General features: G+C 32.0%; 7 protein-coding genes across 12 annotated transcripts; all 7 read right to left on the reverse strand.

Annotated features, from left to right (window-relative positions):
- Positions 1–1,515: 1,515 nt before the first annotated feature.
- Positions 1,516–5,964, reverse strand: LOC123902266. Its single transcript, XM_045951950.1, has 2 exons — positions 5,547–5,964; positions 1,516–2,196 (listed from the first exon to the last, which is right to left on the reverse strand). Exons 1-2 carry the CDS (start codon positions 5,925–5,927, stop codon positions 1,681–1,683), a joined length of 897 nt encoding a protein of 298 aa, XP_045807906.1. The 5' UTR covers positions 5,928–5,964; the 3' UTR covers positions 1,516–1,680.
- Positions 5,965–8,082: 2,118 nt separating this feature from the next.
- On the reverse strand, positions 8,083–10,885 carry LOC123902275 (31 kDa ribonucleoprotein, chloroplastic). The gene is made up of 4 exons (XM_045951961.1): positions 10,408–10,885; positions 9,221–9,322; positions 8,861–9,133; positions 8,083–8,403 (listed from the first exon to the last, which is right to left on the reverse strand). The coding sequence occupies exons 1-4, from the start codon at positions 10,786–10,788 to the stop codon at positions 8,344–8,346; spliced, it is 816 nt and encodes a 271-aa protein (XP_045807917.1). The 5' UTR covers positions 10,789–10,885; the 3' UTR covers positions 8,083–8,343.
- A 3,536-nt stretch (positions 10,886–14,421) lies between these two features.
- LOC123902282 (mitochondrial import receptor subunit TOM9-2-like) lies at positions 14,422–14,944 on the reverse strand. Its single transcript, XM_045951972.1, has one exon. The coding sequence runs from the start codon at positions 14,890–14,892 to the stop codon at positions 14,623–14,625; it is 270 nt and encodes an 89-aa protein (XP_045807928.1). The 5' UTR covers positions 14,893–14,944; the 3' UTR covers positions 14,422–14,622.
- A 3,854-nt stretch (positions 14,945–18,798) lies between these two features.
- LOC123899235 (60S ribosomal protein L4-like) lies at positions 18,799–21,436 on the reverse strand. The gene is made up of 2 exons (XM_045950319.1): positions 20,276–21,436; positions 18,799–19,079 (listed from the first exon to the last, which is right to left on the reverse strand). The coding sequence occupies exons 1-2, from the start codon at positions 21,380–21,382 to the stop codon at positions 18,966–18,968; spliced, it is 1,221 nt and encodes a 406-aa protein (XP_045806275.1). The 5' UTR covers positions 21,383–21,436; the 3' UTR covers positions 18,799–18,965.
- Positions 21,437–22,891: 1,455 nt separating this feature from the next.
- LOC123899216 (probable disease resistance protein At4g27220) lies at positions 22,892–37,081 on the reverse strand. Of its 3 annotated transcripts, none has more exons than XM_045950309.1 (8): positions 36,863–37,081; positions 33,039–33,098; positions 28,654–31,479; positions 27,561–27,809; positions 26,173–26,877; positions 24,325–25,137; positions 23,429–23,486; positions 22,892–23,149 (listed from the first exon to the last, which is right to left on the reverse strand). In XM_045950309.1, exons 3-7 carry the CDS (start codon positions 31,438–31,440, stop codon positions 23,460–23,462), a joined length of 4,581 nt encoding a protein of 1,526 aa, XP_045806265.1. In that variant the 5' UTR covers positions 31,441–31,479; positions 33,039–33,098; positions 36,863–37,081; the 3' UTR covers positions 22,892–23,149; positions 23,429–23,459. The 3 variants fall into 3 exon arrangements, with proteins under 3 accessions (XP_045806265.1, XP_045806249.1, XP_045806258.1); XM_045950293.1 differs by lacking the exon at positions 36,863–37,081 and adding an exon at positions 33,326–33,617; XM_045950302.1 differs by lacking the exon at positions 36,863–37,081 and adding an exon at positions 33,364–33,599.
- Positions 37,082–42,442: 5,361 nt separating this feature from the next.
- On the reverse strand, positions 42,443–50,048 carry LOC123899193 (probable disease resistance protein At4g27220). Of its 3 annotated transcripts, none has more exons than XM_045950276.1 (8): positions 49,703–50,048; positions 49,178–49,253; positions 45,677–48,517; positions 45,319–45,564; positions 44,500–45,219; positions 43,591–44,397; positions 43,306–43,369; positions 42,443–42,856 (listed from the first exon to the last, which is right to left on the reverse strand). In XM_045950276.1, exons 3-8 carry the CDS (start codon positions 48,476–48,478, stop codon positions 42,783–42,785), a joined length of 4,713 nt encoding a protein of 1,570 aa, XP_045806232.1. In that variant the 5' UTR covers positions 48,479–48,517; positions 49,178–49,253; positions 49,703–50,048; the 3' UTR covers positions 42,443–42,782. The 3 variants fall into 3 exon arrangements, with proteins under 3 accessions (XP_045806232.1, XP_045806225.1, XP_045806240.1); XM_045950269.1 differs by having other exon boundaries at positions 45,677–48,539; positions 49,703–49,974; XM_045950284.1 differs by having other exon boundaries at positions 49,711–49,730.
- A 16,489-nt stretch (positions 50,049–66,537) lies between these two features.
- LOC123902963 (plasmodesmata-located protein 2-like) lies at positions 66,538–70,120 on the reverse strand. Of its 2 annotated transcripts, none has more exons than XM_045952808.1 (4): positions 69,497–70,120; positions 68,244–68,492; positions 66,892–66,999; positions 66,538–66,769 (listed from the first exon to the last, which is right to left on the reverse strand). In XM_045952808.1, exons 1-4 carry the CDS (start codon positions 69,915–69,917, stop codon positions 66,762–66,764), a joined length of 786 nt encoding a protein of 261 aa, XP_045808764.1. In that variant the 5' UTR covers positions 69,918–70,120; the 3' UTR covers positions 66,538–66,761. The 2 variants fall into 2 exon arrangements, with proteins under 2 accessions (XP_045808764.1, XP_045808763.1); XM_045952807.1 differs by having other exon boundaries at positions 68,151–68,492.
- Between the last annotated feature and the right edge of the window lie 1,468 nt (positions 70,121–71,588).

Consider the following 71,588-nt stretch of genomic DNA (forward strand, 5'->3'; position numbering starts at 1 on the left):
TGTTGCTCCCTTTCTCTCTCTCTCTCTCTCTCTCTCTCTCTCTCTCTCAATTTTTCTATGAATAAAGCACTCTCTATTTATAGAAAAATAATATGCCAAAAAATTAGTAACAAATCTGTTTTAAAATAAAACAAATCCAAGTCAAAGTATCTTCCAAGAAAATATATTTTTTTCCCAAAAAATCTTCAAAACATCAAAGATGCAAAAAGATTCAAAGATTTTTCTGACTTCTTGTAACTGAGATTTCAAGGCATATCCAACACCAACCAATACCACCAGACCAACCCAAGTGGGTTTAACCTGACAAGTTAACCTATCTGCCCCCATTTTCTTAGCGGATTGAAATTTTCAACTTGTCCCACAAAAAATGGTGAGGGTTACTTTTACCGCCCTACAATTTTCCGCTACTTAGTAAACGACATTTTTTCCTAAAATTTCTCATTTTATAACATCTATTATTTAAGTAGCAGATGAATAAAATAGGACGCGCGAAAAATATTGGCAAAAGTAACCGCCAAAAATGATAGGTTAAATAATGGATGACCCCCATCTATGCATTGACTTCATTCTAATTGTGGGGAAGAAAAATAAAAAAGGAAATGAGTATACGTTATTATGATTCCCTCTTAAGGCCGTCAATGTTGGCGGCCATGTTGCTTTCAATGTCCTTAAAGTAATGGAATCCAATAAGTAGGACTAGAAGTTACTACTTCCCGACAGAAAAACCAACCCTGGAGAGGGGGCCTCTCTCCCTTAAGGGTTTTTTTTTTTTAATATAAGTTTATGAAGATACCGTACCTCAATGAAGCATAAACACAGATACGGGTATCGGATACGATACGTATCCGATACGGTGATACGTCAATCTTCAAAAATATAGGATACGATACGTTTATAATACACATACTAAAATTAAAATTAGATTTTTTTTACACAGAGTAAAAGACTAGAAAATGATAGAATTAATAAACGATTAAATCTAAAATAACATTGTGTGACTTCTTGATTATGCCTCTTGATGATTAGTTTGGATCAACAAGGAATATTTGTCTGAGTTTCTTTGCTTCCTGTGAATTAGAATATCCTTCTTTATGAATTTATTTGCATAACAACGTTGAAAATTGATAATAACTTTTAATAAATTCGGATACATCTTGCATACGTATTGACAACGTATCAGAGCGTATCGACGTATCGGGTACGTTTCGGAAGCCATTTTGAAGTATCGGTGCTTCAGAGCCATACCTCCTATACATGAATTTGAGCTCAATTTTAAAAATATATATGATTTTGAGCTGTATTTTATGAAAAATATATAATAATGCACTCAATTATAAAAAAAATATACATGATTTTGAGCTGTCTTTTATGAATGGTTCGTGATGGGTTGAACTGTTATTTGCTTAACTACCGAGAGCTCCCCACCCTCATTTGGCGAATATAAGACCGAGTTTCCGTTCAATCTGTCTAACCCTAACCACAGACTATGGATCTTACAAGTTACAACGAGGACAATTGACAAGTACACATCTCTAATTTATTCCTACAACATCATATGATTATATGCTATACATTGTATCTAAGGTTGATTTCACATTACAAATCTATTCAAATTCCATTAAAAAAATCGTAATCAAACTCATCGAAGCTCGAGTTCACTGTGGAGGAGACTATTGCAGGCTAAAACATCTTTGTCCATGAGCCCAAAAATGGAAAAATAGCAATAAGCAATCGAACCAAGAGGGGTGTGTCGCTTTTTCTTTCTCTCCTACTCAACCTACCACCTTCCATAGGACCCCTTTGTGACCCCTTCCTTGTTTGAGATCTCCTTGTTGCTCGCCTAGGTCTCTCCAAGTCATCCCATCCACCAAAATTCGGTGTATTTCGGCTACCACTATCATCTGAACCGTCGTTCTCAACTACCCACGACTGCATTCCTGCCTTCCTGGTATTAGTATCCTGGTTTTCTTCCGGTTCTTCCTCAATTCGAGAGTCATTTACGTTTCGCCGTTTCCTCTTTGTCCTGTACTTGCGCTTTGGTTTGCTCTCGGTCCGTCCCCATAATTTCTCGAATGCTAGTGCAAGTGCTGACTGGCCAAGAGGAATTGCTAACGCCATGAGGAAAGCTTTTGGGCCGGTGGAAAGCAACCATGACCCAAAGATGATAGGCAGCGTCCAACCATAGGATTTAAAAACCTGCACTGTGAAAAATGAATTCAACACCTCACACCAACAAAAATGTTCAATGCATATGTAGATAAACTATAGCAGCTTAATACATAATTAAGATGTTGTGAGTATTCTGCTTCACCTCATCACAGAAATATTTTGCGACTTCAATGCATCAGATGATATTTAAACAAATCATCATTTTAAAAAAATAAAATTGGAGAAGGGATAAAATTTTATTAATTAAAGGGGCACTAATAACTATTTTACAACTGTTCTCAAGGGAATTCAAACTTTGTATTTTGAAGTTAGAAAGTTAAGCTGTTACTACTGAGCTAGCATCTCAAGTGTAAATCATTTTATATTAGTGGGATTGCTTCCTTGATATTTCTTATATCTTGGTTATGCAATACTATTTTGTAGAATGGGTCTTGACTCATGACATTAAATCAAAATGCAATGCCTTTATATGCTAGGAATAAAAGTTGAAGACTCCCAAGTGAAATGGAAACTTGTTCCATCACTAGAAATAGAAACTTATGACTAGTTTATTCCGTGAGAACATTTTATATTTTTTTAAAAAAAGATTGTGTTAATTTTACTTGCTAACATGGAGATAAGAGACTCTTGAAGTGAACAATGATCTAAAATTTTAAGAAATGATGAAAATTTCAAAAGAATTGTTTTCATTATTTCCAGAAATGCATAATCCGTAACTAGTATTTCATCTTCTCGCATCTTGTTATTAGCAAGCTAAAATGAACACATATTTTTTTAAATGCAAATAGAAAATGTTTTCACAAAAGTAAACAATCCCTTCAGTTTTGTTTGAGAGTTAGGAGGAGGGAAAGTGAAAGAATAGTTTTCGGTGAAAGGGAGGACGAAAGAGAAGTGGAAGGGAAGATATCCCCCACCTTGCATGAGGGGTTTACTTTTTCAATAAAGTTATAAGCCTTCCATATGGGAGAACTCAAAAAATGAACTAGGGTAGAGTTTTGGAAGACTTTGCCAAATTATTCGAATCATGTCTCGTTCTCGAAACAAAACTGAACAAAAAAAAAATCAATCAGAAGCATTCATCTCCCATTCTCTTAGAATTGAGTATTGGGCCTAACTCAACCTTACAAAACCGGGCTTGAGGCGCGGATATGAAAGGTAGAGGGCCCGATCAGAAACCTGATTGCAGGCGGCCCGACGAAGTGGCCCAGCAAATTGTGGATAGGCTCTGATATCATCTTACAATTGAGTATTGGGCCTAACTCAACCTTACAAAACCGGCTTGTAAAGTGAGGATTGCCTAGTTTATAAACACTTAGTCAGGTCATATCGCAACCGATGTGGGACTTCTTAACACTTCCCCCCCCCCCCCCCCCCCCCCCCCCAAAGCTCTTCCCTTTCTTCCTCTCCTAACTCGCATACAAAGCCTTAACAGCAAGTTTTCGTTTTTGTATTATAGATGCAATAGCAACCAAGTGATATTAGGTTGTATTTACTTCCTGACTGAGTAAGTTGGCCAGAATTTTGTATATATAACTACAGTCTACAGTACTAAATCTCAACATACTTATATGGTCCCCTTGAAATTTAAGAATAGGAAATAGCTAAAATAGTTATAGATTACCTGAGAAAATGCTCACTATGATGCTGTCGATGCTTAGCTTTTTCTTGATCATTACTATATATACACTAATATAAGGAAAGGTTTGGTTTATGAACCATTAAATATTAACACTTAATTTTCATCATGCAATGCATCCCTTATTATTTATTCATTTACATTAGTAGAAAAATAATATCTTTATATAAAGCTTTAATAGAAACCATCATTGAATAAGGTATTGTTTTGATAAACAACTTCATTTGTAGCTTATAGTATAAGTGCTTATTATGATAAATGCTTATGTATAAGCTATTTCTATATCAAAAGATAAAATAAAGTTAAACTGTTTTCACATCAGCCATAAGCTATTTTATGCGTTTTTGTAGTCAGTCTCACAAGTGTATATGCCAATAGATAAGAACAAATAAGCCGATCCAAATTTTGTGTATATGGCATTCCATGTTAATTCCATGTAAGATGTATTACAACAGTCAACAGTTGGCTTACTAGAAAATATTGGTGACATCTAAAGTGCAAAGCAAGAGAAACTAGTACCCAAAAGAGTTAAATTCAGTATTTGAGTACTAACAGAAGTCAGAAGATATGCATTTATACTACGTTACAAGCTGATGAAAGGAGAATAACTAGGTTACCTTGGCCCAGTGTTGTCAATCGAGGAATATAGCTGTTAGTTAGCACTGTTATAGCTACTATCGGACAACACTAGTACTAAACGTGTATAGCAGAACAATGGTGGTTTGTTAAAATTCTACTACGCTATAACATTGTAGCACACCACTATTTGACAACATTACCTTGAAGGTGCTTGGAAGAGGGTAGTTGGGGTTACTTATGACATACATAAGTACTAGCGTAGATGTTTTGAAGTTTATGAATATTACTTATTATATGTCCATAGGTTATGTTACTTTCAACTAATTTTGATAAACTCTTTCAAATAGCTTATTGTCTTCAGTTGTTTTCAGCTTATGCAGTTCACTCGCATTTCCTCTCTGATTATAGTTTCTATGATCAAAGAGGCAATGAGAGATACAACATACACAAACTCTTACACAATAAGAGCTTATTGAATAAACACTTAATTAAATCGTATATTCAAACACAGCCTAGCATTTTGAGCACTTCATCTCTCACATTAGCAGTTATCATTTCAGACGAAACTAGAAACAAACAAAAATTTCTCTAATATAGTGTATGTTTGAATTGACTTATTTAAGCTAATCTACTGCCACAAGTAAGTGTGTGTTTGAATTGACTTATTTAAGCTAATCTATTGTCATAAGCACTTGTGAGACTATTTGGAAGAGCATATGGATCACCTTATGACATGTCCATAAGCTTTTTTCAACTTCTTTCAGTAAATTCTCCAGATAATTTAAAAAACCAGCTTATAGCAAATATGAAACAGTTCGACTTCATTTTATCTTTTATTAGAAATAGTTCATAGCTTAATTAAATTGTTTATCCAAACAGGGCATATATGCATGAAACTAATCTTACAATAACAAGACACGTGAAATACTAATCATTTACTAAGCAAAATACAAATAAACAAACAAAAAATCAAAATTTCCTAAAGAAATATTCACATCTTCCACATAAAAATAAAATAAAGGGCATCATTCAAACAACCAAAACTATAACAAATAGACGGTTAAGATTTGGTGTCAAATTAAAGTTTGACACCTGTTGTTAACGGATCCTATCTCTAACAATAAAAACTCAAAAGCTAAAAAAAAAGGCAAAAATGATTTACCTTGAGAATCCACAAACTATCCAAAGCTTCTTCCCAACCTCCACCATATCCTTCATCAATTTCTTCCGGATACTCATCAGACCACCACCTCCTCTTCTTCCCATATTCATCATCATCATCATCTTCTTCCTCTTCTTCATCTTCATCCTGAGGTTTAGTTCTTCTAGCATTGTTGAAGTTGAAGTTTGGAGGTCTAAAAGTTTCATCATTGGAATTCCAACGTGGGAAGTTGTTGGAAGAGAAAAAGATGCGAGAATGAGAAAAGGGTTTTGTATGAAAGGGTTGCCATGGATGAGGAAAGTAGCGAGGTTGAGGTGGTCGGGAAAGGTGACCAAGGAACTTGGAAGCTTGGCAGGACTGATGATGATGATGAGCTTCCATCTATTGTCACACACACACTCATCTTCATTATCTCTATCCAATTAATTAATTTTATTTATAAATTGTAAAAAAAAAAAATCTTTATAAAGATAAATTTTTATGGATTCTTTTTGCTAGTTTTGTTTTTTTTTTTTATAGTTATTCTTTTTGCTAGTTGATGCAATGCAATCTAATATTTAACTAAATTTGTTTTCTTTTGACCAAAAAAAAAGTTGTTTTCATAAAATAAATTCTTATAAATATTTTTATACATTTTGAGACAATTTTTTATTTACTTTTTTAACTAATTTTAATAAAACTTTTTACATTCCATAAAAAAACATGTTAACATCTTTTTTGGGGAAAAGAAAAGATTCATTCTTTTTTTTTTCCTTGTAGATAAATTGTCGAATATCATTGAAACTCAAACATAATTGTAAGGATTCAAATTTGTATACGAATAAAAATGTTCAACTTACTCTAAAAAAAAATATATATATATTCAACTTAATAATATGGGGGATGACACTTGAGTACTTTGGTAAGTTTTACAAAACAGTTATTTATTCATGAATAACCAAAAGTGAAAAAACTAAAGTTGTTAATAAAGTAAAAGGCACAACCAACTTGAATTGGTCCAATTGATATCGATCTTGATCATATTAAACATGTGGTTAGGAGTTCAATTTTTAGATCATGCGTATGGAGAAAATTCAGTTGGGGGAGGAGACCTCACCTTGTGTGTTCCACAAGTTTTTTCACGGAGATTAGTCATCGCTAACGACGATGGAAACTTCGTACCAATATCATGGTAACCCAAAAAATCAGGAGATGAGCCCTTCTTTTAGCACCTGCTAAATTTTCTTTATGTACTCTGTTAAATTATTAAAGTACTCCTTATTGCTAGTTAGGCAACGAAAAACATTCAACTTCAACAAAAAAGGGGAAAAAATTTCATGGCCCCTAGAAACTACTTGAAAAAAATTGAACTTTTTGTCATCCACTTTTAAAGTAGCGAACGGCTCTAATACATATAAGCAAAAAAAAAAAAAAGGATTTGCATTGTAACCTTAAATTTCATTACATTAGATAGAAAAAGTATATCAAAAAGTCTCTTATCGGGGCAGATGTCTCTCAGTTACTCAAAATGATTCCAATAGGTCTCAAAAAGTCCCTCGCTGCCTAGCATAACGATCTCAATCACCGTCATCGAAGAACATGAATGAGATCGTTTTAACTGACCGACGACAGACTATGCGGTCGTTTACGCCTAACATAACGAAAATACAAAAACGCTAAACTAAAATAAATGAGAGAGAAGTGGGTGACGAGTAATGAGAATGAGTGAAAAGAAATGTTTCAATTTATAGAATTTTTGATTGTGCGTGACTGATTGAAGCAAGGTAACAACCACTCCGGCGGCCAATCAAAATTGGCCATCTTCCTTAACCATTGAATGATACCAAAGACTAACAAAACTAATATTATTTCTTCCATAAATTGCTTAGAATTCCTCTATCTATTGGAAGATATTTTTTAATATGAAATTTTTATTGCTAATAGTATACTTGATTCTTAACATAAGATATTTTTAAGTAGTGTAAATTATGCTAGAAAATATCTTGCATTGTGCATTTTTCAATGTGAACAATGTAGCCCTGTAGGGGAAGAGAAGAGCAATTACTTTTTTGGGACCTAAAACCCACATTGATTTCAATCAATTAAAGAATGTAAGTATTAGAGTGTTGAAAAAAAGAGTTTTCTTAACACTCCTTTGGGACCATATTTCTTTCTAATAATACTATATCAGAACAAAAAACATAAGTAAATGTATTTCTTTCTAAATAATACTCCCTCTTGATGCCTTTTATAAGAAATAGTATTTTTTTTTAGATTTATTGAATAATCATTTTTTTTGTGTGTGAAATTATTAGGGATAGATTGTAAGAAAATTATAAGAAAAAACACATCAAAGAAAAAATATTAGTAACGTCAATTTTTGTGTACCCTGTATATGATTATATAAACATTACATTAAAGCTTAGAGCTTGCCATGTGATATTCCTATTATTTTGAAGTTTGTAATTTCAATAGGATATAAAACATTAGCTAATGTTTTCATATATATATGAAGTAGAATATGCAATTGAATATATGATTTTGAGTAAGAAAAGAATGAAAGGAAGCAATATATATGATATAGCCAATGTTAGCACTAGCTAAAACTTTAACACAATAAAGTCTCATTTGGGTCAGCATATCATATCTTATGAAAATGGGACAAAATAATTTATACACCACAAGAAATGAAAAGGAACTTCTCATCAAGGTGAAGCAAGTGCATCATGGTTGGTACATGGCTATCTCCTTCTCATTTCTTTGGCATGCCATTGTCGAACATCTAAGAGCTGAGAGCCGAGCCTTTTTCGTGTTTCTATCAACCTTCTGCACGTTTTCCTTGAGCCAAGCTTACACGCAATGTTCGTCCTTCTAGTTCCTGATCAAGTGCACAAATTACAAAGAAGCAATAAGCTTGTTTACACGCACAAACGTTACGTATAACCAAAATTTTAAATCACGATTGCAGCCGCACTGCTATTTTTATATTATTAAGAATTGTGGTCACAAAGACATAAACAATTCTTTTTTTACAAATACAAATGTATAGCCAAGGCTATAGGCTCGTTGAATACATCAGCGTAGCGCACGTGCAGCCAAGAACATCTAAGGGCATCACAGACCTGTTATTGCCTCAAACTTTCATCACCGAAGCGGCCATTATGTTTGATATTACAGAGAATTGTAGTCAAATACTGCTAATGCAGCCTCAATCATTGTTACATTGTGGTTACGAAGACATAAAAGAAATTATGTCGGTCTAAATTGCAATCGCGTACTTCTTTCTTAAAAAAAAGACTGTTCATAAAAGATTGAATAGATGAGAAGTAACATACCACATTATCCATGTCTGTAAGGGCAGCTTCCATTTCTGATTTACTGGCGTAAGAAACAAAGCCATAACCACGGGACCTTCCAGTTTCGCCATCATATAACACCCTAGCTCCAACCACAGTTCCATGTTTTTGAAAGGCTTGTGTAAGAATCTCAGAAGTTACACTCCAAGACAAGTTCCCAACAAAAAGTTTGTACTCAGTTTCAGGGTACAATGGTACTTTTGCTTTCGGTTTGTCCGAGAAGTTCACCCGCAAGAATCGCCCCATGAACTCCTAAGAATTTGTTCATTTACAAATTTTAGTATGCGAAAAAAAAATTTAAGCATTACATAGAAATTGAACATATAAAGTGATTCTTACTTTTTTATCAAGATTTTTGATCACTGCATTACAATCTTCAATACAACTCATTGTGACAAATGCAAAGCCTCTACTTTTTCCAGTGTCCCTGTCATAAAGAACCTAAAGACATGTGTATAAATCATTAACATTAGTGTAAAAATCAAGGAATGAAACGTAAACATGGAATAAATCATATCATACAATGCATTTTTGAGGGATGTATGAATACTGAAAAATAATGGCAGAAAATTTTGGTTTGTCTTTTTTTCTTTCTTTTTATTGTTAATACGTGTATCAATTTAATTTCTCTTTATCTTGCAAATTTCTTATCATTAAACAAATGATCTTAAATTCTAAATATCAAAAAATTATAAATTTACTTGCATTATTGCATGTCTAACTTCTGAGACAATTTAAACCAAGTGAAGTTGTCCAGTCCGACAATATCGGCATTTGCCAATTGAACTAGGCCTTATGGACTATGTCCCTTAGTTAGAAGAGTATTGAAATAAATTAAAAACAGCTTATAAACAGACATATATTTAGGGATAAATAGTGTGTAACTCTGATTTCTCTCAGCTTAGGATATATTAGTAACATTATTTGAGCTTATATTTAGGGCCTGTTTGGATTGTCTTATTTGAGCTTATCTATTGGCGTTAATTTTGTGAGATTGTTTGGGAGAACTTATGAAAACGGTGTATGATAATTTTCATAAGTTCTTCTCAGCCTATTTTCATAAGTTCTCTGATATAGCTTATGAAAACAGCATGTAGCATATATAAAAACAATATATCTTTATTTTATCATTTGCTATAAAAATAGCTTATCTAGCTTATACATGAGTGCTTGTTATGATACGCGTGTGTGTTATAAGCTGCAAATAAGATGTTTATCCAAACATGCCCTTAGAGAAAGATATATAGTGACTTAAATAAACTAAATTTACAAATACAATCCTATCTTAGCTAGCATATGATCTTCTAGTTCTCATGGATCCAATTTCAAGGTACCTAATTAATTTCATGGAGATAAATAAATATTGAAAAGAGTTTTTTTTAAACATGCTAAATTCGTTCATCCAAATTGACATTAGAGAGAATCGAACCTGAGACCTTAGGAATGAGCACACTCCCTGGTCTCAAGCCAATACCACCGGACCAACCAAGTGGGTTAATATTGAAAAGAGTTAGATAATGAAGTACCTCAATTAGTTCTGCACTACCATATTCTTCAATTAACCCTGCAAGTTGTGCACTATCAACACCATAAGGTAAATTACCAAAATAAAGCTTAGTCGTAGTATACACTTTTTCTTCTCCTTCTTTTACTTCCTCCTCAACCACAACCTCCTCTTCAGCAGGAGCAACAATAGCTTCTTCCTGTGCAACAGCAGCTGAAATTCTAGGCATCCATAACTTGTATGATGAGATTGTTGTGCCAATGGATAAAGGTTCAAGTGAGTAAGAATAAGAGAATTGTGACATAGAAGATGGTGCAAACATGCAGTTTTTGGAACGGAGACATTTGACAGTGTTGATGGAAGATGAAAACAATGAGGCTATGCCTGCAGCAGCAGTAGCCATGTTGTGATGATGGTAGTGGTGTAAAACTTAAAAGTGGAACAAGTTAGAGTTAGAGAGTTTATATGAAAGTGGGAGATTTTGTGTGGTGATTATTGATGAGGTGGATAGATTGTGTCCACTGTCATGTGATATAGGAGAAAGATATATTGGTCAGGATAAGATCAGTGTAACAACATAACATGAAATAATTTTTCTCAAAAAAAAAAAACATAACATGAAATAATGTACATGCATGTCACTAGTGTGCATAACAATTTTTTTTTCTTTAATATTTTAATTACTACGTTTAGCTCGGTTGGTAGTCGTCATGAAGATTGATTCGAAGTTAGATTCAAATTTAAGATTATTTACTTCTTCACACTTAAAACGTGTAAGTCTAATTACTTGTCTATTTGACAAACAAATTACTCCCACCGTACTTTTTGTAAGCATTCGTAGCATATTTCACATAAATTTTAAAAATTGATAGTGTAATTATTTTTTGTTATCATGATACATGTATAAAATTTTTACCGTCGTTAGTAATGTTAATCTCTGTTGAGAAATCTATGGACACACAAGGTGGGCTCTCCCCTCTCAATCGAATATTTTTCATACGCAAATCTATGATCGGACCTGACCACATGCTTAAAGAGATCTAAAACTCTTACCACTTGAATAAATCATTGTTGGTAAATTTAGTAGTGTAATTAATATGTAAATTTTGTGTATGACTCTTACTGAATTACTCAATGTTGATTACCCAAGTTAGCAGATGGTCAAAGATTCGATTACTAACTCTTGTGTATGAAAAAAAAATAGTTGGAAGAGGAAAATCTACCTCGTAAGTCTCATAAGTTCTCCGAGATTTTTTTTTTTACAAAAATAATCACCGTTAAAATAAATAATCTAGATCATTTGTACCAAAAAAAATTCTAGAACATTATAGACACCATAATAGTGTTCGTAGTAACAAAGTATTTGTGAAAACAAAACCTTCAAAATAAATATTTTAAAAGGACAATTAAGAGAGTTAGTAGTACTCAACACTTACATTGTTTGCCTATCATTTAAGAAAGGCAAATACTAGGGTTATAAAGCATCGGCATTCATCCAAATATCACCAAAAGAAGTTGCAAAAATATAAGTGAAAAATAAAATTTCATTCAAAAGCCTAAAAGAAGTTAAGGGGAGATAAATTTATTTGACGATTTGATTCCATTTATGCATTAGAGTGTGTGACGAACATGGAGGCCCCCTTACAGGTTTGTCGAAACTGAATGTGGATGCCGGATGTTTTAATGGTGGTTTTATTGGTTGTGGTATGGTTATCAGATACAAATAGAGGGACAGTTATTTTTGCTGCAAGTTAGATGATGCCTCCAATGGATTCTAACAACTAACCAAAATGGACACTTCATTATTGAAACAGACTCTCTGAAGTTGTTGTGCATTGTTTGCATGGTGCTAAATGTTTGTCTTTAATCGAGAATATCATTCTTAAATGTTGTTGCTCATTGCTTAGTAGGAATAACAAAAGATAACAAAAGAATTTGGATCTTGTTCTTGGGTGGTATACGTCCCAGAACCCGCAACTGCTGCTGTTTGTATGGATTTGCTTTCGTTGAATTGAATGCATATTTGACTGTCAAAAAAAAACATGATGGAAAGATCATCTTGTGAAAAGCTCATCTGTTTTTAGAGTACTAGCTTTAACTCATCTTACAGAAAACCATTCACTTATTAAGGTTGTGATAATGTATGAATTCATCATCAAGAACAATAATGTGTGAAAACACAATACAGAAAACCACAAAACACCATTACTTGATTAAGGAACAAATATTAGTTGACAATCATAGTAACGTTATCACTAAATGAGCATCAATCCTCTCAAAACAGTGTACCGTCTCTTTTGAATTTGTTGAATACTTAAACTTTTACAGTCATTACTTTGATAAGGACCAAAAAACAGGCTTTATTAAATTCACCATGAAAATGTATTGGCCAATATTTCATTTAAGAGAACCAATAAATAAAGCTAAAACAATGCACCTGAGTAAATCCATTCAGAAAATGACAGCAACTTATTGCAATATTCTGGTATGAGAGACGATTTCATAGAACAGCCATAGACAACAACAAAGAAAACAACTAGAGATGTTTTTTATTTTTTAATGGCTGAAAACAAGTAGCGATAACAATAGAAGGAACAAGAATACAACATTCTGTCCGTCTGGAAGCTACACTTAGAATGGCATCAACAAAGGTCATACGACAATAGGGTTTAAATCCAAACCTTAATAATGGTGAGGACAAAGAACTCACTAAGAAGCAAGGAAGCAAAATCAAATACAATAATAACCGTAGGATACGCAAAAACACATTAAGGATGAAATTAGCTGTTTGTATCCTAAAGCAAGAGGTGCAATTGGACACTGCAGACAGAGATATATTGGGTTTTCAAGTTTCATACAACTACAACTACGAAGCATGGATCTGATTAAAGTGTTTCAGGACTTCTCTATCATGGCCTTGACTCAAAAACTAGCAGTTCTCAGGATTTAGCATTACAAATCTTTCATTAAGCAACTTTAGTCTTTTCGGTTAACACAAGCCTAAAACTACGACAGACAAGTAAACCCAGAAAGGCAAAAAGCATCATTCAGCCAAACAATATCAAAACAACAGATACCAAATCCAGTTACACATTCAAAATTCCTTGTCCAACAGATATCTAATTAAAGTATTTTAGAACTTTTCTATTAAGTCCTTTGACTAAATAATCTAGCAGGGCTCAGAAGTCCAAATCCCTTGGAATCCAAGAGAATCATTCAGACAACAGCAATCCATTCATTTAACCATATAATAGCAAAACAAAAACTAAACAGCCTAAACCCCTTGGTATCAAAAAGAACCATCGAAAATTCCTATTTCCAACCTTATAGCAGCAGGCACCAGGGTCTTAGATAGCTGCAACGGTGCAACCCTTGAAATTGTTAAGAGTTTCAGTCAACTATGGCTTCATTAACGGTGGCATTATGGTTTCAGCAACATCGAATTCGAAACCCATATGCCACAGCCCATATTACAATGGCGGACCTTTATTTTGAAACAGACAAACAACTATTTTGGTCTCTAAATGTCTTAGGCACTCTCATTATAGTCCCTAAATGTGTCGAAATTGAAAACACATCCCTAGTTCCTAATTTGTTAGTAAGTTTATGAACTAAATTGACCAACGAAAAACACAATCGAGGATTAAAATGACTACCTAAAAACATAGGGTCTGTTTGGATTTTGGTTATTTTTGAGCTTATGAAAATAGCTTATGCAAATAAATAAAATTTTATGTTAATTCTAATTCATAAGTTTTTACAAACAAAAATTGCATCTTTATAAGATGTCTTTTCATAAACTATCTTGAACAACTTATAATAATAAGTAAAAACTTATTTATTTGCATAAGCTATTTCACATAAGCTCAAAAATAAGTCAATTCAAACGGTCCCATATTCGAAAACCCAAACAGACTATCAAGAACCAAAATAGTGGTTTGCCCTGTTTAAAACCCTAAACCTCCAAAACCCTCATCATGCTTTAAAACAACAATAACTCCAAAATACTCATAAAACAAACAACACCAACCAACAATTCAATTCATATGAATATCATCATGCAATTCAACTCAAATAAATTTATACTTCAATACAAATAACATAATATCACATGATTGATCAATCAGTCATTCAATTAAACTCAAATAAATTTATAAATCCTCATAAAAACCACATAATCCAAATCTGAAACATCAAAATTCCAAAACCCAAAACCCTAAAATTTGATAATAGGGTTTTAATTAGCAAGAGGAATAGAATGAGCGGAAGGAGTTCCAAGAATATTAGCCTGTTGAGATTCAAGTTCATTGATCTGCTGTTCACGATCCATAGCAATGATGAGAGGAACAACAAGTATAAGGAAACTTGTTCCGGCGATCCATGCTGCTTTACCGGTGCTACGGAGAAGCTGCTTCGCAACGCCGGTAGTATCTTTGGCAACTGACTTTGTGCGACGAACGACGGCGGAATCGGTAACCCTAGACAGTACTGATGAATTTTTCGACATTTTAGAAAGTGGGTTTTGAGAGTACACGATGAGAGGTGTGTGTGTTAAATATTGTGGGTTGAATAGATTTTTGTTTCGTGTAAAAAAAAAAAAAAAAAACAAATTTGTTCTACAAATAGATTTATTTATTTATTTATTTTTATGCAAGATTTGGTCCACTAGTGTCAGTCTGTGTCTATTATGCAAACTAATGTATAAAAAAAATCTTATGTAATGGTGAGTTTGTTAATAAAAGTTTTTTGCTGCTAAAAAAACAGACATGTCTTATAAAAATGATCGGAGGAAGTATTTGACTTAAATACTTTTCTAAAAGGATTTAAAGAATATGTACATATAAATTAGGTTTTATACTATTTTATAAGTTCACACTAGTGAAAATTGTATTTTTATAAGCTATTTTATCATAAATTATCTTGACAAACTTATAATAATACATATAAATTGCATAGACTGTTTGCATAAGCTCAAAAATAAAGTTAATCCAAACGGACCTTAACGTTATTTTTACTCTTACTAGTTATTAAAAATGAGAAACATTCATTTAATTAATGTTTTTAATTTTTGTAAGGGGACAACTAGTAAGACATCATTAATTGTATTTTAGTTTTTTTTAAAAGAAACACAGTTTTGGGAAAAAAGTAAAAAATTTAAATAACCAAAGATTAGAGACAGAGAGAATAGTAAAAGTTTAGTATTCTCTTCGGCATATCTAGCATTGAACTTATGCAAGTGAGTGCAAATCTACAACACTAAATAATTGCACTCCTCTTTTATTTATACTTTTTGATATGATATCAATCTAAATGTGTTTTTTAAAGGGCAACAATTCAAGATAAAAGTAATGAAAATCATGATTCGAAAATCAAATCTTTTTAGTTTGTTTTTTCTCGATGAACTCTTCTCTAAACATACTTGCGAATAAATCATTCAAAAATACATGTAGTCTCAATACTAAATAGTATGGACCAAAATTGAGTGCATGATACACACACACAGTTTACACCAATGATGTGTGCTCATTAACTCTTTTGATTACTATTTGATTTAGAGTTTAATTACATCCACTGACAGTGTAGAGTTATTTTACACATGCATTCAACGATATATTACCACATCGATTAATTAATATTACGATTTTCATATTCATTAATTGACATAGCAACCAATCATCGAATACATGTGTAAACTAATTGTACAGTGACCGTGAACACATACAATTGCCATATTTAGAATTTAAAATCTCTTATATTCTAAGCTTGTTCCGTCAAGCTAGCCCTAAACCTAAAATTTTTCCCGCTCTTTTTAATGCAGCTTTATATTAAAAAAATACAAATTTGTCAAACATGGGAATCAGACCCGCCACCCTTGCTTACAACAAAGTCTTTTAACCACTAGAACATCTGCTTCAATTGTGATTAAAGTTAGGAATTTCATCTCTTAACCCTCTTAATCACTAGACCTAATAAGAATTACTATTAAAATTGAGACTAATAATATATATATATATATATATATATATATATATATAGTAACGTTACTATAAGAGATACTATTTTACTATTAAAATGATAATGAGCATCTGCATCATTATCATTTTTTCCCCCTCTTTTATTGAGTGACCCACATTCTTAATTTTGCAATCAATTAACTTTAATCTATGCGTATCAATTAATGTTTGGTTGCTAAATTTTTTTTATTTGCGTCTATAATAAGCTAGCCCACATTCTTAATTTTTTTCATTAGAAACTTTCACTATTTAATTCAAGTCCAAATATTTCAAATATACAATTCCAAAATAAATTTAAAAGGATACGAATAAAACTTTCAATGTAGTCTATAAGAAAATATTTCGTAATATAACATAATTTTAGTTGTATGAATTTTATCCAAGTATTTTTTTATTGGTAGATATTAGGGCTGATTTAGACCTGTGCGAAGTTCTAGTATAGTAAAAATGTTCATCCTAACAACGGGTTAGAGCAATCCCAAAGTTTCTTTAGCCTTCACTCATATACATTCATATACATGAATCTTATAATTGCAGCTCTTAGCCTTATATTGTGTACCATAGGAACCAAGAATCCATTGGCGCTTTGCAAGAGGACAATGTCAAAATTGTTAAAAGGCATCAAGAGAACAAATGCATCTAAGGAGAGATAAGGAGTAGTGTTCGGTTGGAAATGGATTCCTATAGTTATCGCAGATTAATCACAGTCATCCATCTTCAAATTTGGACCACCAAAATTTAAATCCAAAGACTTATAATGCAGTGATTGCATGACTACATCGTTATTTAAATGCATGGAATTTAGGTCCATCAATTTTTGTTCCTTTATAGATTAAAATATAGAAATTAATTTTATAGATTAAATATAAAAATCACATCATTTATTTATTTTTGGTACAAAAAATTACATCATTTAATTTAGTGGTAAAAAGATAAATTTTAGATACTGAAAATCTCAAACTCTAACTCCATTAATACCTTTAAAGGAACATAAATGTACAAATTTTTATAAATATTTTTTTGAAGATGAATCCTAAAACATTTTCCTCTTCTTAAATTGTCTCTTCAATAAAAGAATGGTTAAATTGCAGTTTTGATCCCTCACATTTCCTAATTGTGCGATTTTAGTCCCCTAATTTCAAAAGATCGATTTTGGAGAAAATGACGAGAGCCAACGAGAGAAGCTTGAAGTTCACGTTGGAGTGGAAGCATAAAATACAGTTAAATTTGTCAGGTGTACATGGTCATGTAAAAATTGGGATAGTATAAACATTGTTGATAGGTTCAGAACATAAGCTGATTAAATGAGTAGTGGCATGGTAGAAGCAGAGATGATGCAAAAACTTTGAGATGATGAGTCAGGGTGTTGACAAGCTATAAATATAAATTGCAGCTTGAAAGTCAAAAAAATAAAATAAAATAAAATATGTTTTTAGTCCCTATTTTTATTTTGTGGTTGCCGTGGAAGAGAATTATTGAGATGAATAATCTGATAACAATGTTACAATGAGCATGTTATCTCAGCACAGTTCCAACAGAATTATTTTGCGGTTGCCGTGGAAGAGGATTATTGAGATGAAAACCCCCACACTCATTCCTCTAACCCTCGCTCGCTAGGCTGACATTCACCAAATCTCCTTCTCATCGCATCCTTCCCTCCGACCTTGACAAACTCACAGCAGAAAGCTGACATTCACCAAATCTCCTCATCGCATCCTTCCCTCCGACCTTGACAAACTCACAACAGAAAACTTCACGTGATGTTACCAGCAAAGCCAAGAACAGAGAACAGAGAATTACTAGAATCGCCTGATGGTCCTTTATTACCCACTCATTACACTATAATCAAAGATGGTCCTTTTTTGCCTACTCTTTATGCTACCAGCAAAGCCACGAAAAGGATCTGCCTGACTCTTGATGACGTTCTCAGGGTGAACCAGTTTTAAGAGAGAAAAAAGACTAAAAGAAACAATTTTGTTAGAAAGAAAAAAACAATTGTTTCATTTTGATTTGAAAATTGTGAAAAAGTGCATCAAACAATACTTCATTATTTGGTTCATTTTAATATTAGAAATTAAAATGAAGTGAATAACGACAATGATACATGTAATAACATCAAGACATAGAGAGGAGCTTAAATAACATAGTTATGGAATTTTATTTTGAAATATTGATAGTATGAAGACAAAGTTGATACATTCTTAAATTTCAAAGAGAAAATTGGATAGTTACTCTCAAATGGGTATTCAACACAACGATTGCAAAAATATTAAGCCATATTTGTTGCCATTATGGGTGCACACAACTCTGTAGCAAAGCCACAGGATTGGAATTCTGACTTTGGAGAAAGCAAAGATTAATATAACAAAACATACGGATAGAAGATTATTCTGCTGCAATTGAAGGACAAAGAGTTTGTACTTTAAATAAGATAAACAAAATTTCAATGATGTCTGCATAATATGTGATAACTCCAATAACTCACAAAACAATAAAAACCCAAAAATATTTAGATTAAGCAACCTTCCAAAACAAAAAACTAATACGAAAATATAAATGATGGACATCACTGTGATACACCCAACCACTTGGAGAAGTTGTCAAATTCGGCATAGTCTGAATCTGAGATCATGGTGTTGTACCATGCTTTTCCTGCAGCCTTAATGGCTGAGGCTTCCTCCTGAAAGGAACAAGGGAAAATAATGTCAATTTTAAACAATGAACCATATTGGGACAAACACCTAATCATAAAGCGTAGATTTCAAAGTGGACAATACAGCAAAGGCAACAAACAGAGAGAGTGCATAGACAGACTGATGAAACAAAAAGTCATTCTTTTTCCCACATACATGATTCATCAATACATCTTCGTACATGATTGAATCTATATCCATCTATATACTAGATAAACTAAAGGATATTTAATTACTAACAGCAATTCAAAAGAGTTAAAACAAAAGTGGAGCATCAATTGTGAAAGCACAATTCAAATCAAACTAAGTTAGCATAGACTTAGTTCTATGATAGAAGGATGCATAGTGTGTGCTTATAAAATAAAACAGCGATGTAGATGGAATCTCATGACAGAAAATATCATAATTGAAACAGAAGGAAACAAAGAACAATCCTTATTTACATTATCAAACAAAAAACAACAGAATGAACAACAAAGGACATAAACTTTAATATGAAACGTAATTTGCCTCAGTGATGTGGCACCACTAATTGCAAAATAGTGGAAATAAAAGTTTGTTCAAAATCCGCTATGCTACAATGTTGTGGTGCCACTATCGGAAAATGATCGACCGTTATTTATAACACTTAACAAAATAAATCACAAAGAACATAGACTTCAACATGAAAAAGACATTAGCCTCAGTGTCGGTCAACATTTGCAAATCACATAAATTATAATTTAGTTCAAAATCTGCTATGCAGCACTGTTGCCGCACCACTATTTGGTGGACTGTTCTATAGATGCAATAAATCACACAATATAAAAGTAGACTGTTCTATAGATGCTATTTAACAACCCTGGTTAACCTAAATTGAACATTGCATGATCAGACATGAACAAATTTTATTAACATAACAGTATGCACAAACACAACCTCTGTTTAGGGAGTACATAGAAACTAGCTAAACACAATCCAAATCAATGTGCAATTAATTAACACACACTTCAGCATTTAGCATAATATTACAAACACAAACCTAGATCAAAAAAAGGAACACACATGCCAACAGAATGAAATAGCATAACATACACAAAACAAACAAAAGCTTATTCATCACTAAAGCATATCAGCAATTTTAGTCAAATACTATAAACACAAAATTTGAGCAAAATATCTTATCAATGTAAAAGTATATCACCTTAGTAACAGTCTTCCTCTTCTTATCAAGCTTTTCCTTCTTAGCCTTAACCCTTTCAGCCTCAGCAAGTAAAGCCATCCTCTTAGCAGTCTTAGCATAAGGATTAAGTCTAAGCATAACATTAAGATTCTTAAGAGGATTCTTCTTAAGCGTGGCGCGCTTAACATCCTTCTTAACAGGCCTCACAACAGATTGAACTTCATCAGAATTAATAATCCTAGTCAAATCAGAATTAACCATCTTTGCCCTAGGTAAAACATACCCCTTTTTCTTCTCACTACCCTTATCAAAAGAACCATAAATCGAATCGAGTTTCTCAAATGCAGATTTAGTCCAAACAACAAATCTACCTAAATGTCCACCAGGTGCAAGTTTCAAAAGATTAAGTCTTTCAACATTAGCAATTTCAACACCAGGAATATTCCTAAAAGCTTTAACAGCTTTAGCTCCATCGGTACCATAAACAATCAACGGTCCCTTACGAGATATATAGCGACGGTTACGCATTTTACCTTTTCCAGGACGAATTGCATGGCTATCTTTCGCTTTCTCAGCATCAGGAAAAGCTCCAATCTTCTTCAAAACCTTGATTGCTTCCTTTGTTTTCTCAACTCCTTCAGCAGAATCACCAACAACAAGTGGAAATTCAGGAACAGCTTCGATCCTATGGCCACGAGCGAGAACAAGTGAAGGAACTGCAGAAGCAGCAATAGCAGAAACAACAGCATAACGTTTCTGATTGACATTGATCTTACGGTGCCAGCGGCGCCAGATTCTCGTCGGAGCAAACATCCGACCACCGCGACACATGTTTCCGAAGGCTGCTTGTCCTGCACGGTGAGTACCACCACCAGCAACACGAGGGATACGGGAGACAGCACGACCTGTTCCCCATGATTCGGCGGAGGTTTGGTGTCCGGCACGGCGGCTGACGGCGTAGGGTTGGCGAGCATTTTTTGAGATGTTGGAGTGGACGAAATTGACGATATCGGGACGAATTGAGGCTCTCATTACGTCGGGAATGGGTAGGGTGGTTGGGGAATCGGTTGCCATATCTGAATCGAGTGTTTGGACGGTGACGAGGGGTCTTGCGGCGGCGGAAGCCATTTCTGGACGAAACAGAAGCTAGGGTTTTGAATGCTCTGTTATGTGAGAGTTGTTTTGTTTGTGAAAAATGGGTTTATATAAGTTAGGGTTTTGTGGGGATCGGGCTTAGTGTTTAACGGGTTTGGGCTAGAAAATAGAAACATGAGGGGAACTGCTTTTGGAGACCCCTATGTTACTCGCGCGCCCTACTTGTTTCTATTTTTACTCTTTGCTATTTAAGTAATGAATATTATAAAAATAAGAAATTTCGGAAAATTATGTCTTAACTAGCTAACATTCCCTATACATAATTTTTTTTTTTTATATAATTTTACATTTAGAGAACTTTGTTAGACATGTTGGTGTGGACAACAAATTGCATGTCACGGCAGTATATGGTGGCAATACATGCTGACGTGACATGTGAGTCAGTCTCCACATTTGTGTTGACTTAGTTTAAATTGGTGGGGATCAGTCTTTTGTAAAATGAGCTAAATTAGAGGTAAAAATATTATTATGAAAGTTGGAAGGTCAAAATGCAAGTTTGTAAAATTTTGAGGTCAAAAGTGTAATTTAACGTTAAATTTATAAAAGTACGAAGCTTTTTTATTCCTTAATAAACAATTTAAAGATTTTTTTTACCATTCTATTAAAATATAAAGGTTGAATTTTGAAGGTTAAAGAACCAATATTCTGGTGCCAAAGCCGAATGTGGAGCTGAGAGCGGTGAATCATGATTAAATATTGGTGAAGAAGAATTACAAGAACACGAGGAACATTGATATTTTTTTATTGTTTTAGTAGGAACTGAGTGTCTGAGTTATTAGAATAATACATAACTCTCATTTTATATCTGAGTCTTGTTAACGCGTGTCCCAAGAATACATGTTAAGAAACTTAACAGTATAATAGTTAGATTGAAAAATATAACAATTTGACTTTTAAAAAATTGAATTCACAACTTTTAAAAAGAATATTTTTATATTAAGTTGTTTATCATGTGTTTTTATGACACATGTTATCATTTGCATTTATATTTATGTTTTAATGAAACACCATACTGACACTATGAATTAGGTGCTATGTCAATTAATTATGCTACCCCAATACTAGTACAAATTTGGGTTGAAGCCTTGAAGGTTTTAGAATTTTTTAAATGATAGATGGTAGAGTTGAGCTGCTGCCAAAATAGTTGGATGACATATCTACCCTATAATACATACTCTAATAATGTCTTGCAAGAAAAATGGGTGAAAGGGAAAAATTTAGGGGACTAAAATTGTTCGAAAAGAGGAAAACATAAATTGCACAACAACTTGGTGACAACAAATATGCATATACATACATTTTTGAAAAATTCAATATATACACAATACAACTCATATACATTAACAAAATTTTATTTCAAAAACATTATATACATGAGGATGTTAAGTTTTATGTGTAATTGTTGATTCATCTCCGGAAAACCCAATGGATGAAAACCTGATAAAGTTGAAGGATAAAAGAGTGCAGAACAATAATAATAATCCAAAAGTAGTCAACAAAATCTAAATACTGCAATTTTTACAAGACAATGTCGTGCTTTTATTAATCAACTTTTATATCACATACATACACTTTGTTCTCATCAGCTGGTGAGTAAACACCTCCAAATCATCAAGGTGTAGTGTAGATAAACAACGACAAAAGAAAATAATTAAGAAAAATATTATTTATTGCTAATATGGCATGCAAATCAGTCCTCAACATCTGCGCCTATACCATCTTTGCCTCCTAGCTCATCATCTGTTTGCACAATTATCAATCGATTAACATCAAGAAAAAGCATAAAACAATGCATGGAAATATTATTATGCAACACTATATTAATCCACAATCTCATCTTATGCTACCTTTTTTTTTAAAAAAAAACTAACCTAACTAGTTTTTTTTTGTTACATTCGAACTTAACTAGTTGCTAAAGGATATAATGAATTTATTTTCAACATTATATTCAATGATATCAATCAATGATCCATAGAGATAAAATGTATAAGTATAACAGAAGAATTTCTCGTTGTGTACCTTTGCAAATGTGAGGATATGATAGTCTCATTCAGAGTGTATTAGAACGTAGGACTTCCTGCTAACAAAATGTTAACATTAATTAACAAATATATCCTCATTTACTATTTGGTAATGATTGCTCTAGTAATTCACAAATCACATTTTAATTTTAAAAGTAATGCCTCTGTAACACTTATAAGCAAAAATGTACTATGAACCTAAAAAGTGTATTTTTGCTTATAAAGTGTTATGGAGGGAGTACTTAAAATAACTAGGAGTGAGAATAGGTCGTGTCGGTCTACAGTCTCCCCTACAAAGGTTCAGGTTAGGCCAGTCTATTTTTTTAAATAGAGCAAACCAAAGCTTTTTTATAAGCGTATTTAGCTAAAAATGTCAGACTGCATGCCATAAAAAACATTTTAGGTCTACTAGGCCGGCCTATTTAAGTAAATATGAATAATCTTTTCAATAGTTTAAGTTTATAATCTACATTAATTTTTCACATATATAAAAAATGTATTATTATAAAAAAATATTATGTCATATATATTCAAATTCCCTAAAATATTATGTTAAGTATCAAACATGAGTTTAATCTTATTTGTTTATTAGTTCATTAGTATGTTTAAACATAAATATAATTACTAATTTAAATATGTTCATATGAAATATGCTTTTAAACAAACTAAAAGGTCAAACTCAGACTACAAAATAAGCCTATGACAGGCCACATGTCAGACTCAAACCTTAAATTTTTTGACAGATCAGGCTTAGGTTTGGCAAAACCTAACTCGACCTATCTTATTCCCACACCTAATTGCAACCATAAATGAAGAAGAAAAAAATGTATGCAGAGTCTAATTTCTCAAATCATGAAATCGTTGCAAAATAAATTAATTGGGAATCAATCATACCTTATCTTCAAACATGCTGGTTATTGTATCATTTAAGTTTCCCTTCCAAAAGAATTTTTCATCATCTTCTGCAATTTTAATTTTAACTTTTTGAAGATATGGTGTACTTGTGTATCCCTCAGAGAAAATCTTCATGCGAGGACATTCTCTTACAATTACTACATCCAACAATGGAAGCTTTAAGAAGCACTTTTTAGAGCAAAATTGTTTGAGGCTAGGCAAATGGTCCAACACCAAGTTTTGTAAACTGTTTAATGTAATGTGAATGTTTTCCTCTCCAGTAATTACTTCTTCAAGTGAATTACAGTCTTGTACCTTCAGTGATGCGAGCTTGCCCAAACTTCGCATCGTTGGAGATGTAAATAAATTTTTTAACCCATTGCAATTTGTTACTTGCAGATATTCCAAATGACTAAGGGTGGCTGAGGAAGGCAATAAATTTATCAAACTAGAACAATCCTTAACACATAAGCTTTGAAGGAACTCAAGAACTGGGTCAACTTTAGATCCTTCCTCACATATATGTTGAAGTTTAGGTAATTCATTTAGAGCCAAACGATTGAGTCGTGTTTGAGTCTTTTCACTTATTTGTCCTTCATCTTGGAATATCTTTTCAAAGAAACTCTGCCCAACAACTAGAACTTGAAGACTAGGAGCATTTTGAAGAAACCAATAAGGAAATGCATCTTCATTATTATAACCATACAAAAAAAGATATGACATTTTTGTGAATAGGCCAATTGAGTTTTTGGCTTGCAATATAATGCTAGCTTCAATATTATCTATTGCCAAGACCTCCAAATTTGGAATCACCTAAAACACATTTAAAAAATAATTGAGAAAAATTAAACATTTAATATTGACTCACCCACCCACCCATCACACACACATATAAAGTAAAATATTTTAGGAAGGGTCATGCTAACATGTGTCCTAAGGCTACTTGTTAAGATACTTGAAATAGTAATTAAGTCTTGAAATAAACAATCGTTGATTTTTAAAATGATAAAATGCACAATTTTTAATACAATATTACTATCTTTGTATACTAACAAGTGCCATGTTAGTGCCTTAAGGGCACATGTTAGCTTTTCCCTTTTAGTAATTTCGGGTTGGATAACTCAACTAATTTGAGTTAAGAATTAAAAGGAGTCAAAGCGTAAAAGATCTCGATTCAAATAATAGACTTAGTCTAAAGATGAACCTTATTATATTATATATTCAGTAAATAATAGACTTTGGTAGATCTATAAATATTTGCAAATAATTTTGTCTCAGTTGATTATTGAGGACGTTTAATATAAACTTGGTCTAAAAGTGAGCCTTGTTATATTTAGTATATTTTAATAAAATATTAAGGATTTTCCGTCAAAAAAAAAATATTAAGGATTTAAATATGCAATTCATCCTTGTAAATTTGCACTTTTTAAATATAGTCCCTGTAACCTTTTTTTATTTGAAAATAGCCCTTGTCATTAAATTTGCTCTACATTTTTTACTAAAAATAATTAGGGTCTATTCTTAGAACATTTTTAAGAGGGTCATATTAGACAGAGAAGAAAAGGGTAGCTAAACTGATAAAATTAGTTGGGCTAAGGATTAAAAAAAGTTGAAGGTTCAAGGTTCAAATCTTGACAAGATGTAAAAAAATTACTAACAGAACACACACACTTAATGTTGGTTTTGCAATTTCAATCATTCAAGGAATATAATGATGAAAATAATAACAAAAATTTCTCAGGTTCTCCCAAATGATTCTTCCTAGGGAAAACTCATTAACCTATTGAGTCCAATATTTTAGTTAAATTATTTAGTATGTGTAACTGTAAATTTACATGATATACATACCTCTTCAGCAATGAAAGATGGTTGATGATTGTCATCTGGAAAATTAGAGCTTCTTGTAGATAGAGTTCTATATGAATTCAACTTTGCACAACCACAAACACCAAGTTCCTTCAATGATGGACATACCAGGGTATGCTTTTTGGCATAGAAACCCTCAAGTTTACCTAAGTCTATTAGATATAATTCCCTCAGTTGATTAAACTCAAATATTGGAGCTACATTCACGCCAAATTCCTTCTCTGCAACAATTTCTTTCATATTTTCACATCCTACTATGAAAAGTTTCTCGAGATGTGAGCAACGAGTGGCTACAGAAAATGGTAATAGATGCTCCAAACTTTCACAACCTCCTAGCCATAATTTTATTAGATTTTGAAAACTAAGAATTTCTTGAGCATCTCCACTCCATATCTTTTTCAGCTTCGGCATCGAAGCTATAACAACTTCTTTCAACTGAGTTGTATCTTCTACACTGCTACTTTCTTTGAAGCTCAATTCAAATATTGCTTCCACTAAAGCACAATTTTTAACCTTCAACATCTCTAACTTATTATATGTTTTTTGCATTGAAGAAGGAAAAACCACCGCAATTTTATTACAATCGTGCACTTCTAACATCTGCACTGTTTCAAATTGGCGGTGCCATATTGTCTTTAAGTTGTCCATGCTCAACAATTTGATTTTCTCTAATTTCAAAAAATGAACCTATAAATTCATAAATAACCAATATCATTATAAATAAATAATTATTTGAATGCAAGTTTAATATGAATTGGAATGTTCCCAATTAGACATGGCAACGGGCGGGGCGGGAACGGTTTTCCTCCTCCCCGAACCCATAAAATTTGGATGTTCACATATCCATCCCAATTTTGAGCGGGGATGAAAAGTAGAACCTCAAAGCCATATCTGACAGGATTTGGATATCCCAGATGGATTTCGGGTATCCCCATCCCGCGATGTTCCGCATGAACTTGAGTTGTATTTTGATATTTTTTTTATTAAAAAAAAGGTTAAAAGTCTAGAATTATTTTGTTTCAACTGTATGATGTTATTAAACAAAGAAAAAAATAGAGAAAATAGTTTATTTAATATTCACTTTAAAAATAAAAACATGAATGTCATTTAAGAGTTTGTTTAAGGGTTTATAATTTAAAAGAGATAAAACATAATTTTATATAAGCGGGGTGGTTCGGGGACGAATTCGGGTTGGATATCAATGTCCACATTATCCGCCCAACCCCGTCTTTTGAAATTGTGGAAAATCCAAACCCGAACCTAAACCCAGTCAATTTGGATTTTCCCGTAAAGACGGACATGGTTCGGGCGGATACACGCAAGTATGAGTTTTATTGTCATGCCTATTTCAAACGGTAGAATTACAATACCTCTTTCAATGCATTGTCCCTTTCTTCCTTAGCTATTATCTCCTCCATCATAGGACAACTACTTATTTCAAGTTGTTTGAGGTTCTTAAAACTTGCAACAATAGCAGAAGAGAATAAGTACTTCAACCCATCACAATTATCCACAATCAAGCTGGTCAAATTGTACATAGAATGATGATTGTCATCCCAAATTTTATTCAAATTGGAGAGTGAGCTCAATTTAAGGGTATGCAAATTAGGAAATACAACCTACATAAAAAGAAATTAAAAGATATTATAATTCAAGTCTTATACATGGTGACAATAATGTATATATTTGTGTCATTCTTTTTCTTCTCTTTTTGACATAAGTAAATTTAAGGCAGTTCATTAAAAATAATAGTAGCAATACAACTATAAATTACATAAAAAAAATATTGTAAGAAGCATGAGATAAAGTTAGTTGTTTGACGCCTATAGTGAACACAGTTAATAGTATAGTTATTATAACTGTGAAGTTAAAAAATTTCATCTTTATTTGGTCAAGTAGCATAATGACTAGAATTTCATCCTTTAAGATGAATAAGTGCATGTAACAAAGTTCGAACCTTAATCCATTCATATCACATACAATATTCTTATTGAGTTATGCTCACATGATCAAAATTATTCTTTTTTGTATAAGCGATATGCTTAATTTTTTGACATTTTATAATGTTTTCTCCATAATTAATGGCAACTAGTAAAAAAGACTTCAAAATGTTGTATTCATTTGGGAAACCAAGAGAGATCATTTGTGAGGTGATGAGAAATATGTTTCATAACAAAAAAAAAATAAAAATTATCATCTTTGTTAGAAACTGTACATTGCAGTCCTATATACAAATGTAAGTCTACAAAGATGGAAATAATTAATTACTTGATACCTATCAAGATATGCATCTACATTCCCCTAGCTTGAATATAGTAGTTCATTTTTTTTTTTTTTTACTCAATTGTTTATTTACTAAACGAACCAATTTATCTATTAATTAATCGTTTGTACATATCACAGAACAATAAAAAAAAATTATATCATTTGTATTTAAAGAAGCTTTAATATAAAATAACATACCTGAGCATTGAAAAATGGTGAAGAGACATAAGACTCTGAACCTTGATATTTTTGCTCACTTCTGGAATCCGTTGAATGATAAGAGAAGAAATTATCAAGCGTCTCTAAATGTTCTAAAGTCAAAGAACGCAATTGAAGAAACTCTATCATTTCACTATTTGCACTTAATTTGTTGTCTCCGAGCACTATCTCCTTCACAGAATTGCACTTATAAAGATCAATCTCAGAAAGGCAAGAAAGTCCTTTAATCATATCGAAGGACAAAATATATTTTAACTGGATGCAATTTTTGACTTTGATAACACTGAGACTTCTAAAAGAAGTTATTGAAACTGGACCATGACATATACACTCCAAGTTTTTAAGATTGTGAAGTACCAATGTTTCCAAGATGGGAAATGACACATGGATTTGAGTTCTCTCTTTAGAGTCAACAATGTGCTTCATGTTTGCATTATTTTGGATATGGAGATGTTTCAACAATGGAAATCCATCCCCATTTAGTTCATAAAGCACATTTTGAATTCCATCAACATCATCCAAGTACAAATTCTCAACACCTTTAATCAATGCTTTAATTCCATGCTCCAAATGTATATTGGTACCAAGTTTGAGCATCAATGTGTTTAAGGTTCCATCCTTAATGTCAGACCATTCCCATACATCTCCAACAACAATTTTATATCTTTCCAGCTTCTCAAACATCAATTGCAAGTCCCTTGGCAACATCCAAGTCTCGCGAATTTGTAATTCTAGAGCAATCAAGTTTGGTAGTTTTCCAAGCTCAGCAATGCTAGCATTTTCATTTTGAGTTGTCGAAGTCACATCTTCCCAATTAATAGAGGTATTGCCCATGTACAACTCCTCTAATCTAATCAAGCTTGATAAGATATTGGGTGGGACTACTTCTATTCCTGAATTGCTCAAATCAAGCATTCTCAATTGAGTCAATTTCCCTATTTCTTTTGGCAACTTGATCATTGAAGATTTACGGAGACAAAGAATTTTTAAATTTTGCAGAGCTTCTATTGCATCCATATTCTCCAAAATGCAAAAATTTAAACACAATGTCTTAAGGTTTGTTAGGAACCGAAATGAAGTGGGTAATGAAGACAAGTTCAAGGAGGTTAAATCTAACACTGTAAGGCTTCCCATACCCTCAAAAAAAGTATCGGAGATTTCTAAAGAACGATTCACACTCAACAAATGGAAAAACTTGATGTTTGGACAATAAATCGTTTCAGGAAGCTCATCATTTTGATAATTAGGTAGAGCAATCTGTGTGCACCTTTTTAAAAATTCCTTGGTTGGCCATTCCTCATGTGGATGTTTCCTTAGAAATACATGTTTGTCCCTACGTGCTATGGAGATAGCAAAATCATGAACAAAGTCATGCATTTGGATCACTCCACCTGCTTTAACATCATGCAAAAGACAAGTCACCTCCAAAGATCTTATTACTGTGTAAAATTTGTTTCTTGCCTCCTCCACAGTATTGACATCCTTTAATATTTCCAAACCCATTGCAACTTTCAGAAAGTACTCTACATCATTACCTTGCACTAATGCAAAAAGCAAGAAGATATCCCTTATTTCATCCTCCAATGCGTTGTAACTCAATTCCAAAGCAGAATAAGTTAAAGCATCCATCTCTGTTGGATCACTACTTTGTAATTTTCTTAATGCATCTTTCCAAAATTGGACGTCCCTTTTATTTCTCATTGCACGAGCTACTGTCACTACCCTAAGAGGCAAACCTTCACATTTTTTGGCAACTTGAGTTGCTACATCTTTCAAATTGCTATCTTTAACCACATCCCCGGCCATAAATTGAAACAAGCTCAATGCCTCATTCTCCTCCATAAGTCCAAGTTTGAAAGTATAATCCTTTGGAATATCCATTTGCAGCAACACATCTTGATTTCTAGATGTCATCAATAATTTGCAACCATTATGTTCATTACCAATTGGGATTCCTACATTCTTCAAATCAAGCCTGGTCCATATATTATCTAGAATGACAAGAATACGTTTCTCCATCTTGATTCTTTCTCTTAAGCGTTCTGCTCTTCCAAAAATTGTCTCCTCGTCGAATTTTAAACGCAACGAATCTGCAATCTCCCCTTGAATAGTTTTTAAGTCTGGATTTTTGGATACATGTGCTATAACCAGTTTATCAAACAATTTTTGTTGCTTTGCTATTATAGCCACTTCTTCCACCAGAGTGGTCTTACCCACCCCACCCAAACCATAGACCCCAATGTTGCATGAATTAGGGTCTGCTAGAGCTTTCACGATATCATTCTTAAGTAACTCCCTTGTCTTATAATTTTCATTACCTGTTGTTGAGGAACGATAACCAACTCCATCTAAGGTGGGACGATAACCAACTCGATTAAAATTCCCTTTTTCTTGAATTTCCACAACATCTTTTGCAATTTTTGTGGCGTTTCTACTTAGTTGATGACGCAAAATCAAATTGGGAAACCCACATGTTGAGCACCTAACATTGGCACGACGAGGATCTTTTTGAAGCTGATTTGCCCTTTCAATGACCTGGTTCACTTCCTCCAACCAGTTCAACACATCTCTTTCAATTTCTTTGCCATTTCCTCTTTCTTCTTCAACCAAATGAAATATCCTTTCTCTTAAAGCTTGGACGTCTTTGACATTATCCGCTAACATCTTAAAATTGCCTTTGTAGAATATCAAGTAACGTGCTTGACGCCCAATAGGAACAATGGTATAATCTACTGCTCTTTCAACAACTGATGTTAGAATTTCCATTGATTATCTTTTTTTCTCCTCTTTGTGACTTGAGTCAATCTGAAAGTGAAAGTGAAAGTGAAAGTAAAGACACTATTTTTGAATGAATTCAAAAGAAACAAGGAAAACATTTGAAAATGTGAGAACATTAACACATTACTATCTTTGATGAAAATTCGCAAATATGAAAAAGAATGTATGCTTTGATTAAAATTAGGCTTAATTGCACTTTTGGTCTCTTATCTTTATTTTAAGTTTCAAGTTGGTCCCTTATCTTTTTTGCAGGTTTCATGTCGGTCCCTCCGTCAAAATTTTCACTATTACCATTAAATGTGGACACGTGGCAAACGGAAACCACACATGGAAAGATGACACGTGTGCCACATCATCAATTACAGTGCCACGTTAGCAAAATGAGAGGGGGACGAAAAAAAATGTTGACTTTTAAAATAGGGGGACCAAAAAGCTGAGTTTTAAAATAGGGAGACCAAAAGTTCAAAAATATCAAACTAGAAAGACCAAAAGTATATTTAAGCCTTAATTAATTAATAACTTAAGCTAGAAAGTGTGGTATGAGGTATTTTGGTGGCTTGGTTTGATGTTAGTGATTCCTCCTAATTTGTTCATTCTCTTTGAATGTTTTAGTGGAGTAAGGAAAGTAATTTGCCACCTACCACCTCGAAAATATTTTTATTATATTTTCTCGAGGTGGTAGATGTCATTAAGTTGTGGTCGTGGAAATGGAGGTTGTGTCGGTCGAAGATGTCTCATTGTCTTTTTAATGAGCAGTTGTGGATCATGTGAGTTGTTTATCCAGTTGAAGTGGTGTCGTAGGTCGGTGTGTGTTAGTTGCTGGTTTGGTTTTGGTGCTCCCTGCATTTGAGTTTTTTCAATTTCCTTTGTTTTTATTTTGTTTTGATTCGGGTTTGTGGTGTTAGGCATGAATGTTGTGGCTTTTTAATATATTTGGCCGGTTAGGCAACAAAAAATTATATATATTTGACCTTTTCAAAAAAAAAAAAAAAGAATATTACATTTATCCTAAATTCTGAAGTGATGCTCTAAATTTTAATTTTTAAAAAATAAATATGTCTTATATGTTTGCGATACGTCTGAATGACATATATGATACAACACAAAATACAACTAAATGACACAGATACGACATAAGATATAACTAAATGACATAGATACGTAGATAATACATGCAATAAAATAAAGTAATTTCATTAATAAAGATAAGATAAGATAATTATTTTTACCAAAAAAAAAAGATAAGATAATTACAAATGAATGAACAATAAACTTTATTGCTAATCTTTTTTAATGTCATTATTTTTACTAATATTTTTTAATCTGCTTCGCTATAATTTAAAAAAGCGAAAACATAATAACACAAACAAAAAATAAATAAAAAAATGCACTATGTTCATTCAAAACTAAAAAACAAAACTCATCCACAACAATTCATCCAAACCCAGAAAGAAAAAGAATACACAGAACTAGAAAAGCATCATCAACATCAAAACCAGAAAAACCTCACATCTAGAACCTTTATCAATTCATTTTACTCGATAGACAGTAAAAAATGGCCAAAACAATCCATATGGGTCTCTTACCTGGATTATGAATCAACTGAGAGTGTTGATGTTGCGTTCAAACAGCAGAAATTAAATGATCTGCAAACAACAACATAAAATTTGTCAAAAACAAAGTCTTGCTAACAAGTGTTCTTGGGGCACTCTTTAAATATTTCAATTAAAAAAAAATATTTATTTAAAAAATTAAACAATTCAATTCCAATGTACAAATAAGCAATGGCGACAACAAGCATAATAACACAGTGGAGTGAAGTTGCAACAACAAATGAAGAAGAAAAGAAGATACAGAGGAGTAAGATAGGGACCATAGAAAAAATGGGTAGTAGAAATTCCACATCCATACATAGCAGCAAGACCCATGTTTTTGAAGCCTTCACTTCTTCTTCTTTTGGTTTTCATTGCTATCTATGAACCTATAAACCCAAATTTGATATTTTTGTAAAATCTACTATTCTCATATCTAATTCATATGTGAGATCATGTGTTTCTCGTTTTCTCTTGCGGTGATGACATTGGACATTGGTAGACAATGGTATGAGTTTTTTTGACAACAAAATTGATGAGTAGAGAATTAATTAAGATATGATTTTGGATTTTTTTTTTAAGTTGTAAGTACTTCCTTCGGTTTATTTATAAATGGGTAAATAGCATTTATTTTATTCCCGCAAAATATGACAGTTTTGTTTTACCCCTACAAAATATATTTTTTGGATTATCCTCTGTAATCTAAAGATTCCATCATTTACCATCCTGGATGACCAAGTCGGACTCTGACTGCGTCAATCTGCTTACATGACGCGCTGAGTCAGTTTTTTTAATTCACTAAAAGTAAAAGTAAAAATCGCTAAAAGTAAAAGTCACCTCCCTCCGTTTCTCTACCGCATCATAAAATTTCTCAGAAAGAGAAGTCACTGTCTATAATTTTGTTTATGGGTTTTATTTAGATCACCACCACCATCATCTAACAACAACCAAGGAAACCCAACATTCCTCCTTCACTTACGAGTTACGACGACGAAATTGAATCAATCAAAATTAATATTGGTTGAGGATAATCAGAATTGGGTGTTTTTAGTGGTAAACGAACACGATGAAACGATGAAATTGGGCGTTTGGAACTTGGTAGTTTATTGTTTCATTTTGATTCTAATTTTATTTCTTTGATTTTTTTGAGTTGAAAGTGAGAAAGGTGATGAAGAATCATGTGTAGATGATGAAAGTTGAAGGATGTTAAAAAATACAGAAGCTTGTTGGCAGATAGAGATGAGATGGGTTTGATGATGTCGTGGAAGAGGGAAATAAAGGGAGATGAGATGAGTTGTTGTTGAAGATGAAGATCATATGTCACTAGGTTTGAAGAAGATGAAAGATGATTTGATGAACTTTGAGTGAAGAGGATGAAGATGAAAGAGAGTTTTTGGTTAAAATATTTGTTGTTTTATAAAAATTAGTTTTTTTTAAATAATCAAATAATATATTTATCTATACGTCAATAATTAAATTAATTAAAAATGAATTAAAATCCACATAAGTATGTCATGTCATCAAAAAATTAGGATTCGATGTCCAGTTGGCCATTCATAGGGGTAAAAGATGAAATCTTCATATTGCAGGGGTAATCCAAAAAAAATATTTTGTAGGGGTAAAATAAAACTGACATATTTTGCAAGGGGGTAAAATCCTATTTACCCTTTATAAATTATAAGTAAAAGTAAATAATTTTTTTTGACCTTAAATATAAGAAAAAGTAACCAAATTCAACTATATTTAATGTCATTGTTTCAAAAATACTCCGTATTAATTGTTCTACAAATAATTGCATAGTCCCAACCTAATGTCAATTTACTGTATTGTAAAGGACAATTAAGTAAATATAACAATTTTTTAATAAGTGTGAAACAACATAATTTGACTTATAAATAAAGCCGAAAGGAGTATCTGTTATTGAAAAATTACTACATTTTTTAAGAATTAATTGTTTTAAATTATTTGTTATTAAAAAAATTACATTTGGTGATGTGTAATCCTAATTTGCCACATGGCATGTCACATCAGTGTTTTTTATGCCGGTTGGATAAAAAAATAGGGTGGAGACCCAAAATGCAAAGCAAATCAATATAGGGGGCAAGCATATTTAATTTTAAAATAAGGGACCAAAATTGTTGATCTTGCAAAATAGGAGACCAAAAATGCAAAGAAAATCAAAATATAGGGGGCAAGAATGTTTAATTCTTCTTTTGGTTTTCATCACGTGTTTCTAGTTTCTCTCTTGCGGTGATGGCATTGGTATATGTGATTATAGGGGTAGATGATGGTATGAGTTTGTTGACAACAAATTTGATGAGTAGATTTTGGTTTTTAAGTTATACTAAGGGTCTGTTTGGTTCAACCGAAGGGAGAGAAGATATTTCAATTATATATGTTTAGGTCAAAAGAGGAGAATGAAGGGGGTGAGAGATTTTAATTAAATATATGTTTGGTTCACAAGGGGATGTAAGAGATTTTAAAAGTAATTTACTTTTTTACCTTTGACAATTATATTTTAAAAACATTTTATTCCTTTATTATCATTTTATTTATCCATCTAATTCAATAAAATAATATAAAAATAACTAAAATATTTATCCATATAGTGGCAAGCAACTTTAACGTAAACAACATAGCATTTTTCTAGAAAAAAATAATGAAGTCGAAAAAAAGAACAAATGAAGTCGAGAAAAAACAAACAATTGACGTCGTAAAGAAAGTTAGGAAGAAGCAAAAGAATGAGGTTTAGGACAACGTAGCAGCAGGTAATAAAAAGAAATTATAGTTTATCAATAGAGAAATTAATAGACAGATTATTGTTTAGGACAATGTAATCAGAAATTAACGTTTTTACCCGTACAAAACAACAAATAGTAATAAGGACAATTTTGGAATTTTTAAATAAAATTGAGGATAATTTGGTGAACGTAATAAAAATATAAACATCTCCCCTCCCCTCCAAATCCCTTCAATTTGGGGGAAGCAAAAAGTGGCTCTTGGAGGGATTTTGCTCCCCACCCCCCTCCTAAAAATTGAACCAAACACAAATACTTAAATATACTTAAAGGATTTATATTTTTTTAAGTAATTTAGGGCCCGTTTATTTTTCCTTTTTTTAAAAATGATTTTTATAGTGTATTATTTTTTTGTTAATTTTTTTTTATAAAAGCTTCAAATGAAAAATTGATTTAAATAGCTTATTTTAAAATGTTGTTCTATGTATTTCATCATCTTACTACAATTTGTTTTTGAATCATAAAATTTCAAAAAACTATTTTAAATAGTTTTTCATAAAAATAATTTTTTAGGATTTTTTTTTTTACAATAAGCTGGAGATCGAACCCATAACCTATAGCGTATTACTAAAATCCCTCACCACTAGTCAAACCTAGTGGCTTAGGAATATGTTTTTTGTTAAGTTAAATATTTAACATAAATATTTAAATTATTGAATGTCATATCACACTTTTAAGTTATCATAAAAATCATTTTAAAAATACTAAGAAGAAAACTTTTTTTTTAATGCTAAAACAATAAAAAGAGTGTTCAACCATGAGCACTTAGATGAGATAGCGCGGGTCTCTTCTAACTTAATCAAGGTCTTGGGTTCGATCTCTGCTTTGGGCATGCAGCAGTGTTAAAACAGTTTGTCACTCATTTAAATTCCACAAAGCTTGAGGAATTAATATCTACAGTTACGTGCAGAAGATAGGTTTACACCAAAAAAAAAAAAAAAGTGTTCATAGTTTGAGCTCTGTTTCTTACACATATAATATAATATCCCGATCAACTTAACTAAATAAATCAATTCATACCTCCAACCACTTGTTCAAGAAACTCTCCATCCAACCTTTGAAATGAACTGGGCGAGTACAAATTAAGCTGAAGCCAATCTCTTCCTTCACTTTTTTTTTTTTTTTTTGAAACAAATACTTATTTTCTGGTTTTTTTTTTCTTTTTCTATATGAATGGAAAAATAACAGAAACTCTGTAAAACAAATTAATAAAACAGAAATGGAAAGAGATTGAAATGTGAAAGAAAACCAGCAAAACTCTTTTATATATAGTTTTGAAGCAATAAAGCTCTTTTGGTAGCTTCGGATGGGTTTCAGCAAAGATTCTTCAAACAAAGTATCAAACATTGAGTAAAAAAAAATCAAAGTACTCCTTATAATTTAGATATTCACTTCTACAATCAAAGTATTAAACATTGAGTAAAAAAATAATCAAAGTATCAAACATAATACATAAAGTAGAAAAAAATAGTACTTTTTTATTAAAACAAATTATTCAAATAGTAATAATAATTTTTTTTATTCAAATAGTACTCGGGGGTTTTGTGGGTCAGGTTGGACCAGTTTTGGTCAAGCATTTACCCGATCCAAACAAACTTAATAGTTGGATATAAAATTGTATTTTTTATGTTAAACACGAATCGATACAATTTGATGGTATATTTAAGACTTTAAAACATAAATTTTTTAAAGTATATTATCAAAAATAAAAAATGTAACAATTTTTTTAAATGGATTGGGTTCGCATTTGCATTGATTTGGAATCACAAACCCATAAACTACTTCTAGTTTGAACGGTTTACATTGATTTGGAATCACAAACCCCCGTTATCCAAAGTAAACCAATTCTAGTTTGAACGGTTTAGTTCGAATTGAACCTAAACTTATGATAGTTTCTTTGTAGTTCTTATAGGAGAATCTATAAGAGCTACGTATGAATTTAGACTTATTTTCTTTTCTAGGATACGGTAGTAAAAGGAAGTCATATTTTGGATGTCGTCTTTTGTTTTTGAAGAAGATAAATTAGCCCACTGACCAAATTGATACAAAAGAGAATCGAACCTGAAACCTTAAGGGCTCTGTTTGGCAAAAATAGCTTATGGCCGATGACTGATGGCCGATGACTGATGGCTGATGACTGATGGCTTCTAGTTGATAAGCTGATTGAAGTGTTTGGTAAAGTTAGCGGTTCACCTGGTTGATAAATGTAAAATGACATAAAAGGACATCTTTAATTCAATAATTTTTTTTATCAAATTAATATTATTTAAGATACTTAGAATTTATTATTTTAAGTTTAATTTTTTTTTTACAATAAATATATCTTTCAAATATTTGAAAATAGATAATAAGACAACGTTAAAACATGTGATTTTAAAAGAAGCAACGTTAAAAATGTATTTACTTATTTTATTTTAAATTCTAATGATAATAAATTATAAAGGGTAAATATGAATTTTAGTTAAAATAATAAGGGTACCTTACTATTTAAGTTTATTAATTCAATAAATATATCTTTCAAATATTATTATTAAACTAATTTTTATATGCTGAATTTTTTCCAAAAAAATTATTTTCATTTCGGTTGATATATTTTATGAAAAAATAACAACAAAATATATTCACAATATAGTATAATGCTTAATTATAGTAAGGTGCGTTGTTTCAAAAAAAAAAATTATAGTAAGGTACGTACCTATGAATTGATAAAAAAAAATAATATGCTTTAGCCTTCATATTTGAACATAGATAATAAGACAACGTTAAAACATACTATATACATGTGATTTTAAAAGAAGCAACGTTAAAACATGTATTTACTTATTTTATTTTAAATTCTAATGATAATAAATTATAAAGGGTAAATATGGATTTTAGTGAAAATAATAAGGGTAAAAGAGGAAGATAAAATGAAAAGCTAGAAGCTATAAGCTCAGAAGCTACTTGAAATAGCTTCTGAAAAAGAAGCTATAAGTTAGTAAAATAAGTTATAAACTCTTTCCGAAAAGACTGTTACCAAACAGGTCTTTTAACTTATAAGCCATAAGACAAAAGTTAAAAGTTAGCTTTTTTGGCTTGCCAAGCAGACCTAAGGAGAGCACATTACCAAGTCCCAATAACACTATACCAAGTGGGTTTTTGGATGTCGTTTTGATTGCAAATGAAGTCATTTATGAGGCAAAGAGAATAAAATGGAGAACTAATGAGTGTCTTACTACATTCCTGAATTACTCTCTTAGACCTTCGACATTATCATAGTCCTACATTCCATTTTTAGTTCTTACTACATTGTACCTCCCATGAGTGTTGCAGAATATTTTGACCATGCCATGCTTCTTACACTTGCTAACCAAGGGTTCTGTGTTACTGTGTATTGGTTTATGTGGCCATAGATGAGTCCAACAGAACACCAAAACTTCATATTGGAATGTTTGTAACATTGCACCTCTTATCCTCCTTGAGCCTAACATTCTTGTCACAGTTCTTGGGTCTGCAGTTTCATCTACACTCTCATATGTATCCATTCGGCAACAATACAGTTCTTGGGTTTTGCTTGAAGGAACTCAAGAACTGGTTCAACTTGAGATCCTTCAGTCAATGAAAGCCTTTTAAGTCGTGTGAGAGTCTTCTCACTTATTCGTCCTTTATCTTGGAATATCTTCTTCAAACAACTTTGTTCTACAACTAGCTAGTGACTCAAGACTGGGCGCATTTTGAATAAACCAATAAGCCTTCTTGATCCAAGCTGTAGCTGTTGCTCGTTTATATGAAGATAAATTTCACCCTGTCGATAAGCCTTTCCAATTTACAACCCTCGTACCAAATCCCTCACACCAAACCACAAATTCCAGCCCAACGATCCATCAAACACATTAGCCCTGCTGAGATTCAATTATGTAGAGAAATGGGACTTTGTTATTTTTGCAATGACAAGTTCAGTCCTCAACATCGTTGTCCTAACAAACACCTTATGCTCTTACAATTGGATGATTGTGAAAACTCCGACCCTATTCTTGAAGATTTCCCTGTTTCCATTGCACATACCGAGTCTATCGTGAATGACACAAATCACCATATGTCCTTAAATACTATGAATGGATTCACTTCTGTAGGCACCATCCGTTTCCATAGTTTTGTCAATGGAAATCCTATTCAAGTGTTGATTGATGGCGGCAACACTGATAATTTCTTTTAACCACGTGTGACTAAGTTTTTTAAACTTCCTATTGAACCTGTGTCTCAATCTAATGTGTTGGATGGAAATGGACAGAAAATCATTGCTGAAGGCAAAATTTCTGACTTGAAAGTGTCTATTCAAGGCCATGAAATAACTGTGCCGGTGTTTTTATTGTCATTTTCGGGTGCTGATTTGATATTAGGGTCTTCTTGGTTAGCTCCATTAGCCCCCATGTGGCTGACTATGGTGCCTTGAGCCTCAAGTTTAAACTTATCTTTTGCAACTGGCCTTTTCTGTGGTAATATTTGTTTAAAATCTTCATAATATGCTAACTAAAGAAAATTGGTTGAACAGTTACTTGCATTCATCATGGACTTATGCCACCACCACACTTCTACGCTTCCAACACTGGATTACATTCTTCAACTGGTATGAAAGGAGCCAGAAAGTTATGTTTTGGAGATCGATAAACATGACAGAACAGATTGTAGAAGAAAAACTGCAAATATCACATTAACAAAGTTTCCTCACCAGATTTCTTTTTTTATCTTTATGTGTGTAAAAGCATAGTAAAATAATTTAGTCTGCCAATACTACTAAACATAAATAACACAATCATAGCAGATAATAAAAACATATATCATAACTCATATAAACTAGTATTAGTTTTATTCTTCGCTTGTCATCAACAAAACGGGAGGGCATGAAAAAAGAATCACTGTCATGATTTTGATAAAGAGAGTTAAAAGCATAATAGAGTTTCAAGATGATGATGGTGGTTGTTGATTCCTTAGAACATAAGTGAGTAGTTTCTTCCACTCTTCTTCTCACTCTTCTCCCTGAAATCTATTAACCGCAATATCTCTTCTTGTTGTCTTGCTAGACGCTCGAGTTCCTCCTGATTCTTCAAGTATTGCTTTTTTAACAAAACCACAACTTCATGATCATTTTCTTCTCTTTCTTTTTCTTCAACCCTTTCTTTAGCTTCTACTTAAGCAACATTATCAGAGAGAAACTGAACATCATGTTCAGCAGTGGTTACTTTGTTGGATGAAGAGACTTTGTTTCTGATGGCATCTCATATTGCCAAATCAATTAATTAATCAAAGTAGGCTTAAAAATGGCGCCTCTAGTACCTCTAATACATGAAGTTCATCCTTACAGTTAAAAGCTTTCTCCTCTGGTGAACCGTAAATCAAACCACGATTAACCTAAGAAAGAGAAGATTCTAGCTGAAATATGTATTCTTTAAACATAAGTTTTAAATTGGAATAAGAATGATGCTAGCGAAATAGCTTTCACGAAAAGCGAAACAAAAATGAAAAACATAAGTAGAAAACTGGAAAAGGTAAAAAAGATACCATCCAAAAATGATCAATATTCAAATTCATTTTGATATTTAAAGTGGAAATCTCAGGCCAGAACAAAAAATTCATTTCGTTGTCTCTGAACTTGCATTGCTGTTCTTCCATAACAGCTCCTTGTCGAAAATTAACACTCATTTTACAGAATGATTAAGCAGCCATATCAGAGTAAAACTGAATATCTTTTTGCACAACATTTTCATTGTTGGACGAAGAGATTTTTTTTCTGATAGAAAACCTTTTGTAGCTTTTACTTTCACCTTGAGTCTCGGATAAAAAGACTCTGTTACTAGACATTATTGCTTCTTTTATGTCAATTGCATCTTCAAAATCTGCTAAAGAGGCTGAAGAACAATGGTTGATGAAATGCTTATATTTCAACATGGCTCACAATCCTCAACAGAAAACGAACGAGGATCAATATTTTCATCAGCTTCCACACAATCATGAGCAGAACTTTCAGCAGGATAATCATAACAAAAAAATTCGAACTAAGACTGTCAACAAGATCGGGAGGAAATCCAGGTGGAACACCAACATCAATTCCACTTCTGTCAGATTTTCCTACATAAGCTCTATATTTCCTTGAACCTGCACAATGATTCAGTGATGATTTTCTTTGACTTTTGGCCATGAACATCACTTAATGACATTGATTTTCCACTTTCTTTTCATTAAGAAGTGTCCTCCACTACCTTAATATCAAGGCTTAATCACTAAAGTATCATAATATGCATAAGTGCACTCAATTCCTTGTATTCCAAGCTTTTGCTCCTTAATTACATAATAAACAAAAACAAGTAAATAGTTCTAATAAACTTATTTAAAGATGCTATTAAGAAGTGTCCTCCACTACCATAATATCAGACGTATTTTAGTGCTATCACGTCTTAGGCAACATTTTTCAGATATTGACATAGCTTGCAAGATTACAAAACCTCCCCTAAAATTGTTACCTTGAGAACACTCCGAGGCAACATTTTTCCGCTGTTGTCATATCTAGCAACAATTACAAAGTGTTTCCTAAAAGTGAAATAGTATAAGAACACATGGTGTGAGTGTATTTATAAAACATTTTTTACCATATTTTCATATATTAAGAATTGAACCAAACATAAATTACATGTACCACAAAAGTTGTGGTAATAAAGGGCCCGTTGACCCAAAATGTTTAATTACTTAATACTATATAAGTTTAATATTTAAAAGCATGAGTACAACAAAATGACAAAATAGTTTCTTCAAGTTTAACGCTTTAAGTACAAGCCTACAACAACATCATCCAACTCATTTAAGTTTGTGGAAATCCTCCTCCTCCTCATCACGGTGTCGTCCTACTGAAGTTCATCACCCACGTTATCCTCACCACTTGTGTCTTCCTCTTGAAATTCGCAAGTACTTATGTTATGTTGTCGTCCTCTTGAAATTCAAAAGTACTTATATCTCCGTCCTCTTTATCATCTTCATTGATACCTTAGTGCATAAGAAAATAAAAACAAAATACAATTCAAAGACAAAATCAGCCTAAAATGCCACAAACGCAAAACGTGTAAAAAATGGTGCTTCTACCATATGTTCAAAGAAATTAAAAAATTCGAGTTATATGCTTTGTAGAAAACAATGTTGCTACTGAATGGTTAAAAGCATGAATGGACAAATAAATTACATCTCTTTAGAAAACAAGTACAGGGGTGTTCAAGATGAGTGTGCTACAACAATCAGATAAAACAAGGGCAGTAGCAAATTAGTGAGAAACAAAAGTTTCTATCACAACAAAATCTGGAATCTAACACTCAAGTACAATGTGTCAAAACTTTTTCAAAAAAAAAAGTACAATGGGTCACAAAAAAACAGATAAGTACAAAAATTCGTAAAGATAAAAAGGTAAAATGTATAAAAGAAAAGAACTTCTAGTTGTTTACCTTGGAAATGTCCTATGGTGGTCTCATTTGTATCAGAAGTATCAGAACGTTGGAAATTCCTTCCCTGTTAACAAAATGTTAAAATTAATAAACAAATATATATTTTGTCATTGATAAAATTCATTTTTTTTAACTAAAAATTGTAGAGATCACATTTAAACATTTTTTGTGAGGTCCATATTAACAACATGAAAAAACATCAACTATCATGCGTCCAAAAAAATAAATAAAACAACACAAATCATGATATTGTTACAATAGAAATTAACTGGGAATCATGCATACCTTATTTCCAAACATGCTGGTTATTGTATCATTTATGTTTCCCTTCCAAAACCATCCTTCATCATTTTCTCTAATTTTAACTTGTTGAAGATTTGGTGTACTTATGTATCCCTCAGAAAAAACCTTCATGTTATCACAATCTCTCACAATTACTATCTCCAACAATGGAAACTTTAAGGAGCACTTTTTAGAGCAAAATTGGTTGAGGCTAGACAAACATTTCAACTCCAACTTTCGCAGACTAATTAATGTAATGTGAATGTCTTCCTCTCCAGTAATTACTTCTTCAAGTGAAGAACAATCTTCTACCTTCAGTGTTATGAGCTTGTCCAAACTTCGCATTGTTCGAGATGTAATTAAATTTTTTAACCCTTTGCAACCAGTTATCTCCAAATATTCAAGATGACTAAGTGTGGCAGAGGAAGGAAATAAACTTATCAAACTAGAACAGTTGGTAATGCATAAGACTTTAAGGACCTCAAGAACTGGGTCAATTTGGGATTCTTCCTCACATATATGTTGAAGATTAGGTAATCCAATCAGATACAGTTTTTTGAGTCGTGTGTGAGTCTTTTCACTTATCCATCCTTCATCTTGGAATATCTTCTTAAAGCAACTCCCTTGAACAACTAGTGACTCAAGACTGCGCGCATTTTGAAGAAACCAATAAGGAAATGCATCTTCATTATTATAACCACACAAAGCAAGTTCTGTCATTTTTGTGAATAGGCCACTCGAGTTTTGTGCTTGCAATATAATGTTGGCTTCCTTATTATCTATTCTCAACATCTCCAAATTTGGAATCACCTAAAACACATTTGAAAAGCAATTGAGAAAAATTAAACTTCAAATATTGACTCAAATTTGTATTACATACATACATACATCATATTTACATGATATGCATACCTCTTCCGCAATGAAAAGTGGTTGATGCGCTTGAACAGAAAGTTGGTCATCTGAAAAATTGGAGCTTTTTGTATATAGAGTTCTATACAAATTCAACTTTGCACAGTTGAAAACACCAATGCTCTTCAATGATGGACATGCTAGGGTGTGCTTTTTAGCATAGAAACCCTCAAGGTTATCCAAGTCCCTTAGGATTAAAGTATTCAGTTGATTAAACTCAAATATGGGAGCTACATTCACACTAGATTCTTTCTCCTCTGCAACAATTTCCTTCATGTTTCTACATTTGGTTATTTCAAGTTCCTTGAGATGTGAGCAACGAGTGGCTACAGAAAGTGGTAATAGATGCTCCACACTTTCACACATTTCTAGATTTATATTTATGAGATTTTGAAAACTAAGAATTCCTTGAGGATCTCTACTCCATATCTTTTTCAGCTTCGGCATTAAAATTATAGCAACTTCTTTCAACTGTGTTGTTTCTTCAACACTGCCACTTTCATTGAAAGTCAATTCAAATATTTCTTCCACTGAAACACAATAGTGAACCTTTAACATCTCTAACTTATTATATGTTTTTTGCATTGAAGAAGGAAAAACTGCCACAATATTTTCACAAAATTCAACTTCCAACCTCTTCACTGTTTCAAATTGTCGGTGCCATATTGTCTTCAAGTTCAAGTTAAACAATTTGATTTCCTCTAATTTCAAAAAAAGAACCTATGAATTCATAAATAACAAACATCATTATAAATAAATAATTATTTAAATACAAGTTTAATATGAGTTGGAATATTCCCAATGGTAGAATTACAATACCTCTTCCAATGCATTGTCCCTCTCTTTAGTTATTATCTCCTCCATCATATCACAATTATTTATTTGAAGTTGTTTGAGGTTCTTAAAACTTGCAACAACAGCAGAAGAGAATAAGTACTTCAACCCATCACAATGATCCACAATCAAGTTGGTCAAATTGTACATAGAATGATGACTGTCATCCCAAATTTTATTCAAATGGGGGAGTGAGCTCAATTTAAGGGTATGCAAATTAGGAAATACAACCTACATAAACGAACCAATTTATCTATTAATTAATTTGTTTGTACATATCACAAAGCAATAAAAACTTATATCATTTGTATTTACAAAGCTAAGTTAAAACAAAATAACATACCTGACGATTGAAAAATGGTGAAGAAACATAAGACTCTGAACCTTGATATTTTTGCGAACTTCTGGAATCCATTGAATGATAAGACAAGAAATTATCAAGTGTCTCCAAATATTCTAAAGTCAAAGAACGTAATTGAAGAAACTCAATCTTTTCATTAGTTATATCATTATTTGCACTTAATTTGTTGTCTCCGAGCACTATCTCCTTCACAGAATTGCACTTATAAAGATCAATCTCAGAAAGGCAAGAAAGTCCTTTAATCATATCGAAGGACAAAATATATTTTAACTGGATGCAATTTTTGACTTTGATAACACTGAGACTTCTAAAAGAAGTTATTGAAACTGGACCATGACATATACACTCCAAGTTTTTAAGATTGTGAAGTACCAATGTTTCCAAGATGGGAAATGACACATGGATTTGAGTTCTCTCTTTAGAGTCAACAATGTGCTTCATGTTTGCATTATTTTGGATATGGAGATGTTTCAATAATGGAAATCCATCCCCATTTAGTTGATAAAGCACATTTTGAATTCCATCAACATCATCCAAGTACAAATTCTCAACACCTTTAATCAATGCTTTAATTCCGTGCTCCAGATGTATATTGGTCCCAAGTTTGAGCTTCAATGTTTTTAAGGATCCATCCTTAATGTCAGACCATTCCCATACATCTCCAACAACTATTTTATATCTTTCCAGCTTCTCAAACATCAATTGCAAGTCCCTTGGCAACATCCAAGTCTCGCGAATTTGTAATTCTAGAGCAATCAAGTTTGGTAGTTTTCCAAGCTCAGCAATGCTAGCATTTTCATTTTGAGTTGTCGAAGTCACATCTTCCCAATTAATAGAGGTATTGCCCATGTACAACTCCTCTAATCTAATCAAGCTTGATAAGATATTGGGTGGGACTACTTCTATTCCTGAATTGCTCAAATCAAGCATTCTCAACTGAGTCAATTTCCCTATTTCTCTTGGCAACTTGATCATTGAACATTGCCAGAGGCGGAGAATTTTTAAATTTTGCAAAGCTTCTATTGCCTCCATATTTTCCAAAATGCAAAAATCCAAACACAGTGTTTGAAGGTTTGTTAGGAGCTTAAATGAAGTGGTTAAGGAAGGCAAGTTCAAGAAGGTTAAATCTAGCGCAGTAAGGCTTCTCATATCCTCAAAAAAAGTATTGGGGATTTCTAAAGAACGGTTCACACTAAACAAAGAGAAAAACTTAATGTTTGGACAATAAATCGTTTGAGGAAGCTCATCGTTTTGATAAAATGATAGAGCCATTTGTGTGCACCTTATTAAAAAATCCTCAGTTGGCCATTCCTCATGTGGATTTTTGCTTAGAAATACATGTTTGTCCCTACGAGCTATGGATATAGCAAAATCATGAACAAAGTCATGCATTTGAATCACTCCACCTGCTTTGACATCAAGCAAAAGACAAGTCGCCACCAGAGATCTGATTATTGTGTAAAATTTGTTTCTTGCCTCATCCACGGTATTAACATGCTTTAATATTTCCAAACCCATTGCAACTTTCAGAAAGTACTCTACATCATTACCTTGCATTAATGCAAAAAGCAAGAAGATGTCCCTCATTTCATTACTCTCCAATGAGTTGTAACTCAATTCCAAAGCAGAATAAGTTGACGCTTCCATCTCTTCATGATCATTACTTTGTAGTTTCCTTAATGCATCTTTCCAAGATTGGACATCCCTCTTATCTGTCATTGCACGTGCTACTGTCACAACCCTAAGAGGTAAACCTTCACAATTTTTGGCAACTTTAATTGCTACTTCTTTCAAATTGCTATCATTAACCACATCCCCAGCCATAAACTGAAACAATCTCAATGCCTCGTTCTCCTCCATAAGATCAAGTTTGAAAGTGTAATCCTTTGGAACACCCATTTGCACCAAGACATTTTGATTTCTACATGTCATCAATAATTTGCAACCATTATGTTCATTACCAATTGGGATTCCTACGTTCTTCAAATCAACCTTGGTCCATATATTATCTAGAATGACAAGAATACGTTTCTCCATCTTGATTCTTTCTCTTAGGCGCTCTGCTCTTCCAAAAATTGTCTCCTCATCAAATCGTAAACGCAACGAATCTGCAATCTCCCCTTGAATAACTTTTAAGACTGGATTTTTGGATACATGTGTTATAACCACTTTATCGAACAATTTATGTTGCTTTGCAATTATAGCCACTTCTTCGACCAGAGTGGTCTTACCCACCCCACCCAAACCATAGACCCCAATGTTGCATGAATTAAGGTCTGTTAGAGCCTTCACAATATCATTCTTAAGTGACTCTCTTGTCTCATAATTTTCACTACCTCTTGTTGAGGAAGAGGAGGCTACTCCATCTAGGGTCGGAAGGTAACCAACTCGATCAAACATCCCTTTTCCTTGAACTTGAATAACATCGTTTGCAATTTTTGTGGCGTTCCTACTTAGTTGATGACGCAAAATCAAATTGGGGAACCCCCATGTTGAGCACCTTACATTGGCACGACGGGGATCTTTTTGAAGCTGATTTGCCCTTTCAATGACCGCGTCCACTTTCTCCAACCAGTTCTGCACATCTCTTTCGATTTCTTTACCATTTCCTCTTTCTTCTTCAACCGAATGAATAATCCTTTCTCTTACAGCATGTAGGTCGTTGACACGATCGGCTAACATCTTAAAATTACCTTTGTAGAATATCAAGTAACTTGCTTGACGTCCAATAGGCACAACAGTATAATCTGCCACTTTTCCAGCAACGGCAGTTAGAATTTCCATTGATTCTCTTTTCTTCTCTTCTTTGTGATTTGAGTCAATCTGAAATTCAAAGTAAAAGATACTATTTTTCGATGAGTGCAACTGAAACAAGGGAAACATTTGGAAATTTGAAGAAATTAACACATTACTCTTATCTTTGATGAAAAATTTGGAAATATCAAAAATAACGTATACTTTGATTAAAATTAAATAAATGTAATATGTACTGAAAAAAAGTTCAATAGTAAATGTAGATTGTGCAAATTGAATTTCATTACAATCATGTCTGACCAATTAAAAATAGGGGATAGCTGATAAGCTAGCTATAGCTTATGGCTGATAGCTTATAGCACAATTGTCGTGGGAGTTGCTAGCTTATGGCTGATAGCAACTATCAGCCATAAGCTAGCTATAGCTTATATTAATTTAATAAAATTTACGACAGTTCAAATTCTAACACTCCCACAACTGTCATAAACTTTATTGGACTTAAAAAATTCAATAAAATAAGCTATAAGGTAGTGATAAAATTTGGCTATAAGCTATATGAACTGATAAGCTATACTAAGTCATAAGCTTAAAATTTGGCTGTCAAAGTCTCAAAACCAGAAAACCCATCAAAACCTCAGATCTATAACCTTTATTAATTCATTTTACATAAATATATAGACAGTAATAAATGGCCAAAACAATGAAGAGCCATATGGGTGGGTCTCTTACCTGGATTATGAATCAACAAGGAGAGTACTGTTGATGGTGCGTTCTACAAGACTTCAAAAAGCATAAACTAAATGATCTGCAAACAACAACAACAACAACAACATAAAAATATTAAAACAAACTACAATCATAAATTGCAAACTGCAAAGTTTTAAAGGATTCAAACTAGTATAATACTCCCTCCGGTCCTTTTTATAAGAAACACTTTGGAATTTTTATTTGATCCTTTTTATAAGAAACACTTTGACACAATTCCATTTGTACCCTTATTAAATACAATCAAATAATTCATTATAATGCTAGTGCATTAATTAGAGAAGTCTATTTCTCATGCTAGTCAAAGGAGTTTTGGAATATAACATAAAATGTTAGAATCATTAATGAGAAAATTTACCTTCCTTGATCTGTGTGATTTTGTCAAAGTGTTTCTTATAATAAGGACCGGAGGGAGTAATACAGAACAAATTTTTTTACTTTAAATTGACCCGGCTAGTGAAAGATGAAGAAAAGCAGATTAGTGTTTACCTCTTAACCTTTGAAATGAACAGAACGAAACCGAAGTCAATCTCTTCCTTCAGTTTTTTCAAGTTTTTGATTTTTTTTTTCTTTTCTTTTTTCTGTATGAATGGAAAAATAACAAAAGTTCTGAAAGACAAATTAATAAAACAGAAATAGAAAGAAGTTGAGATCTGAAAAAGCAAACAGCAAAACTCTTTTGAAGCAATAAAGCTCTTTTGATTGCTCGGATGGGTTTCAGCAAAGACCTCTTCGGATAAATAATTTGGTTATTTAATTCTGCAATCAAACATAATAAATAAACTAGAAATATGCCAAACTGGTACTGCATAGTACAGTGTAATAATAGTTGAGTAATACTCCCACTTGGTCATTTATCTTTTTTTTTTAACATTTTAGTTTTTTATGTTTTATTTGTAATACTTTAAAACTTTATCTTTTTCATTCGTAACATTTTAGTCTTTTCTTTTAACACTTTGGTTCTTATCATATCTATTTATAAAAAATAAATGACCTAAATGTTACAAATAAAAAATAATAAAGGATCATAGTGTTATAAAAAAAATATATAGGACCAAAGTGTTACAAAAAAATAATAAAGACCAAAGTGTTATAAAAAAATAAGTTAAAGACCTACGGTGTAATTTTGCTCAAAACAAATTACCATTGCATTCACATTTGTCTATCTATAACTTTGATCATTAATATCTAAGTTATATTTTTTTTTTTTTTGACAAACAACAAATCATATTATTTCATTAATTAATAAAGTAGTAATACAATGAGGTAACATCTCAAAGATATTGCGACTAGACCAAGACATGGCCGCCCTAACAAGCGTATGAGCAACCATATTTGCTTGTCGCTTAACAAACTTAACCACAAAGTTTTGATTTGACATCATAATATTTTGAATGTTACAAATAATAGAACTAAACTCCGAAGAACCAGTGCGTAAATTCTGAATTGTGTCAACTACACTTTTCGAATCCGATTCAAAAATAACATGAGTGAGTCCTCTATGCGCTATGACCTTCATCGCTTCAAGAAGTGCTAAAGCTTCCCCTTCAATTATTGAGTACTGACCTTCCCTCCAATTGGTTCCAGCTAGCACAAAGTTTCCTCTATGATCACGCAAGCACCATCCATCACTGGTTTTATTGAAAACATTATGAAAACCTGCATCAACATTACATTTGTGCCATCCCATAGGAGGTTTTTGCCACGACACACTCTGGTGCTGCTGCACTGTATACTCCTTGTCTTGCTGGAAGCGCTGCACAGATGTCCATTCCATCCACAGTTGTCGTGCTTGAATGCCTAAATTGGGACCTGTTTCATGTGTATCATTCCATACTTTATTATTTATGTTATTCCAAAGGACCCAAATCAGCATGGCAACCATCCCTGCTGTGTCACGATCTTCACCTGCACAGATAGAAAAAATGACTTCCTTGGCTGATTGCATCTGCTGCACACGGTGTGATAATACTGATCGAGACAAATCAAACATCTCATATGTTTTATATTTGCATGTACATATTAGTAGAAAAATATGGTCAAAGTAGATCATATAAATACTACACAAAGTCAATATTAAATCATTTATTTTGGGACAAAGGAAGTAATAATTTATGGAGAAAACTTATATGCATTTCTTTGGATGCAGTTTTTCATGTTCCTTTCACAAAAAAATAGTTATTTATATTTTTTAATTAAAAAAAGAAAAAGAAAATTGTTTTTAAATAAAAATAACTTCCCTATGTATCTAGCACAGTAAGAACTGTGTATATGGAACTGTCCATAAGTTATTAAGTTTGGTCCATAATTTATTCACTTTTAATTTAATTTGATCTAATTTATCTTTAGATGGTACAGTAGGTGGTGTCAAGTTGTATATTTTTTTTTTACGGTAAAATAAATTTCAATCATTTATATGCTAAAATAGCAATAATACAAGATAATTGGAAAACAAATTGGTCTTTTTTTCTTTAAATTTATTCTTTATTAAATAGATAATTCATTGTATAACCTTATTAAATTGTATAAAATGCAACTTATTCCAATTTTATGCATTAATTACACAAACACATTCCCAAGGTTAATTTTGAATAACACATAACATTTTAGAATTTTTAATAAAAAAAATAAGTCTTCTTGATATATGTGTTTTTCTCAATGTGTTCCTTATATATAGGACTGAAGGGAGTAGTTAAATATTCTATCATATAAGTGTAGCTCAATTGATAGCTACCAAGAATATTATTGGAGTAATCGGGATTCGAACTCCGAATTTCACATTTCTCCACATTTAATGTACGAGAATCTAACCACTTGACTACTTAAAAAAAAATTAAATATTCAAAAGAGATATATGTAAATTTAGAAAGTGGCATAGTTATATAAGTTAGGCATCCGCCAACTGCAAAAGAAAATTGCAATGAAAATCAAAGGCATATGACAAAGGCACAATCAAAATCAGAAAAAACAAAGGCTCAATGCAATTAGTAATTTAGTACATAGAACGACAAATTGAGAACAAAAGACTTCAATACAATTCAACTTGACAAAGTTCATGATAATCTTTTTTAAGTCACGATCTTGTCTTTTTTGTGGTAATCCATGTGGATGCTTACTGTTTAGCATATGGTGTTGCTTTTTTTTTGTCAAGTGACAAGTAGGACACCTGTGTGACGTACTAGGAGTCTCATGTTGTCGCTACTCTCTCCGTCCCAAATTAAGTGGCTCATTTGATTGTTGCATATTATTTATTCACACATTTTGGTTTGACCATATTTAATTTTGGTTGGAAGGTACAAGTGTAATACATAGACAAATGTGACAAATAATAGAACTAAACTCCGAAGAACCATGTAGATGCTTCCTTTTCGCTAGATCGCAACAAGGTGAGACTTGGTATGTGCTTAAGGGATGATCATGGTAGGTTTGTGGCTGCGAGAGCAGAGTGGATAGAACATATAGTCGACGTGGAGATTGGTGAAGCCATAGGCTTGCTGCATGCCCTTAAGTGGGTAGAAGGAATGCAGTTACACGACACTGACTTTGAAATGAATTGCAAAAAGATAGTCGACAGTCTTTACAGCAAAAGAACCTATCTCTCTGACCTTGATACTATTTTAAATGATTGTAGAACTATTCTAGCTTCTAATCTTGGGAACTCTGATGTTAAGTTTATTAGGAGACAAGCAAATACAGTTGCTCATAGGTTTGTCGGGGCGGCTACATCTCTAGCTAGTTTCCATAATTTTATTTATATCATCTTGTATTTACAACATTATTATTAATGAAATGAGATAAGTATTTTTCCGTCAAAAAAAAAAAATCATTACTCACGATGTTGCAGAGAGAGGGAGATGGAGAGGCGCATGTGAGAGAAGAGATAGAAGAAAAGAAAATGAATAGAGGAGAGAAGAAACAACTCATTAATACAATTTGGAGAAACCAATAAAATGGTGAAATAATCGCTCCTTATCATGTGCAATATTGCACAGGTTAGAAAAACCCTTCAAGAAATATCCAAATTTTAATAGGGTAAATCGATTTACCTGTACTCTTTGAAGAAAAAACTCAGTTTTATGTAAATCGATTTACCTAAGCCTTGTACAATGAAAAACCTTATCTTCAAGGCCTATATGATCCTTAATTCATAAGACATTAATCCGTCATTTATTAAACATGATTTTAGCTACACATAATCGTATGGACTATGTTCATACCAAGAATAATGAAAGAACTTAGATGGTTAGGAAGTTCCCCAAGTTTTGGATTTGAAGGTTAGGCAAGAATTATGCATATGTCAGTAAGTCGATTTAATTGTGGTTATCATACACCACTAATTTAATAATTATTGCTTTGATTGATTCCATATGATGAATCCTGCAATCGACTCCATTTGAGGGTTTAATCTAATTGTGAATTTAACTGTCGATGCTTTTGACATCATATACAGATTAGTCAGACACCTCTGAAACAGCTCACCTCAGGGTGTTCTGGTAAAATGAATCAAGACAATTCATGTGTGATACACCATTTTAATGATTAATCAAATATGCTAAGCTTGAAAATATTGTATTTATCAATTGACTGTTATGAAACCCAGTGTAGTCACCACCTTAGTTGTGTAGTTGGTTATCCACTAAGGCTTAGTAGTCTCACGGTGAGATTTTCTTACTAAATCGCAAAAACCGCAAACAGTAAAAACCGCAAAAATCACGGATACTGCAAAAACCGCATTAAGTTACTATTATATATTTATATTCCAATATATATAGCCCAATTACCAAGTCAGTCGACCAAATTAATGAAACTTCAAGTTGTTTTTATTTTTTGTGTACTGTAATATTATTTTAGATAATCAACTTTTATAAGTATTGTGATGTTATTTTGGAAATTCAAGTTTTTTTTTTATATATTTAAAATTGTAAGATACTATACTATAATGTTATTTTGGATAAACAATTTTTATTGGTACTACAATGTTATTTTGGAATTTCAAGTTTTTTGTTTTGGATGTTTAAAATTGTTCGGTACTGAAACGTTATGCTCTAAACCGCATCAACCGAACCAATCCAAACCGCATTGGTTTGGTTTGGTTTGGATGACTTTTTAAAAATCAACCGAATCAAACTGAACCGCATGCATTTTTATCTCGCGGTTAGGATGACTTTTATGCTTAAAACCGAACCAAACCGCACCGCGAACACCCCTAGTCTCACCCCACTATTTATTGTTTCCAGATAAATAGGTTGGTTGTGGTAAGAAAGTTATGGAGTAATTGGGTTGAAGACTTCTGACTGTGTTTAGTAGATGCCAGTTATCTTAGTTAATTGTGATTCTGATTCATGTTAAGAAAATTTAGTACCTTGTACAAATTATCTAGTAGATTCTATTGCTTCACGAAATTGATGTACATGTCTTGTGTTGTTAGACCTCGTATTCGTACTATGTACTAAGTTCGTGTGTGAACAAATTTCCTGTTGTAATTTTAATGTATTCAGGTACTGATTATGTATGCCCTTTATCACATTCTAGACAATTTAACATGAGGTGTTATAAGATTAATTTGTGAATGTATGATTTAGACCGTCTGATATCAAATCAACGGTGACTCGGGTTCAAATCCTTAATTTTATATTAAATATTCTCGTAGTTAAACTATTAAATTGTAGCAACCAAGAATTTTGGTACTTTTTCACAATTGATATGTACCATTATGCAATTGTTCAAACTATTCTTCATCATCTTTTTCTTCTTCTCGTCATCATTCACCTTCAAACTTTCAATTCCTTCCATAGGCCAATTTCAATAGTTCAATGTTTGTACTATTTTGAGTAGTTATATTTTTATGATCTGATCCTAATTTTAGTAGTTCAACTTGTTCTATTTGTGATATTGTTTATCAACTAGTTCAACAATAATTGAATATTTCTTGCATTTACATCATGCTAAAATAAGAATTAAAAATATAAATTTCTAAATGGCCTTCACCCTCAAATCCTTGATCAAAAAAATAATGATATATGTTGTTTTAACTATTTTAGCCACACACTTCATGTGTTTTGGAATAGCGATTTCATTCTCACGTCCCCGTGCACTTTCGAAACGTGAAAATTGTAAAGCCGCAAATAGCGGCTTCTGCGTCGACACGAGTTCAGGCCAAATCTGGCCACAGTTCCAAACGAAAACTTAGTTTTTGGTGTCAAAGACTTCTAGGAGAATCACATTTACCTAATGCATCTCATATTGCCAAATCAATTAATTAATCAAAGTAGGCTTAAAAATGGTGCCTCTAATACATGAAGTTCATCCTTGTAGTTAAAAGATTTCTCCTCTGGTGTAAATCAAGATTTGAACCATAAATTAAACCATGATTAACCTAAGAAAGAAAAGATTCTAGCTGAAATATGTATTCTTTAAACAGAAGTTTTAAATTGGAACTAGCAGGACACCCGTGCGTCCGCACGGGAGTCGCGGCGTTGCCGCTCCTCACTTGATAACATAAAATAGTAATTTATTGGGTAGTAGATTAAAAAATTAAAAACTATCACAAAAAAAACCTTATGTCTCTGTATTAATATTTGAATATAAATGATAATGTAGAAATTATTGAAAAATAGGCAACCTTATTAATATATTAGTAAAAGTATAGGCCTTGTAAAAACCACCAAAAAATTATGTCCTTGTATTAAATATATGAGTATAAATATATCCTTTTAAAATTATTAAAAAATAGGTAACCTTGTTAATATGTTAGTGAAAATATAGGTCTCACAAAAATCATCAAAATAATTAGGTCACCGTATTAAATATGAGTATTATCCGTAAAATTGTAAAACAAAATAGACAACTTAATTAATATATAAATAAAAGTATAAGTCCCGTATAAATCACAAAAAAAAAGTTTTCATATTAATATATGAGTATTTTATAGGTTCCGTAGATGTTATAAAAGAACGGACAAACATATTAATATGAGTAAAAAATATAGGTCCCGCATAAAAAATATAAGTATAAATATAAGTTCACAAAAAATAGTTAAAAACTGGAAATTTTATTAATAAGAGTAAAAACATAAGCCCTGGCCCTGCGTACGTGTATGATATAAACTGTTGTTGTTTTGTTTGGCACACCTTGTGCCAATCAGGACTCATTATTAATAATAAAATTCATTTTAGTTTGTTTTATATATATTTTTTATTTAAATAAGTGATTTTCACACATTCTTATGTTTCATTTGAGTTTTCTTTTGTTGTTCTTGTCTGATGTTGTTTTAATCCCGTCTTAGTGCAGAGTTTTTTGTTTGAGTTCGCGTCTTGGTACGGTGTTCGGTTTAATTCCGTTGTAGTACGATGTTTGTTTTGTTCAGATTTGCAGATTTGCTCCGATTCAGATTCAGTGCAGATTGACACGTACTCTACTTACTTGAATAAATGAATATTGTTTGTTGTTAGTCTAAAAAAAAAGGAAAAACATAGATACCGTAGAATTCACACGAAAGATCATGTCACCATATTAATATATGACTATAACTCGTAAAATTGTAAAAAAAATAAACAACTTTACTAATATATGAGTAAAAATATAAGACCTGTGGATATATCCAAAAAAATTAGGTTCACGTATTAATATGAATATAACCCGTAAAATTATTAAAAAAATAGGCAACATAATATTTTAGTCCTATTTTTTCTCCAATAATTTTGTTCCGCATAGAAAAATCTCATAAGAACGAAAATCATATCTTTCTTGTGTGATTTGTTTATGGTTTTGTTTCTCTGACTCTTTGTAAACTTTTGTAGTCTACCTCAGTACGTCTTGTGTTGGGAAGGTTGTCTATGTTAATATATCTCATTTTGGTTTGTTAAAAAAAATATTAGTCCTTATATCAACAACAAAAAATCTTATAAAAAAAAACTTCTAAAAAATGTCATTTATTTTTCAACTATTTTCAACTTTGTATTTAATTTTTACGGTTTTTTTTAACTAAATGTATCATTCGTGCGCAACTGTAGAGAATAATCCTCTTGAGGTAACTCATAATTTTTATTGTTTTTGTCTCACCATTTTTTTACGGGAGTTTTTCAATTTTTCTCCCACCATATTCTTGTATCTACTATATAAGAAAAGAACATACATGTGAAATTCCCAATTTGCCCCTTTTTCATTTTTTGACACATAATCAATTCAGGGTTATTTTGTGTCTTTATTAAAAAAAATTGGTAGAAAAATGTTAAAAAATTTCTTAGTAGGATTCGAACCATTAACCTTTTAGTTACACTTCTTATTACATTTACCACTAAGCCATATGAATTAATTTGTTATATTTTTGGAACCAAAGGAGAAGTGTTTATTTTTTTTCTTTTTTATAATAAGAGAGTAAAATTCATGTACAAATAAACGGAGAGATTCAATGGAATTCTTTATTTCAACGCCATAAGTGCATTATACCAAATAAGACAACAAATGAATGGTTTTTTTTTTTACAATATAGAGGTATATGGTGTTGTTTCCATTTATTTATGAAATTTTATTTGAGTCCAACCCTTTCTTCAGTGTAATTTTTTCATTTATTGTTTATGTTTTGTTATTTTAGATTCACTCAACTTGATTTATGGAACAACCCAATATTTAATTAAGTTAATTTTCAATTTGTAGTTCAACTCAATAAATTTAATTAATTTAATACAAGAATATGGTGGGAGAAAAATTGAAAAACTCCCGTAAAAAAATGGTGAGACAAAAACAATAAAAATTATCAGTTACCTGGATTATTCTCTACAGTTGCGCACGAATGATACATTTAGTTAAAAAAAACCGTAAAAATTAAATACAAAGTTGAAAATAGTTGAAAAATAAATGACATTTTTTAGAAGTTTTTTTTTTATAAGATTTTTTGTTGTTGAAAAAATTACACTGAAGAAAGGGTTGGACTCAAATAAAATTTCATAAATAAATGGAAACAACACCATATACCTCTATATTGTAAAAAAAAAAACCATTCATTTGTTGTCTTATTTGGTATAATGCACTTATGGCGTTGAAATAAAGAATTCCATTGAATCTCTCCGTTTATTTGTACATGAATTTTACTCTCTTATTATAAAAAAGAAAAAAAATAAACACTTCTCCTTTGGTTCCAAAAATATAACAAATTAATTCATATGGCTTAGTGGTAAATGTAATAAGAAATGTAACTAAAAGGTTAATGGTTCGAATCCTACTAAGAAATTTTTTAACATTTTTCTACCAATTTTTTTTAATAAAGACACAAAATAACCCTGAATTGATTATGTGTCAAAAAATGAAAAATGGGCAAATTGGGAATTTCACATGTATGTTATTTTCTTATATAGTAGATTTTCTCCAATAATTTTGTTCCGCATAGAAAAATCTCATAAGAACGAAAATCATATCTTTCTTGTGTGATTTGTTTATGGTTTTGTTTCTCTGACTCTTTGTAAACTTTTGTAGTCTACCTCAGTACGTCTTGTGTTGGGAAGGTTGTCTATGTTAATATATCTCATTTTGGTTTGTTAAAAAAAATATTAGTCCTTATATCAACAACAAAAAATCTTATAAAAAAAAACTTCTAAAAAATGTCATTTATTTTTCAACTATTTTCAACTTTGTATTTAATTTTTACGGTTTTTTTTAACTAAATGTATCATTCGTGCGCAACTGTAGAGAATAATCCTCTTGAGGTAACTGATAATTTTTATTGTTTTTGTCTCACCATTTTTTTACGGGAGTTTTTCAATTTTTCTCCCACCATATTCTTGTATTAAATTAATTAAATTTATTGAGTTGAACTACAAATTGAAAATTAACTTAATTAAATATTGGGTTGTTCCATAAATCAAGTTGAGTGAATCTAAAATAACAAAACATAAACAATAAATGAAAAAATTACACTGAAGAAAGGGTTGGACTCAAATAAAATTTCATAAATAAATGGAAACAACACCATATACCTCTATATTGTAAAAAAAAAAACCATTCATTTGTTGTCTTATTTGGTATAATGCACTTATGGCGTTGAAATAAAGAATTCCATTGAATCTCTCCGTTTATTTGTACATGAATTTTACTCTCTTATTATAAAAAAGAAAAAAAAATAAACACTTCTCCTTTGGTTCCAAAAATATAACAAATTAATTCATATGGCTTAGTGGTAAATGTAATAAGAAGTGTAACTAAAAGGTTAATGGTTTGAATCCTACTAAGAAATTTTTTAACATTTTTCTACCAATTTTTTTTAATAAAGACACAAAATAACCCTGAATTGAATATGTGTCAAAAAATGAAAAAGGGGCAAATTGGGAATTTCACATGTATGTTCTTTTCTTATATAGTAGATTTTCTCCAATAATTTTGTTCCGCATAGAAAAATCTCATAAGAACGAAAGTCATATCTTTCTTGTGTGATTTGTTTATGGTTTTGTTTCTCTGACTCTTTGTAAACTTTTGTAGTCTACCTCAGTACGTCTTGTGTTGGGAAGGTTGTCTATGTTAATATATCTCATTTTGGTTTGTTAAAAAAAATATTAGTCCTTATATCAACAACAAAAAATCTTATAAAAAAAAACTTCTAAAAAATGTCATTTATTTTTCAACTATTTTCAACTTTGTATTTAATTTTTACGGTTTTTTTAACTAAATGTGTCATTCGTGCGCAACTGTAGAGAATAATCCTCTTGAGGTAACTGATAATTTTTATTGTTTTTGTCTCACCATTTTTTTACGGGAGTTTTTCAGTTTTTCTCCCACCATATTCTTGTATTAAATTAATTAAATTTATTGAGTTGAACTACAAATTGAAAATTAACTTAATTAAATATTGGGTTGTTCCATAAATCAAGTTGAGTGAATCTAAAATAACAAAACATAAACAATAAATGAAAAAATTACACTGAAGAAAGGGTTGGACTCAAATAAAATTTCATAAATAAATGGAAACAACACCATATACCTCTATATTGTAAAAAAAAAAAAAACCATTCATTTGTTGTCTTATTTGGTATAATGCACTTATGGCGTTGAAATAAAGAATTCCATTGAATCTCTCCGTTTATTTGTACATGAATTTTACTCTCTTATTATAAAAAAGAAAAAAAAAATGAACACTTCTCCTTTGGTTCCAAAAATATAACAAATTAATTCATATGGCTTAGTGGTAAATGTAATACGAAGTGTAACTAAAAGGTTAATTGTTCGAATCCTACTAAATTTTTTAACATTTTTCTACTAATTTTTTTTAATAAAGACACAAAATAACCCTGAATTGATTATTTGTCAAAAAATGAAAAAGGGGCAAATTGGGAATTTCACATGTATGTTCTTTTCTTATATAGTAGATGGTTCGAATCCTACTAAGAAATTTTTTAACATTTTTCTACTAATTTTTTTTAATAAAGACACAAAATAACCCTGAATTGATTATGTGTCAAAAAATGAAAAAGGGGCAAATTGGGAATTTCACATGTATGTTCTTTTCTTATATAGCAGATGGTTCGAATCCTACTAAGAAATTTTTTAACATTTTTCTACTAATTTTTTTTAATAAAGACACAAAATAACCCTGAATTGAATATGTGTCAAAAAATGAAAAAGGGGCAAATTGGGAATTTCACATGTATGTTCTTTTCTTATATAGTAGATTTTCTCCAATAATTTTGTTCCGCATAGAAAAATCTCATAAGAACGAAAGTCATATCTTTCTTGTGTGATTTGTTTATGGTTTTGTTTCTCTGACTCTTTGTAAACTTTTGTAGTCTACCTCAGTACGTCTTGTGTTGGGAAGGTTGTCTATGTTAATATATCTCATTTTGGTTTGTTAAAAAAAATATTAGTCCTTATATCAACAACAAAAAATCTTATAAAAAAAAACTTCTAAAAAATGTCATTTATTTTTCAACTATTTACAACTTTGTATTTAATTTTTACGGTTTTTTTAACTAAATGTATCATTCGTGCGCAACTGTAGAGAATAATCCTCTTGAGGTAACTGATAATTTTTATTGTTTTTGTCTCACCATTTTTTTACGGGAGTTTTTCAGTTTTTCTCCCACCATATTCTTGTATTAAATTAATTAAATTTATTGAGTTGAACTACAAATTGAAAATTAACTTAATTAAATATTGGGTTGTTCCATAAATCAAGTTGAGTGAATCTAAAATAACAAAACATAAACAATAAATGAAAAAATTACACTGAAGAAAGGGTTGGACTCAAATAAAATTTCATAAATAAATGGAAACAACACCATATACCTCTATATTGTAAAAAAAAAAAAAAAACCATTCATTTGTTGTCTTATTTGGTATAATGCACTTATGGCGTTGAAATAAAGAATTCCATTGAATCTCTCCGTTTATTTGTACATGAATTTTACTCTCTTATTATAAAAAAGAAAAAAAAAATGAACACTTCTCCTTTGGTTCCAAAAATATAACAAATTAATTCATATGGCTTAGTTGTAAATGTAATAAGAAGTGTAACTAAAAGGTTAATGGTTCGAATCCTACTAAGAAATTTTTTAACATTTTTCTACTAATTTTTTTTAATAAAGACACAAAATAACCCTGAATTGATTATGTGTCAAAAAATGAAAAAGGGGCAAATTGGGAATTTCACATGTATGTTCTTTTTTTATATAGTAGATGAGAATGATGCTAGCGAAATAGCTTTCACGAAAAGGGAAACAAAAATGAAAGAGCAATGCTACTTGGTACGACAAACAATGGCATACGAAATATAAGAATGCTTATATGGGATTGTTTTACTGGTTGAATTCACTAAACTTCCATATTTGGTGGAAATCATGCTAGTCTTGGGTTAAAAATTGATGGCTTAGATTCATTCATGTTTTTCGTTTCGTACACACCAGCATTAATGAAAATGAAAAACATAAGTAGAAAACTGGAAAAGGTAAAAAAGATACAATCCAAAAATGATCAATATTCAAATTCATTTTACATTTAAAGTGGAAATCTCAGGCCAGAACAAAAAATTCACTTCGTTGTCTCTTAACTGCCACTAAAGAACAAAATACTACTTAAGGTTTGCAAGAGTAGAAGTGACAACCTTCAAATGTATGAGCCAGTCAAATAGAGGGTTAACTGCCACTAAGTTGCACTTTCAATTTAAAATTATTATGTCCAAACAAATATACTCCTCCATCCCAAAATATAAGACTTTGTTGATTGTTGCACGTATGCCAATAAACAATTTTAATCACTATTATCTTTAATTGTCTATTATAGTAAAAATTATAAAAACTTGATATTTTGAAAATACTTATCAAAACAAATCAAACAAGATGTTATATGATAATATATTTTTTTTGGTATAGTAGAGGGCTAACGCCCAAAAGAAATGAAACTACATAATTAAACGAACATTCCTAGGCATGCAAGCCCCAGATATGTCGTCAAAAAGAATTCTCTGAAGCTCCCTAGGGGGAGACTCGATAAAATGAACATCAAAAGAACTTAGAGAGTAACTGAAATTAGCAAGTCAATCGGCGCTTCTGTTTCCTTCGCGCCAAATGTGTGACAATTGAACTTGCCAATTTAAATCCAAGAGTTGTCTGATACGACTGACCAAAGTGGGTATGTTTCCTTTAAAGCTGCTTTTCTTTGTCACCATATCAATCAAGACTTTAAAGTCGCTTTCAACATGAAGATGCATGATCCCCTCTCTACGAGCAAGGTCTAGTCTCAAGTACATGCCCCACATTTTCGCATGGAAAGCATCACAATTTCCTAGTTTTCGTGAGTAACCCTTTAGCCAAGTGCCATATGAGTTCCTCAACAAACCACCGCAACCAGCAAGTCTCGGTCTATCGTTATGAGATCCATCACAATTGAGTTTCACCCACCCTTTCCTAGGACTTCTCCATCTAATGAAGGTAGTTTCATGTTGATTATCACTCCACATATTGTGGAGACAATTGTCAGTCTTTGTAGCCATCTTGAGAATAACATAGGTAGGGTCAGTTGAACGTTGAAAACCTTCTTCAAAAATTTCTTTGTTTCTCCAGTTCCACAGGTTCCAGCATGCTACCATGAAAGTCGAAGTCCAATTTAGGTCATGAGTTCCATGGAAATTGTTGGTTATATTCTTGAATATTCTGTCCCTGCAAGATAAAGAAAAAAAATTAGAACTCTGATTAGAAGGCACTAATATAAGCCATACCTATGTTGCACTAATGCAATCTCGTAGCACATGGATGATTGTCTCGTCTGCTGCTCCACAAATATTGCATAAAGGAGAAATACCAATACCCCATCTGCTCCTACGGTAATTTGTAAGGATATGTTCATGCGCTGCCATCCACATAAAAGTCTGTATTCTATAAGGTCCTCTCCAAGCCCAGATGGCCTGTCACTCCCCCTCTATAGAATGAATATGACCACGCTGTATGTTGTAAGCACTTTAAATAGTGAAGTGCTTCGTGTTCGTTCCTCCCCACCCTATCATATCTCGACCATCCAACTCATTAGGGGGTGGAATGGCTAAAATCTGGTAGGTCATGCTAGTTGTCAAGTTCTCAGTCAAGTAGCTTTGGTTCTAGTCCCTTCCGGATTCAGAATATCACGCACATTTAGAATAGTATCAATGATAGTTTGGCTGCTAGAATTAATAAGCGAGGTACCATCTGGAATCCATTTGTCCAACCAAAAGTTGATTGTATTGCCATCGCCTAATTGCCAAACAATATTTTCTTGGAATTTATCCCAAATATCTGTTAAAGCTTTCCAAGAGGGGAATCATAAGGTTGAGAATTTATGTTGAATCGGAGGTCTTTATTCCTACCATACTTGCTATAGAGGACTCTACACCACAAATCCTTAGGAATAGTGATCAAGTTCCAGAGCATTTTCATAAGGAACGCCTCGTTCATTTGATGGGGCTCTTGATGCCTAGACCACCATTCTTTTTTGGAAGGCAACAAACTTCCCAATTAATCAGATGTGGCTTGCGACGTTGATCAGTATCCCCCCATAAAAAGCTTCTTTGTATTTTCTCCATCTCATCACACAGAGTCTTAGGAAGTCTAGCATATTGCATATGATAGTAAGGGATGGAGCTGAGAACAAATTTAGATAGAGTGAGTCTACCAGCAAAGCTCAGACATTGTTGTTTCCATCCACTTAGTTTGTTTTGAATCTTATCAATAATATGACGAAATTTTCCCCGTGTAGTCCTCCCAGGTGCAATACTAGCTCCCAAATAGGTATCCACTGTAGTAGCCCGAGCAAATCTTGTATGATGCAAAATATCCTCCCTAAGTTGTTATATGATAATATTTACATCTATATATTATTAAAAAAAATATGGTCAAAATAAGATAAATGAATAGTGCATTTAGTCAAATGAGATCTTATAAAATGGAACAGATGGAGTATATAGTATAATATATACTTATAATTTTATAAAAATACTAAAGGTATTTAAGTAATCTCTCATTTTTGGGTGGGTCGTAGCCCTCCCCTGCCACCCCTAATTCCGCCATTAGAATACTCTTTGTTATATTTCTACCAAAATGAGTTTATCATCTTCTCAATCTCATAACAAATAGAGGTTACGATAAAAAAATACTTGAAATAAATATATACTGCTCCGAGAGTTTTTTCTTTTTAAATCATATCCTTTATGAACTTGAAGGTGGATTTCCTATATCTACCCACCATGGACAGGAGCTCGAGATATTTTACATGTTCCTAAGACTTGTTGCACTTCTAGGATGGAGGCAATAAAATCATTTACAGAAGAAAAATGTGGTTTTTTACTAGAGAGACTCGATGAAGCTGAGGATGGTAGCGTAGCATGAGATGCATGGTTGTTGATCCATCTGTTTTATTTGCTAAAAAAGAGACCTAAGATGTGATGGGGATGTTTGTTGTGGTTTACTCATTGCGATTTCCCTTCACATCCCCTCTAACTTAAGCTCTTCTGCTCAATGTTAATAAACCCTTAGCACAAATAATAAAGAAATATGATGAAAGAGGGTCTCCCTAAGCAACACCCAACCTGGGATAGTTGGCCCCACCCCACTACACTTCTATTAACAATTACCGTATAATAAGGTATATAGTCCTAATTTAGTCCTAAGATATCCATTTGTGAGAAAATTCCATAGTTGAAGAATATCCCTAAGGTATATAGTCCCAATTTATCCTGTTCCTGTCATATACCTTGCTAATATCTAGCTTTAGTGCCACTTCTCGAAATCGACCACATGTGCCAGATTTCATATAGTGCACTAACTCGATGGTAGCCATTGCATTTTCAATAATAGAACGTCCTAGAATAAAAGCGGATCGATTCTCATAGGCATGTTTATCTATTAATCCTTTCGCAGCCACTTTGTACAACATGTTACAGAGTGCAATGGTTCTTCAATCCTTCATAGAAGTTTGAACATCACCTTTAGAAATTAATGCAATGTTTGTTGAATTTAAATTAGCTACAAAAATGCTCGACTCTAACCAATGGCAGCCTGCATTATATATCTCATTCCCGCACATATTCCAAAAATGACGATAAAAACCAAGATTAAATCCATCTAAACCTTGACACTCACAACCTGCATGGAAAACATTGCATCTTTTAATAACGCGTCAAGAAAGCATCATTATCATAGCTTGTTACCGATGATAAAGATATAGAATTGAGGAATGCACCACGTAAACTTGCTTACGTTTGGGAACATCTCAATGAATTAGTACTCTATAGTAATAACATCTTCGAAAGAAAAGATTCTATTAACTTTCTTTTGTTCAGTTGTTGACGCGTGAAAATATCTGTGTTCAAATCTCCATCCTTATACCGAAACGTTTTTGTTCTGTCTCCAAAAAAGAACATTGAAATGATTAACAGTGGAAGAATCAACCTGACCTCAGACTCTTTCTAACCTTTTGGGACATTGATCTATCTCTCGCGAAGATTTTGAAATTTATCTTTACTCCGCTGAATCATGGCTGCAGCACACTGATCAAGCTTATGTACAACTACACCATCAACACTAGTATTCTGCCAACACTTTCTCACAATGTTATCAAACTCCGGATCCACTAGCCACACATTCTCAAACATAAACTTGCAATCGATTCTAGGAGAGATTCAGACTCGAGTACAGTCAAGCCATGCATTCTCTAAACAGCATTTGGAAAGTTGCTACTAGCATTTTTTGGCCATATCTTTTCCCTCCTCCATTATCTAGTCTTTCATTGACTTTAATGCTTTTGTAAAGTTGCTACTTGCATTTCTTCACATGGCTCAAAAAGGGATATGGCCCAAAATTTCCATCCACTAAGGATGACAAATAATATTAACCCTTCTAAACATGAATTTACCACTTCCACAAAAATTATTACATTGAAGCATCTGATATTAGTTCTCTACCAAAACAATGAAGCTCTATTTACCATAAAAATTTCTTCTGTTCATCATTCATTTAATAAAAACTTAACATATAAGAAAAAATTCATCACAAGAAGAATTTTGCATTTTCACTTCTCAGAAATCATTTTCTGCATCCCCTCAATAATCTGTGCAACATAAAAAAACAAGAATCAAAACATGAAAATAAAATATATATAACTTTGGAGATGATAAATTAATGATGCAAAATGCAATATCTTTAATCCTTAATGCAGCATATAATTCATACCATTGTGTTTCTTTCTCAAACTCCTAGCAAATAGCAAGAATATAACTAGAAAAGCCACTCCAGCAATTCCTCCTAGTATTATAGCAGCTGTTTTCCCTGGATTTTTCCCTGTCATTGCATCAAATCAATTGTTGTGAATTCGTCTTAAAATCACACCAATAAAAGAACTTGATGTGTGGAGCAATAGAACGGCAACCAATAATTAAGTGGAATAAACAATAATAATAACCGATAAACAAGATAAAGGAGAAGAAAGAACAAGATATTTGTTTACCCAGTTCGGTCCAATAATGACCTAGTCTGGGGGAGAGAGCAGCCCCTCCGTTCCACTATATCAAAGAGTAACGCTACAAAGAAATTCCCAATTGGGTTACAAGAATTAATCCTAATTCTACCCAAAACCCGAATCTCTTCCCGTGGCCAAGAGACTCAATTTGACAAGTGTTTCCCAAGGTGTAATCAATCCTCTTTGCCCAACCCTAGAGTTATACCAAGAGACAACCCCTCTTGTTTCTCTCTAAAACCCTAGCCTTGTGTCGGCGGCAAATCCTAATTGAAAACCCTACATTGTTGCTCCCTTGAGTTGCTCTCTTTCTCTCTCTCTCTCTCAATTTTTCTATGAATAAAGCACTCCCTATTTATAGAAAAATAATATGCCAAAAAATTAGTAACAAATCTGTTTTAAAATAAAACAAATCCAAGTCAAAGTATCTTCCAAGAAAATATATTTTTTTCCCAAAAAATCTTCAAAACATCAAAGATGCAAAAAGATTCAACAAAGATTTTTCTGACTTCTTGTAACTGAGATTTCAAGGCATATCCAACATCAATAAACATATATTTCACAACAATAATATAAATTAAAATATGATCATACTTAAAAGACTTGCACCGCATAATGGAGCAGAATTAGTAGTGTTACGAAATGAGTAAAAAATCAAATTGGTGTCCATCAGTCTCAAACTGTTAACAGATGCATCCCGACATTATTCGCCTAGTTTCAAATTCATCCCCGATATTACAAATTTCAGTGGTCACTTTCGAATATCGAGAATGTAATGAACTAGACAGATAGTTTCCTACAATTTTGAGGACTATATAACTAGGATATAATATTTACTCTTTATGAAATTAACAAACATTTGTCATAAAAGGGTAAGTACATCATGACAGATTAATCAAAATTTACCAGAAAAATTGACACTTTTTACACCACCAATTTTTGGTTTAATGTGTAGATGTTAAACATGAGTTATTACCTGAAGAAAATGAGGAGTATGAAGAATCTCTAGATGGAACTCCATTAGGGTAATAGCCATAACTAATGAAACACTTATGCAAAAAGATTTCACCAGAAATAGAGTTTCCACATTCAACTTGAGCTTTCTGAACAGCATTTTTCACACATTGTCCACAATCAGAGTCACCAACATCACCTTCACATTGTCCTAAAACATAAAAAGCTTGATAGCTAGTTGTATAAAAACCATGACCACTAATCACACCATTTTCCATCACTGATAATGCACTGTCTCTTCTCTCTCCAAAACCACTTCCAGCAACATTTGTTACCCCACAAGTCTTGTACAGCATCTGCATTCCTGGTATTTGTCCATAAATTGTCAGCTAAAAACTAAGAGTTTGACATATTAAAGAATGGAGTTTAAATCTCTACTGGGAAGGTTGTTAAATGGTTATTATAAATTGGTCCACAAATAAAGTGTATAAATGAAAAAGAGAAATAGTACTTTTTTTTACATTAAGAAAATAGTACTTATTATGGTTGGTTCCATTTGGTAAAAATAGCACATAACTTTTTCTCTTTGAAGAAGAAAAATAGTAGAGATAACTAACTAATAAGCTAATTTATAGTGAATAGTTAATAAGCTAGCTTTTTATTTTTTTGAAGAAGCTAAGTTAGTCCACCCAACTTGGCACCAGAGAGAATCGAACCTGAGACCTTAAGGAGGAGCACACTCCCGGGTCTCAAACCAATACCACCAGAATAAGCTAGCTTATAATTGATAACATATAAGCTATCTAATTTAATTTACAGTGTTCCATAAAATTAGTGGTTGAAAGGTTAAATATGAAATTACATAAAAATATATATGTTTAATTAATATTTAATTTTATTCAATTAAGATAAAATGGGTAAACTTGAGAGCAAAACCGATGTGACATAAGTTTTAAGCTATACAGACTAGTGAGAAAATGACATTTACCAAATAGATATTTTTTAGTCATGTGAGTTTATAAGGTACTTTGTATAAGCTATAGTTAATTGTGTTTGCCAAACAAACCTTAAGTCCTTGATAAAAAAATAAAACTTAACTTAGTCCCTGAAATTTTCATACTAGCTATAAATTAGTCCTTCTGTTATAACGAATCGGGACTAGTTTGTCGTCAAGGACTAATTTAGATTTTATTTTTGTCAAGAACTGAATTGACCTGTCAAAAATTTGTGAAGGGTCTTCCCTCTTAATTAAATGTACAACTAGGAAGAAAAAAAAAAGTAATTTTTTACAAATGTGTCACTCATTTCAAGACAAATTAGTAATAATTTACTCATTCCCCAATATTAAATTAGTAAAAATATGCATACCTGATATTTGGGAATAACCAGCAACTTCATAGAGTAAATAACAACCTAATAATTGAACTCTTGCAGCAATAGTTTTACCACAAAGTTTGTTAGACAAAATTGGAAGTTTGTTTACACAGCTATAACAAGCAGAATTACTAAGATCTCCTCTACATTGAAACAAACCAGTTATACTATTTTGGCCACTACCAGAAGTAGTTTTATAAAATTTTGTTTTGGTAGATTGTGAAACTAGTGAACCAAATAGTGTAGAAAGTGTTTGAGAGTATAATCCATTTGGATCTATAAAAGTCTCTTTTGAACAACCTTTATAGACCAATGTAGTGTAATCAGAAGCAGTTTCTACAAAATGGGGTGTGTTAAGAATTGTGAATAAAGCTAGTGTGAAAAAAAGAAACATGGGTTTAAGAGTGAAACCCATTTTGGTTTTTTTTGTAGTGTTGAGGGATCAAATCATTGAAATTTTGGGTAAAGTTTGTTTCTTTTTTTGTGTTAATGTTGATTGAGGAGTTCAGAGAATTTTTGTTTTATGGTTTTGTGGGGATGAGAAGTTGGGATTAAATTTTCTTTGGATGGATAGCCTTTAAGGCTCTGTAGATGTGCAGATGAGTGAGTTGCATCTACTGTTTTTGTTTTTCTGTACAAAAAGTACAGGTAGTATCTATTTTTAGATTTCACTTTTTGACCGCCGCTTATGTGATGATAATTGATTTTTGAGAAAATATAATATACATTTACAATGTAAAAATTATTTTATACAATAATAACCAGTATGTATTATATCATCTGGTCCTTATTATAAGAAGAAATTTACTTTTTAGATTCATAGAATGTTAGATTATCTGGTCCATATTATGACTAGATACATTCAACATTCTATGAATCTAAAAAGTAAACTTTTTCCTATAATAAGGACAGAAGGGAGTATTCAGTAACGAGGGGTAGTCAATCAATGAGATTATTCACATTGGACTAAGAAGTAACTATCCAGGAAGACTTTCGATACAAGAAGCTGGTTGAACACTACATTGAACTATTAGCTCTGATACCACATTTGGGTCACAAGAAGGATCAATCATATTAGACTCAGAACAACTATACAAGTGAAGTTATACATCACACTGTTGAAAACTTCAGTTTATATGGTAAAATTATGGGGGTATCTATGAAGGTTTATGCATAGTTAGAGATTATGGTCTGCGAAATTTGAAAGTTCGGATAGATTCTAAAGTAGTGGCTTGTGGTTTACATGAAGGAAAATTAAGGAGTGTCGCCGATTCAAGCTTAATAGAGAAAATTAAAGTACTATTAAATTACTCGTGTTAAGATTACATGTCAATTGGAAAGTAATTGATGTGAGATATTTTGGCAAAAACAAGCTATGTGTCTTCTATGAACACTATAGTCTATCATTATCCTCTGTATGAATTAATTCGGGTTCTTACCAATGATTGTAAGAGTATATCTATCCTCTACTTAGTATGTGATTGATTTCAATTCTACACACCCTAAAATCAATTATATTGTGAAAATGAAAAAAACTTTGTGTTTGGCTATTCTCCAAAATCAATTCTAGGGTGAGTAAAATAAATTCTAGTTGAAGCCATGCTTCCTAGCTTTTGCGTTGGGTAGAATCAATTCTTCATTTATGATATTTGGTTGTTACAAACTCCTTTATTAATTTCCTAAAGTATTCTCTTTAATTTTTTTTATCAATACTCTGTTTTGTATCTCATCAACATTAATACTTCTTTCTTTTATTTTATTTTCTTTTTTCCATCCATTACTCCCTTCATTACCCTCTAATTTGTAGGAGTCTACCCATTTGGCGTAAACTATGATTTATTTATTTTTCATAAATGTGAATCAAACAAATCTCAAATGCAAATTTTTTGTTTTATATTTTTTTTGACTAAATAAAATGTATTCATTCATTCAAATTGATAGAGTACATCGATGCAATACAAATTCAAAATCGCTAAAAACAAAAATGATAAATCAGCGAACAAACTCACAACCTCCGTGTTAATAGCATAAAACGACATATTGCATAAGTCTACATATTTGACTATATTGAATTTTCCGGAATATC

Source organism: Trifolium pratense, linkage group LG1 (genome assembly GCF_020283565.1).
Source record: "Trifolium pratense cultivar HEN17-A07 linkage group LG1, ARS_RC_1.1, whole genome shotgun sequence".
Classification (NCBI taxonomy): Eukaryota; Viridiplantae; Streptophyta; class Magnoliopsida; order Fabales; family Fabaceae; genus Trifolium; species Trifolium pratense.

Coding starts and splice junctions, on each gene's coding strand:
- LOC123902266 (XM_045951950.1), bottom strand. CDS start 5,927: ATGGAAGCTCATCATCATCATCAGTCCTGCCAAGCTTCCAAGTTCCTT. Junction 2,197..5,546: donor ATAGTTTGTGGATTCTCAAG/GTAAATCATTTT, acceptor TTCACAGTGCAG/GTTTTTAAATCCTATGGTTG.
- LOC123902963 (XM_045952807.1), bottom strand. CDS start 69,917: ATGGGTTTCACTCTTAAACCCATGTTTCTTTTTTTCACACTAGCTTTA. Junction 68,493..69,496: donor TGGTTATTCCCAAATATCAG/GTATGCATATTT, acceptor GACAAATACCAG/GAATGCAGATGCTGTACAAG. Junction 67,000..68,150: donor ATACTCCTCATTTTCTTCAG/GTAATAACTCAT, acceptor ATGCAATGACAG/GGAAAAATCCAGGGAAAACA.
- LOC123899235 (XM_045950319.1), bottom strand. CDS start 21,382: ATGGCTTCCGCCGCCGCAAGACCCCTCGTCACCGTCCAAACACTCGAT. Junction 19,080..20,275: donor AGAGGAAGACTGTTACTAAG/GTGATATACTTT, acceptor TGTTCCTTTCAG/GAGGAAGCCTCAGCCATTAA.
- LOC123902275 (XM_045951961.1), bottom strand. CDS start 10,788: ATGGCTACTGCTGCTGCAGGCATAGCCTCATTGTTTTCATCTTCCATC. Junction 9,323..10,407: donor GTAGTGCAGAACTAATTGAG/GTACTTCATTAT, acceptor ACATGTCTTTAG/GTTCTTTATGACAGGGACAC. Junction 9,134..9,220: donor TCAAAAATCTTGATAAAAAA/GTAAGAATCACT, acceptor ACAAATTCTTAG/GAGTTCATGGGGCGATTCTT.
- LOC123902282 (XM_045951972.1), bottom strand. CDS start 14,892: ATGTCGAAAAATTCATCAGTACTGTCTAGGGTTACCGATTCCGCCGTC.
- LOC123899193 (XM_045950276.1), bottom strand. CDS start 48,478: ATGGAAATTCTAACTGCCGTTGCTGGAAAAGTGGCAGATTATACTGTT. Junction 45,565..45,676: donor CACCATTTTTCAATCGTCAG/GTATGTTATTTT, acceptor TCGTTTATGTAG/GTTGTATTTCCTAATTTGCA. Junction 44,398..44,499: donor CACTTTTCATTGCGGAAGAG/GTATGCATATCA, acceptor AATGTGTTTTAG/GTGATTCCAAATTTGGAGAT.
- LOC123899216 (XM_045950309.1), bottom strand. CDS start 31,440: ATGGAAATTCTAACATCAGTTGTTGAAAGAGCAGTAGATTATACCATT. Junction 27,810..28,653: donor CACCATTTTTCAATGCTCAG/GTATGTTATTTT, acceptor CTTTTTATGTAG/GTTGTATTTCCTAATTTGCA. Junction 25,138..26,172: donor CATCTTTCATTGCTGAAGAG/GTATGTATATCA, acceptor AATGTGTTTTAG/GTGATTCCAAATTTGGAGGT.